The sequence below is a fragment of the Rhinoderma darwinii genome, chromosome 8 (assembly GCF_050947455.1).
Source record: "Rhinoderma darwinii isolate aRhiDar2 chromosome 8, aRhiDar2.hap1, whole genome shotgun sequence".
NCBI lineage: Eukaryota > Metazoa > Chordata > Amphibia > Anura > Rhinodermatidae > Rhinoderma > Rhinoderma darwinii.
The window spans coordinates 73,346,371-73,418,459 of record NC_134694.1 but is presented as its reverse complement, the minus strand read 5'-3'; the positions used below and the strand labels follow the sequence as shown (position 1 = coordinate 73,418,459).

At 42.4% G+C, this 72,089-nt stretch overlaps 2 protein-coding genes across 6 annotated transcripts; both read left to right on the top strand.

The window, feature by feature from the left end:
* The first annotated feature begins 21,497 nt into the window (after positions 1–21,497).
* Positions 21,498–46,247, top strand: MTMR8 (myotubularin related protein 8). Of its 3 annotated transcripts, none has more exons than XM_075835754.1 (14): positions 21,498–21,603; positions 22,516–22,638; positions 25,914–26,076; positions 26,661–26,818; positions 31,827–31,955; positions 36,167–36,301; positions 37,545–37,677; positions 39,365–39,474; positions 40,718–40,843; positions 41,434–41,483; positions 41,995–42,195; positions 42,935–43,060; positions 44,442–44,568; positions 44,669–46,247. In XM_075835754.1, the coding sequence occupies exons 1-14, from the start codon at positions 21,580–21,582 to the stop codon at positions 44,954–44,956; spliced, it is 1,893 nt and encodes a 630-aa protein (XP_075691869.1). In that variant the 5' UTR covers positions 21,498–21,579; the 3' UTR covers positions 44,957–46,247. The 3 variants fall into 3 exon arrangements, with proteins under 3 accessions (XP_075691869.1, XP_075691867.1, XP_075691866.1); XM_075835752.1 differs by having other exon boundaries at positions 44,657–46,247; XM_075835751.1 differs by having other exon boundaries at positions 44,654–46,247.
* A 16,675-nt stretch (positions 46,248–62,922) lies between these two features.
* On the top strand, positions 62,923–70,350 carry LOC142658720 (ankyrin repeat and SOCS box protein 12-like). 3 transcript variants are annotated; one of them, XM_075834330.1, is made up of 4 exons: positions 64,301–64,324; positions 65,449–65,466; positions 65,545–66,296; positions 70,091–70,350. In XM_075834330.1, exons 3-4 carry the CDS (start codon positions 65,606–65,608, stop codon positions 70,222–70,224), a joined length of 825 nt encoding a protein of 274 aa, XP_075690445.1. In that variant the 5' UTR covers positions 64,301–64,324; positions 65,449–65,466; positions 65,545–65,605; the 3' UTR covers positions 70,225–70,350. The 3 variants fall into 3 exon arrangements, with proteins under 3 accessions (XP_075690444.1, XP_075690443.1, XP_075690445.1); XM_075834329.1 differs by lacking the exon at positions 64,301–64,324 and adding an exon at positions 62,923–62,952 and having other exon boundaries at positions 65,449–66,296; XM_075834328.1 differs by having other exon boundaries at positions 64,243–64,324; positions 65,449–66,296.
* Positions 70,351–72,089: the final 1,739 nt, after the last annotated feature.

Genomic DNA, 72,089 nt, shown 5'->3' with positions numbered 1-72,089 from the left:
GTCCCAGCCCCCCTCGCGGGCCCCCTGCAGACCTGCTGTAACTTCTCTCTCTCCTGGCAGGCCGTCAGGAGGGGGAGAACAGTAGTAATAAAACATTTTTATTCCCCAAATTATCTATCTATATCTCTATTATCTATCTAATATCTATCAATCCACCTATCTATCTAATATCTCTATTATCTATCTATCGGCCTATCTCATATCTATCTATACACAAAAATTTGAACAGCACATTCCAACTAAATGATATAAAACATGTATGCAGCTGCAGGAACAGCTGTGACTGCAAATATACAGCAGAAAAAGTATGGCGACACTAATGCCACCTAAACCACTAAATATAAATAAATATGCATTACTGCTAAATCTACTTATAATAGGGAGGTTCTTAGTGCACCCGTAAATAGGGTGTGTGAACCCAGCCTAATAGAGGAACTCTATTACTGACAGCAGAGTGCTCTGTGGGGTAATAATCCCTCCATAGAGTCCTCAGTAGCTACCATACTGAAATGGAGGGTCTAAGCTTCTGACTGACTGCAGTGGGCATTATGGGAGCAGTATATTAGCTACTGATGGCTCTATAGGGAGGTTTATTCCCCCCCCCACAGAGAGCCCTCAGCATTCAGTCACAGTCAGATGGTCAGCCCCCTGCAGTATAATCCCCACCATAGAGCCCTCAGTAGTCATTATACTGTTAAGGGAGGGGGCCAGAGCATCTGACTGACTGCTGAGAACTCTATGGGGGGAGAACTCCCCCCACAGAGCCATCAGAGTCAGACATTCAGACCCCCCCCCCATGCAGTATAATTTCCCCCATAACACCCTCAGTAGTTATTATACTGCAAGCAGGAGGGGTGTCTGACTGCTTCAACTGTAACTAAAGTTGTAAAAAATATTTGACATGTCACAAGTTTAGATCGATGGGGGTCCGAGCACTAGAATTCCTACTGATTGCTAAAATGAAGCATCAGAATTGCTCGGGTTCGCGCTGTGCCACTTCGACTTTTCTTGGATCGGTTTACGGGCTCAAAGACTCTCAGCGCACTTCTGCCTCTTCATTTTAGCGATTAATGAGAGTCTCAGTGCTTGGACATCCACCGACCAAAACTTCTGACATGTCAAAGGTTTTTTACAAGTTTAGTTACACTTTAAAGGAAAGGTGTTATAATTTTTATTAGAGGAGTTCCTGCGTTAGCTTTTTATGGCACACCGGACCTCCCTGATGCGCCAGAATTATTAATATCTATTCATATTTGTGGCGCATCTCTAAAAGAAAAAAAAAATGGTTTAAGAGGTTTGTGTGGGGGAGTGTTCATTTCAATTTAAAAAAAAATCTTATGTGTCTGTGTTTTTTTAATACTTTATTAGTGCCTTAGTAATGGCAGTTGTCCGATTGTTGGCGTCCATTACTAAGGTGAGGCTTAGCGTTAGCCAGTAAAAAGGCTAGCGCTAACCCCCATAATCACCCCGGTACCCACCACCACCAGGGGTGCCGGGAAGAGCCAGGTGCAATCCAGTACCCGACCATCGGCTGGTCACTGGGGCGGCCGCAGGCTGGTATTATCAGGCTGGGAAGGGACAAAAACCATGGCCCTCTACACCATGGTAATGCTAGCCTGCTGCTGCCATGTTGTAACTGACTGGTTATGAAAAATGGGGGGACCCCACGTCATTTAAAAAAAATAAACAATATAGAGAAAAACGACGTGGGGTCCCCCCCATTTTCATAACCAGCCGGATACAACATAGCAGCAGCAGCAGGCTAGCATTACCAGGGTGGGAACGGCCCTTCCCAGCCTCATAATACCAGCCTGTGGCCACCCCATTACACTACCGTCGCTACAGATGGTCGTGCACTGGATTGTGCCCGGCTCTTCCCGGTACCCCTGGTGGTGGTGGGTATCGAGGTAATAATGGGGGGTTACTGCTAGTCTTTTTATTGGCTAACGCTAAGCCCTGCTTTAGTAGTGGATGCCGTCAAGCAGACAGCGGTCATTACTAAGGCGGTAGTAATAAAGTTTTAAAATAGTAAAGACACATTAGAAAACATTCTTATTGAAAAACAACGCTCCCTCATGCAACCCTCTTTCACCATTTAAAAAAAAAAAATGTCGATTATCGAAGTAGTCCAACAAATCTACGTTTTAGCCTACATGGTCCAGGGGAACCTACCAAAAAAAGAAAACTTAGCAGTATGAAAGATTAAAAACCGTATACTTTTTTTCTCCCCTGTGTCGCAATAGAAACTAGAGATCAAGGAAAAATAATTTCCCTTAATGTAACTCTGCTTCCTGTCAACTGAAAAGTCACCCGCCAGTCACCCCCTCACCTAATTCCCAGGTGAGGGGGAAATTGTTTTCCTTCTGACAGATGATTTTTCCGTTGACAGGTAGCAGAGTTCTATAGGGGTGGTGCTAGGGGGGGGCAAACGCTGCAAATGCCCAGTGCCCCAAGAATGGGCTGCTATTCTTTGGCCAGTGCTGTGTGCCTGTCCCCAAGGCTCTAATTTAATTAAAATGGGGACTGTTCATAGTTTGTGTTTTTTCCACCCCTGCCCTAGATTTCAATCCTATATCTGCCCCTGTGTGCAGAATAAAGCTTGCAGCAGAGAAGAGCATGCCCCTGCGGAGCACGATACAAAGAGCGCGTCTAACCAGTGAGTATGGCAACTCTGCACCCGCATCTCTCCTATATTTATATGTGCGATATATTCACTGCTGGTACATATTTATATGTGCGGTATAGTCACTGCTGGAATATATTTATATGTGCGGTTTATTCGCTGCTGGTATATATTTATAAGTGCGGTATATTCACTGCTGGTGTATATTTATATGTGTGGTATATTCACTGCTGGTGTATATTTATATGTGTGGTATATTCATATGTATGGTATATTCACTTCTGATATATATTTATATGTATGGTATATTCACTGCTGATATATATTTATATGTGCGACAAAGAAGAGAAAGGGCGAAGCAGCACTCAAAAAAAATTAGGTTTATACATCCAACATCCACTACAAATGTTCACCTTCTCAATGAAGGCATTTTCAAGCAATGTGTGTTTCAACATACATGAGCATATATAGGGGGCAAAGGCCAGACAATCAGTGTTACAAATCAAATAATACAAACATAATAATAAAAAAATATCCAGTTATATAAACATCATAAAATATATAGTGACCAGTGAAACAAATATGCATGGTGTAAATACGAGTTATAGCATGATGCAAATAAAAAAATAATCGATGCCGCATGAATAACATACAATTCAGTGTTTACTGTTAAATGAACATAGAAAGTGCAATTTGTTAAAAACAAAAACAGCTGGCACTCACCGATCTACAAAGCAGAAACATGATGATAGGACTCCTATGTAACACACGTTGCTACCTATCGCCGTTCTGAACATCGAACAGCGCATGCTCACGGGTAATTTACCGATTGGATCAAAGTGAACATCTGATTAATCGTCACCAAGGCAACGTAGAACAACAAAGCCAAAGGATATCTCGCGAGAATTATCTATATAACTACATCCTGCCGCGTATGTGCGTCACTTATTTGTGAATGCACTAGCGCCATCTTCAAAGAGGGAATGCCAGTATGTTGGTAAGTAAATGTAGATTTCATCGATCTATTGCGGAGGCTCCTTGCATATAAATACTAAAAGGCTCAGCCTTCAATGATCTATATATTACCTCAAATAAGGGTAAAACCGGTCCGTCCGCCTAGAATAGGCGAACAACGTCACACTATATATTTATTTATACCAAGGGTACAGAATAATTGGATTTCGATTCCTAGGCACGAGTCATATCTCCCATTACCCACAAGAATTTCACTAGAAGAAAGTAAAATACAAACCGGCGCAACCATAGGGCATTACCTACATACGGTAAAAATAAAATGATGTAGAGATGAACTGCTCACCTGGTGATGTCGTGCTAGGAGCACGACACCCCTGAGGATGTAGACTTTGAAGTTGGTGGTTAAAGATGTCAAGAAAACTGCAAACCGCGGGTTGTGCCGGAACCCAAACTTTGCACCGGTTGTAAATCGAATCGTGGAATAGTGAGAATCAAAACCAATGATGGTGATGAACCTCAAAAAAAATTCAACTCTAGAAGTGGCGCTGATTTCTAGGAACGTGGTAGGCTGTTAGTCCTTAGTGTAGCAAAAAGGAAGCAGACATGGTATAGAGTAACAAAGTCTTTAATATAATACAGGCAACGCTTTTCGGAGCCGAACTGGCTCCTTCCTCAGACAGTATTAGAACACAAATGACCAGTAGAAGACAGTACACGTAATTATACTTGGAAAAACCGGGGGAAAACGGGATGCTAAGGGCAAAGGTCAGGGGGCAGCTGTAACAAAACATTCATTTATTCATTGGTATTAAAACTAGAAGAGGTTTTGAAAAGCTAAAGTGGTGCTAGTATGTTGTCTTGCCATATCAGTGTCATTATTTGAAGATTTTATGTGGTTTTGACTAGCACGGTGATTCTAGATGACAGCGGGAGCCGTTCACTCTGCAGAGCCGACGAGTGAACATGCTGGTCGGTAAAGCCGTGCAACGGCACACAACAAGCACGAAGGAGCGATCCAAGGTAAGAAACATGGAAGGGGAAGTGAAAAGGAAAAAAGGGGATTGTGGTGTGTAATGTTTTAAGTATAGATAGCTAAATATCAACTGACTCCTAGTAGCTCGACTGACTAGTGGATGCGCTGGGACTGCGCAGTCATTGGTTGCAAACAAAGGAGCGTCCATGGCAACTGCTACTAGAATGCACGGATTGTCAGTGGGTAGGTGAGACAAAAAGATTTTTTTAAACATAGAATTTAAATGTCAATATATGAAGCTTCTCAATGTAACTAAAAAATATATTTTAAAAACATTATTTTAAAAACTGGCATCCATCTCTAGTATGTTATTTTGAAATACATAGGAAAGTATAAAAAAATACAAAAAATATAAGTTTATACACAAAAATATAATAATGATTTAAGGCAGATGTCGTAGGAGGGAGGTTTTTTCAGTTAACAATGGTGTTTGGAATAATATTTGAATTAGTATTCCAAAAAACGTATTAATGCAAGAGTATGCTGCCAATAGTAGAAGCAGTGATGGCAACAATATTAAGTAAACAACATGGTGATGAAAAAATAATTAATAAATATAAAAATAAGAGATTATACACGTATATATCATAGTACGTCCAGAATCCCACTTTGGAGGATAATTGTGTTCCTTTGGTTAACAGAGTATACACCTAAGCAAAATTGATAAAAGTATTGGTGTATCAATGTATATGAATGTATATAATACACATAGTATCTAATTTTTAAGAATAATTGGTAATAAGTAGGAAGTAATTAGTAGTGAATCTGCCGTTATGTGCTCTTAGTAGTTGACAAAAAATGCACATAATGAAAATATTATATTGAAACAGAATATATATATATATATATATATATATATATATATATATATATACACATATATATCAAAAAACATTTAAAATATTCATGACATTTAGAGTATTGTTTCAGAGATAGCATTTAAACCGGTGGGAATTAGAGTATTTGACCTGTATATCCAGTATACCTCTCAACGGCATAGAGTTTCAAACCTATTAGGTTGCGAGGCGTCTATAAAATCGATGGGTACTATTTGGTAGCATTTAAAATCACCCCCATGCGCTAAGTTGCAATGTTTGGGAATACTATGGGTCCACATTTTTTTCTTGTAGTTTGAACGATGCTGATTTAGTCGACAATGTAAGGGGTTGGGTAGTACGTCCAACGTATTTTGCTCCACAGATGCAGCTAATAAGATAGATGACAAATTGTGACTGGCACGTCAGTCTGTGTTTAAGTCTAAATTTTTCACACGTGTTGCGGCTCATTAAAGATTTGCACTTATGTTGGATGCTACGGCAACAAAGGCAACGTGTTTTCTCACACCGGTAACTTCCCAAAGTGGAAGTATGGAGTTTTTTGGTTTTTATTGTCCAGTGTTTGACTCGGCTAGGGGCCAATAACTTCTTGAGGGTTTGAGCTCTACGATAGGTACAAATAGGTTTATTTTGAAGGAGAGGTTTTAAAAAAGGGTCACAGGTTAGCACATGCCAATGTTTGGTCAGAATCTCTCTAATTTTCCCAAATTTTTTATTGTATGTAGTGATGAAGTTGAATTTATTTGGGTTAGTCGCCTATTTTTGATGATTTTTTTAGATGGTATTAGGCAGTCTGATTGCTTTAACTTTTTTTGTTCTCTCATATGCATCTGTGAGAAGGTGATTTGGGTATCCCTTTTGTTTGAACCTTTCTTGTAAGATGGTGGCTTGTTGTTTAAAGTCATTGTCTCGGGTGCAATTTTTATGTATTCGTTTGTATTGGCTATAAGGGATGTTTTGGAGCCATTTCTTGTAATGCCCACTTGAGAAATCGAAATAATTATTTGCATCTACCTTCTTGAAGAAGGTGATGGTGATAATTTGTGAATGAGTGTGGGAGATAGTGAGATCCAGGAAGTCCATTTGGTCTAGATTGGTATTGCTCATGAAGTTCAGTCGTGAAGTCGGTGGCAGACCGCATGTCGTCTTGCCAAATGAAAAACATGTCATACTATATACTATGTGGTGTTTAAAATCTGAATTATTCCAAATATGAAGATTCTCAAATGTGCCCATAAAAAGATTGGCATAACTCGGTGCCACCCGCGTGCCCATAGCTGTATCCCTTTGCTGACGGAAAACTAAGTTCTAAAATGTGAAAACATTATTTTTCAAAATGAAGTCCATGGCCTGAAGGATGAAAGAAATTTGCTCCTTCTTTTTGGTAGTGTCCCTCTCCAAGATAGTCATGAAGCTGTCAAGGCCTAAGTCGTGCTGTATATTACTGTATAAAGCTGTAACGTCTAGGGTAAAGAATATAAGGCCATTGTACCATGGAATGTTTTGTAGTTCTGAGATCAGTTGTGTGGAGTCTTTGAGATCACTGGGTAATTGTTGTACATAGTTTTGAAGGAGAATGTCAAGATAATGGGATAAATGGCAGGTAGGGGAATAAATGCCTGATGTGATGTTTTTTTTTTAGTGTATATTGGGTAGATGGTAGAAATATGGAGTGCTAGGATTTTTTGACAGTAAATAATTCCTTTCTTGTTTATTAATTAGAGATTCTTTAAAAGCTTTATTGATAATTACAATGACGTTTTTGGCAATGTCGCCTGTGGGATCAGAGGTTAACCGGGTGTAATATTCTGCGTCAGAAAGGATATTAAAGAGACTCTGTCACCAGCATTTCACCTATTAAACTGACTATACCTGGTGGTAGTGGGTGAAAAATCATTTCTATATAACCTATAATTATCTTCTTAGTCGGCTCTGTAGCTTTAGTATTTAGCTTTTTAGTGTTCCCAAAACGTATGCTAATGAGCAGAAAAGAGTCAAATCTTTGTTTTGAAAAGAGTCAAATCTTCATTCCTCAAGTCTTTCCGAGTTTACCTCACCTTCTTACTTTTGATTGACAGCTCCTCGCCTTTCCCCAGCACACAACATCCCGCGCTTGTGCATTGATGTCCTTTTCTGGTGTGTGCGCACAAAGGGACACCGGATTATTACGATAAAAGGCGCGAAACGTTTGCAGACCGTTATTTACAGTCGGAGGAGGAGTTTAGGAGAGGGGATAACGGCAATGAACTTTTTATAGCAGCAGCCAGTGAGGGAGAAGTAAAGTTCAATAGGTGAAATGCTGGTGACAGGTTCCCTTTAAGGACTTCTTGTTCGTATTCTTCTATATTTTGGATCACTATTCCTCCCCCCTTATCCGCTGCTCTGATAATAATGTCTTTATTATCTCTGAGGGATTTAATAGCCTCTTTTTCTTTTATATTGAGGTTATCCTTATGTTTATAAAGGCATTTTTCTACTAGTTTAAAATCATTGGCAACTAAGTCATGATATGTGGCTATAAAATGACTTTGGCTTTCATCGATTGTAGTCACCGTTCCTATGTTTTCAGATATGGGAGGGGGTTTACCCATAAGAGAATATCTCGTGTTAAGCATCCCCTAGAACATCAAGTGGATATATCATCCACAAAAGGACCTTGAGCGGATACTTTACAAGGATCGAAGTTAGCATTTAAAGACATCAATGTCATTAGTAAATGCATGTATATTATTTTATTATTATTTTCTAATCTATGCAAAATCCGTACCCCACTTCTAGCCAGTATAGATGCCACAACCCCAATGTGGATATATATATATATATATATATATATATATATATATATATATATAAGATAAGATATACACTACCGTTCAAAAGTTTAGGGTCACTTAGAAATTTCCTTATTTTTGAAAGAAAAGCACCGTTTTTTTCAATGAAGATAACATTAAATTAATCAGAAATACACTCTATACATTGTTAATGTGCTAAATGACTATTCTAGCTGCAAACGTCTGGTTTTTAATGCAATATCTACATAGGTGTATAGAGGCCCATTTCCAGCAACCATCACTCCAGTGTTCTAATGGTACATTGTGTTTGCTAACGGTGTTAGAAGGCTAATGGATGATTAGAAAACAATTGAAAACGCTTGTGCAATTATGTTAGCACCGCTGTAAACAGTTTTGCTATTTAGAGGAGCTATAAAACTGACCTTCCTTTGAGCTAGTTGAGAATCTGGAACATTACATTTGTGGGTTCGATTAAACTCTCAAAATGGCTAGAAAAAGAGAGCTTTCATGTGAAACTCGACAGTCTATTCTTGTTCTTAGAAATGAAGGCTATTCCATGCAAGAAATTGCCAAGAAACTGAAGAGTTCCTACAACGGTGTGTACTACTCCCTTCAGAGGACAGCACACACAGGCTCTAACCAGAGTAGAAAGAGAAGTGGGAGGCCCCGCTGCACAACTGAGCAACAAGACAAGTACATTAGAGTCTCTAGTTTGAGAAATAGACGCCTCACAGGTCCTCAACTGGCAGCTTCATTAAATAGTACCCGCAAAACGCCAGCGTCAACGTCTACAGTGAAGAAGCGACTCCGGGATGCTGGCCTTCAGGGCAGAGTGGCAAAGAAAAAGCCATATCTGAGACTGGCTAATAAAAGGAAAAGATTAATATGGGCAAAAGCACACAGACATTGGACAGAGGAAGATTGGAAAAAAGTGTTATGGACAGACGAATCGAAGTTTGAGGTGTTTGGATCACACAGAAGAACATTTGTGAGACGCAGAACAACTGAAAAGATGCTGGAAGAGTGCCTGACGCCATCTGTCAAGCATGGTGGACGTAATGTGATGGTCTGGGGTTGCTTTGGTGCTGGTAAAGTGGGATATTTGTACAAGGTAAAAGGGATTTTGAATAAAGAAGGCTATCACTCCATTTTGCAACGCCATGCCATACCCTGTGGACAGCGCTTGATTGGAGCCAATTTCATCCTACAACAGGACAATGACCCAAAGCACACCTCCAAATTATGCAAGAACTATTTAGGGAAAAATCAGGCAGCTGGTATTCTATCTGTAATGGAGTGGCCAGCGCAGTCACCAGATCTCAACCCCATAGAGCTGTTGTGGGAGCAGCTTGACCGTATGGTACGCAAGAAGTGTCCATCAAGCCAATCCAACTTGTGGGAGGGGCTTCTGGAAGTATGGGGTGAAATTTCTCCCAATTACCTCAGCAAATTAACAGCTAGAATGCCAAAGGTCTGCAATGCTGTAATTGCTGCAAATGGAGCATTCTTTGACGAAAGCAAAGTTTGAAGGAGAAAATTATTATTTCAAATAAAAATCATTATTTCAACCTTGTCAACGTCTTGATTATATTTTCTAGTCATTTTGCAACTCATTTGATAAATATAAGTGTGAGTTTTCATGTAAAACGCAAAATTGTCTGAGTGACCCCAAACTTTTGAACGGTAGTGTATATGGCATCACCATACCCAGGAGAACCCTTTTAACAATTTTTGGTGTGTGTGTCTCCAGTGTCATATGCTGGGCACGACATATTTGCCACTGAAATGGCATATCTAGGGAAAAATAATAATTTTTCATTTGCACCATCCGCAGCGCATTCATTTATGGAAAAAACCTGTGGGGTGAAAATGTTCACTACATCCCTTAATAAATGCCTTGAGGGGTGCAGTTTCCAAAATGGGGTCACTTCTCAGGGGTTTCTTTTAATTATTTCACATCTGAGCCTCTGCAATTGTGTACCAATACTTTGTAAATCGCCAAATTAGGCCTCAATTTTACATGGTACTCTTTCACTCCTGAGCCTGGTCGAATATCCAGGCAAAAGATTAGGGTCACATGTAGGGTGTTTCTAAAACCGGGAAACACCGCATAATAATTAGAGAGCTGTCTTGTTATGGTGGCCCAAGCTGGGCACCACATATTGGCATATCTATGGAAAAAATCCCATTTTCACTCTGCAACATCGAGTGCACACTAATTTCTGCAAAACACCTGCGCGGTTAACATGCTCACTACATCCCTAGGTGAATGCATTGAGGAGTGTAGTTTCCAAAATGTGGTCACTTCTGGGGGGTTTCCACTGTTTTGGTCCCACAGGCACCTAGAAACCAATCCAGCAAAATCTGCACTCCAAATGGCGCCCCTTCCCTTCTGAGCCCTGCTGTGTGCCCAAACAGCAGCTTATGACCACATATGGGGTTTTGCCGTACTCAGGAGAAATTGCTTTACAAATGTTGGGCTTCTTTTTGTCCTTTATTTGTTGAGAAAATGAAAAATTTTGAGCTAAAGCTACGTTTTATTGAAGAAAAAGGATTGTTTTTATTTTCACTGCCCAATTCTAATAAATTCTATGAAACATCTGTGGAGTCAAAATGCTCACTACACCCCTAGATGAATTCCTCAAGGGGTGTAGTTTCCTAAATGGAGTCCCTTTTTGGGCGTTTTCATTGTTTTGTCCCCTCAGGGGCTTTGTAAATGTGACATGGCCGCTGCAAACCACTCCTGCTAAATTTTAGCTCCAAAAGCCAAATGGCGCTCCATCCCTTCTAAGCCCTGCCCTTTGTCCAAACAGCCATTTATGACCACACGTGGGGTATTGCTTTACTCGGGAGAAACTGCTATACAAATTTTGTGGTTCTTTATCTCCTTTAATCTTTGTGGAAATGAGAAAAAACTAGCTTAACCTACATTCTCTTTGAACAAATGTAGATTTTAATTTCCACGGCCTACTTCCAATAATTTCTGTGAAAAACCTGTGCAGTCAAAATACTCACTATACCCTTAGATAATTTCCTTGAGGTATGTAGTTTCCCAAATGGGGACACTTTTAGGGGATTTCCACTGTTTTGGCCCCACAAGACCTCTTCAAACCTGACATGGTGCCTAAAATATATTCTAATAAAAATAAAGCCCCAAAATCCACTAGCTGCTCCTTTGCTTCTGAGGCCGGTGCTTCAGTCCAGTAGCACGCTACGGCCACATGTGGGTTATTTCCTAAAACTTCAGAACCTGGGCAATAAATATTGAGTTGGATTTTTCTGGTAAAACTTTCTGTGTTACAAAAAAAATGGATTAAAAATGAATTTCTGCAAAAAAAAAACCAACAAATTTGTAAATTTCACTTCTACTTTGCTTTGATTCTTGTGAAACTTCTAAAGGGTTAAGAAACTTTCTAAATGCTGTTTTGAATACTTTGAGGGGTGCAGTTTTTAAAATGGGGTGACTTATTGAGGGTTTCTAATATATAAGGCCCTCAAATCCACTTCACAACTGACCTGGCCCCTGTATAAATAGCCTTTTGACATTTTCTTGAAAATGTGAGAAATTAATGCTAAAGTTCTAAGCCTTGTAACGTCCTAGAAAAATAAAAGGATGTTCAAAAAACTATGCCAAACTAAATCTACATATCAGGGATTTTAATTAGCAACAATTTTGTGTGGTATTACTGCCTGTCTTACAAGCAGATACATTTAAATTGAGAAAAATACAAATTTTTGCAATTTTTAGCAAATATTTTGTGTTTTTTACAATTAAATACTGAACGTATCGATCAAAGTTTGCCAATAACATAAAGTCCAATGTGTCACGAGAAAACAATCTCAGAATCGCTTGGATAGGTGAAAGCATTCCGGAGTTATTACCACATAAAGTGAAACATGTCAGATATGAAAAATGAGGCTCTGTCAGGAAGGTTAAAAGTGGCTAAAGAGGGAAGGAGTTAAGTAAGAAAGAAGAATATCTGTCAGACAGTCACTGATAACATTGATAAGTTGTTATTATTATACATTTCTTCCTTTATAGATTCATAGTTTTCTTTATGTTTTTAAGACGGCTTAAAGGGAACCTGTCACCAGTATTTCACCTATTGAACTTTACTTATCCCTCACTGGCCGCTGCTCTCAAAAGTTCATTGCTGTTATCCCCTTTCCTAAACTCCTCCTCCGACTGTAAATAAACGTCTGCAAACATTTTGCACCTTTTATCGTAATAATCCGGTGTCCCGTTGTACGAACATACTAGAATAGGACATCAATGCGCAAGCTCAGGATTTTGTATGGCGAGGAGCTGTCAATCAAAAGTAAGGAGGCGGGGTAAACTCGGAAAGACTTGAGGAATGAAGATATGACTCTTTTCAAACTAAGATTTGACTCTTTTCAAACTAAGATTTGACTCTTTTCAAACTAAGATTTGACTCTTTTCAAACTAAGATTTGACTCTTTTCAAACTAAGATGTGACTCTTTTCAAACTAAGATGTGACTCTTTTATGCTCATTAGCATACGGTGTGGGAACACTAAAAAACTGAATACTAAAGCTACAGAGCCGACTAAGAAGACAATTATAGGTTATATAGAAATTATTTTTCACCCACTACCACCTGGTATTGCTGGTTTAATAGGTCAAATGCTGGTGACAGGTTCCCTTCAAGTCTGCATTTCAAACTGGTAGATTGTACTGCCTGCTGTATGTTATATGGAGGTAGAGCAGCTTGTGATTCCTCAGACAACTGCTGAGACTCCATTTCATGTATAGAATCTTGGTCAGCCATTTTGTATCTGTGGTGTAGTCTGTGTAACAAGGCCTTGACAGTGACAGAAGTTGTACAGGATAGAAAAAGAAGGTGATCCAGCGCTGTGTGAAGTTAAAAGGGAAAGTCTGTTCCCACTTTTATTGGTAGAAAAATGCTTAAAAATTGGACAGAGACGCAGTCTCAAGGTGGAGAATGATGCGGGTTAGTACCCGAGCCTACGCGTTTCGAACACGTGCAGTGTTCTTATCCATGGCAGAGAATAAGAACACTGCACGTGTTCGAAACACGTAGACTCGGGTACTAACCCGCATCATTCTCCACCTTGAGACTGCATCTCTGTCCAATTTTTAAGCATTTTTCTACCAATAAAAGTGGGAACAGACTTTCCCTTTTAACTTCACACAGCGCTGGATCACCTTCTTTTTCTATCCTGTATCACTCACCGTGGGTCGTCGCGGGGATCCGAGGGAGGTGTTCATCTTGAGACACAGAACCGGTGAGCTGGAGGTTTCCTCCTTTCCCTACTTTCTCCAAGTGACAGAAGTTATTTCTGTGTAGAAAGTTTGTGCAGGATAGGAGATAGGCCATTGTTTTACAGCTTTATGACTATTCTGTTTCAATAATCCCTTTAAGCAAAAGCACACCCCTGAAGACCTAGCCTGTATAGAGCATGTGCGGCCCTGCTGAATTGACAATCTCCACAGATGAAATAAACAGGATGACACAGACAGAAGTGCAAATGTGTTTATTTGGCAAAACAATGGATGAACTGTTTCCTAAGGTCATAAAACTGTTCTTATTTTGCCTGGTTATCCTTACTCACCCTACTAACAGAAATACTGGTCACATATAAAAATATACCAAATGTTACATATTTATAGGGGGGGAGTATGCATGAGAGAATCAGAACTGGTAGAAGGACTATAGAAGGAAAAAAATACACACACTAGTACTGTTGTGGCAGCACACCTATTATACATACCGTGTAATACTGGTGGCGCAGCAGGAAATCTGAACACTTGCTGCCAGATTTCCCCTCAGATTACAGCTGATTGCTGGGGGTCCTAATAGCGGCACACCTCGTGATCAGCTTAAGGCCTTATTTCCCCTGGCCCGTAATCGGCCGGTTCAGCGAGTGCCGATCATCGAGACATCGTTGATCAGCGATCGTTTGCTCCTGTCACACGGAGCTATGAATGGGGACGAGCTATGAATGGGGATGAAAAATGATCCGAGTCTCCGATCCGAGAAAAGATAGGACATCTTTCCTCAGATCACTGACGGGACTCGGTTGGCGCACACGTCGTGTGAATGTAGCCTTGCCTCATGCACACATCTGTTGCCTGTTGTACGGCTGCTAATGACAAGGGCCCCTCCGAGCCATTGGCTTGGGGGACTCATGGTCGCACGAGCCCCAAAAATATGTTTTTATTGGTATTTAAGTCTGTTAGGTAGTATGGTTTTTGTGGTTGTATCCCCCCCCCCTTCCCCTCTTTTTTCCAGATGTAGTAAAATCGTACTTACCTTATGGGACGTCCCCTATGTAAGCTGTACAAGTTGGTACGAGCGGGTTCCAGTTGTTTCTATCTCCAGGCAGATGTTTCCTGGTGAACAGCTGATTGGATGAGGCCAGCTGTGCTGTTGGCATGAGCAGGATCCAGAATATTCTATCTCCAGGCAGTTTTCTCCTAGGTACAGCTGATTGGTTATTGGAATTTCAAAATGGCGGGATTCTGTACTATAAAGGAGTGAGTTTCTTCGTGGTCAAGCAGTCATCTGGAGCCATTTGGACCGTCGCCCACCCACCCTCCCTTATGTCCGAATTTCCCTTCCGTCACGATGTTTTATCAGAGGGATTTTGTCACCCAATAATGCTGGGCGGACTTGGTATTTTATTATAAAAGCTGGATTTTTTTATTGGTTTATTGATTTCAATTTATGGTTATTTATATATTTTAAGTATTATGGATTTTATGTTACCCTTAATAAACATTGTGGCCTTTATTATCCAATGATTCTATTGTCTGTGTTTTCTTTTGATGAGGTTTATTTTGTGGGTTCTGTGCTACCATGACGTATCCGTGAAATACGCACCACACATGGATGGCTTCCGTGTGCAGTCCGTTGTTTCAACAGACCAAATGAATGAAATGGCCGAGAGAGGTCCATCAAAAACGTACAGGGGTAGGATATGTCCTATTTTTGTCGGAACGGCCACACGGTTCCATTAAAACAACGGAGGTAAGCATTGCCCCCTGGAAACGAATGTGTCAGTGTGCTATCCGTTAAAAAAAACCACTGAAAAACATAACGGAAATGGGCACGAGGCCAGGTGTTGAGTTGTGGCATGCACAATAATAATGCACCTGAGGTCTCTTATTGAAACAAATGCATAATATGTAAAAAGTTGTGCAGTCTTGGCCAATTAAACCTGCAGAATGGGCTGATTTACCATTTCCTAACATAACGGGTTTGTCTTGAGACAATGCACCTATTTAAAGTGTTTTAGTGTGTGGTGCTGCAGTAGAATTAAGGCCCTTTTACACCGGCCAACGATCGGGCAAAGGAGCGTTCATATGAACGCTTGTTCCTGATCATTGCCCTGTGAACATTAAACAGGGCAATGATCAGCCGATGTAAGAGAAAACGCTTGTTCATCGGCTGACATGCTCATTTATGCGGCCAATAAAATGGTCGCTAGTCGGCAGCACATATCCCTGTGAAAACAGGAAGACTTGCTGCCACCATAATGCAAATGTATGGGGATGAACGATCGTAGTAATAATTAACGATTAACGAGCTGGCTCATTTTGCGGCCCATATCGGACTGTGTAAATGGACCCTTTCACAATTTTTTTTATATTTTTGAAGCTGTGAATAAAATGACTAGTGACTCACTGACCTTACAGGAAAAATGAGAGGAGCAGGAAACTGTTTATCTTCTATGGCATATGGGGCAGGAAGAGTCATCTATTTTTACCAATAAAGTTTTGTAATATCTGAATTTGTCTTCCATTCTCTAAGGTTTGGTACCTTCAGCCAGAGAGTGAACACCCTTAATAAGACAATCTCTTCAGAAATAATAAGAACATATAGGTGAAGCAATTGTTGTGTATATTTATTAGGCCACAAGTATAACAATACCACAAAAACTATTAAAACCAGCAAACGCCTGAGGAAGCTAGATTGGCGAAACGCGCGTCGGGGCGCTACCATTTCAGGCTGCAGTGTGGGGCCATTACAACATTCATCCTTATGGGTAAGCCTATCTTAATATCCTTTACACTGTAAACAGATCTATTGTGATCTATACATGCTCTGTACACCTGACTCCCTTTCTGGCAACTTTGTTCTGACTATGACACTCTGGTCCTGATCTATCCTTACTATTTAAGCGTAAACCTGCTTTGTAATTTCTTGAATTTGGCCACTTTGGAAACATATGGTCACAGATCGACCTTTTTGTTCCTTGTAATTTTTACAATTGTGTTGTTACCACCAGGTTGCAGATACGCCCTTATTATATGACTTCGATTTTGTTACCTGTGGTCTATATCAGACAGAGAACTATTGCCAGGGAACTCTGTTGGTGGGCAAAACACCCCAATTTCTATTTGCTTGAAGCCACCACACGGTGTTTTTCTTCGGATTCCCTTTTGAATTTTATATATGTATTATTTTGTGTTGTATGTCCTAATAAAATGTGTAATTTTTTATCATATTTGTGGCGTAATGACTTTTTTTTCTCTACGTTTTCTATAAATGGTTAAAACAAGCGATATTTATTATACAATGCCTTAATTACAGCAGGAAATCAAATGAGAGTATCAGATATTTTACACCATATTCACTTAGGCCAAATTGAAACGAGTGTGGCATACATCCGTGTGGCGGCCATTAAAACAATATCCGTCACACGGATGCATGTATTTCAATGGGGCCGTTCACACGGCCATTGTGTCAACTGACCGTCTGAAGGGTCCATTGAAAAATAGAAGATGTCCTATTTTGCTCCTTTTTCGCGGATCCCTCAATAGACTCAAATCTATGGGATCTGTAAAAATGGGATCAGCACAAGTGGAACTCTGAAGTGAAAAACTGCCATTTTTCACGTCCGAGTTTGCACTTGTTCGTGCGAATCTAAAATCTAAAACTAACATAAGAAAAAAACATGTCCTTTACTAACTGCTAATAGGAATAATATACACATAGTAATTGCAATCATTATTGTAACATTGGGGGGGATTTACCAAAAGTAGTGCAAGAGAAAACTGGAGCGGTTGCCCATAGCAACAAATAAGGTGTCTCATTTCAGATTGCAAAGGGCAGAGAGCAGATTACTCCATTGTGTGCAAATTTTAAAATAATTTTCCAATCTCATAAAGTGATGCATATTGCCAGAAAATGACATCACTTTCTGATCATGAGGCCTTATTTACACGAGCGTATTTCACGTCCATGTTACGCGCGTTAAAACAACGCACGTCACACGGACCTATGCAAGTTAATGGGGCCATTCAGTGTTTTTTCACGCAGCGTGTGTCCGCTGCGTGAAACTCACTGCATGTCCTATACTTGTGCTTTTTTGCACTTCACGCACCCATCCGTGTGCTGTGCGTGATTCACTCAACAATTGCTCAAGAAATGATCAGAAAAAGAAAACCACCTCCTTCAGTGTATTTTTCTGACGTAAAAAACGCATGACATACGGCTGACACACGCGAGTAGAAAACGCTAAACAAGTACCGTACACGGATGTTACACGGAACTGCAACGCAGGAAAAACGCTGCGTTTCTTACACGCGCAAAACGGACTCGTTCGTGTGAATAAGGCCTAAGTATGAAGAAGCCGCAGCACTTCTTTAGCGCTGTGTTCCCTTCAAAGCTTTTTTTGCAAGCTGTGCTCCCCGCAAGCGGCTATGCAGGGAACTTCAGCAAAGCCCCATTCATAAGACCTGTGAACAGTGAGTGGGACATCGCTGCATCCCCTTAATTTTCAGAATTGGTGGGTGTCCCAGAGGTTGGACCCCCACTGATCAGAAAGAAATTTCATATCCTAGTGATTTTATGGGATGGGAATAACCCTTTAATTGTCCATTAAGAATAGTTCTCAATGTGGACCCAGAGAGACCCGATCTCTGAGTCTCTGCTGTTTCCAGGTGGCCGTCTCCGTAAAGGAGCCAAATATTTTGTTAATGTGATCGAATCCTGTAAGAACAAACATTTCCTAAACAAAGCCTTTGGCAAAGAGGACAACAGCTGTATTACGGACACGAGACAAAAACGGGATCAGATCAGGAAAGCCATACCCAAAGGTCTCTTTCACACGGCTGAAGCATTTTGGATGTATTTTGCATCAGTATTTGTTAGGCTGGGTTCACACGACCTATTTTCATACATAATGGAGGCGCCTTACGCCTCGAATTATGTCTGAAAAAACGGCTCCAATACGTCGGCAAACATCTGGCCATTACTTTCAATGGGCTTTACGATGTACTGTGCCGACGACCTGTCATTTTACGCGTCGCTGTCAAAAGACGGCACGTAAAATTACAGCCTCGTCAAAAGAAGTGCAGGACACTTCTTGGGACGTAATTGGAGCCGTTTTTCATTGACTCCAATGAAGAACAGCTCCAAATTACGTCCGTAAAAGACGCCCCGCAAAATGCGAGTAGATGCAATTACGTCTGAAATTCAGGAGCTATTTTCTCCTGAAAACAGCTCCGTAATTTCAGACGTAATTGCATTTATCGTGTGCACATACCCTTAGCCAAAACCATGAGCGGGTCCAAAACATGCAAGAGGTACAAATTTTTCCAATATACTCTCTGTTTATCTTCCACTCCTGGTTTTGGCTTATAAATACTGATACAAAATACTGACTAAAATACGCAAGTGTGAAATCAGGTCCCAGTTGAAGTGGGAATCTTGGAGTGTGAGGAATTAGGCCTAATGCACATGGTAGAGCACGGAGGTTGTATGGTGCCACATGGATCTCCATGTGGCACCATACAAGGGAAGAATACCTTCATTGTATGGCATCGGATAAAGCATGTGCAGTACAGATTCTTGGGGGTTTTTGACAATTACTGCTCATGACCTAAAAATGCAGTCATGCTAAAGGAATCACCAGTATGAAAAGCCCCCATGGATCTCTGGAAGGGTGGGGACCAGCTCAGTATAACTGCAGCACCTTTTCTTAGATCTCCGTATTGTGCCATTCCTCTGTTATTTCTCCTGGAAATGTTATAATAAAATTGACAAAATCTAACTACGCCTGCAATTTCATATGCTTTGTCCCATCCAGAATACCGTCTGAGGTTATGTTTACACATGGATTGTAGCTATTTGGAGCAGATAAAACCCCATTCACATGCTAAAGAAAATAAAATCTGCATGGATATTTTTCAGATTTGCCATGGATTTTACCCATTGCAATAAATAGAGTAAAAGCCTACAGCGAAATCTGCAGTAAAGTCTACCTGTAATATGCCATAAATGTTTGATAGACGCAGGTTCTACCTCTGGAACCTGCGCCTGTCTTACGAACAGAGGGTCGCATCTAGGCAGAGCATAGGTGTACAACAGGACGGAATCCCAAAATTGAGGGGATAAAAGGGGGTAGTTTTAACTTTTAATATTTTTTTGTACATAAAAAAAACTTTATTTAACTGATTTTTACTAGTCGGATCACTTGCACTCTTTTCTGCAAAACGAATGCAGTATTTCGTCTTTCGGCAGGGCTTAATAGGAGGACAAAAATGGCAAACCTGGGGGCCTTTATTAGGCCCCCAGGCTGCCATCGGTACCCCTCGATCGCATCGTGGGGGCCTATGAGCTGTTAGAGTGGGGCGCTATTGACAGCATTTAATGGGCTAAACGAGCGGGATCACGCTTGAGCCTGATCCGGCTCGTTACTGTGAAGTGTTGGATGTAAGATACAGCCGACACCCACATTGTATGGAGCGGGCCCAGCCCATGAGCGCGCTCCATACTTCCCCTACCCGGCTATACGTCAGGAAGGGGTTAAAGCATAAATCTCCCTCCATTGAGAGGCTAAAACTTTATGACACCCCTGCACTGCTCCTGACAATCTATCAGAGCTCCTATGTCAGTAACGCCAATTTAATGCGTCATATGGGTGTATATCTGCGCCTCTATTACAGCCTCAAACCGCTACCCAACCGCGCGTCAGATGACCCGAACTAACGGCATCAATGGTTCCTGAAATGCTGTTAGTATGGGTCATTTGATGCGCGGTTGGGTTGGGATTAGCAGACGTTAGAACAGTTTTTATGCATTAGGCCCGTTTTATTAAAGGAATTGTCCGGTTTCAGTAAATGAATGTTCTTTTTGTATAATTAATAGTTGATACAATTTTCCAATATACTTTCTGTATTAAAGGGGTTGCCTACATTCTGACACCGGATAGGTCATCAGTATATCATCGGTGTGGGTCCGACACACAGACCCCGCACCGATTAGCCACTCCGGTGGCCTGCCGGCACCAGATGTTATGGCACATAATGCTATGTACGGAGTCTGGAACCAGTTGGCTCCGTACATAGCACTGCGGCCGTGCTGCAGAATGGCAGGTCTGATCCTATTCACTTGAATACAGTACTGCAGCTCGTCCGCTATTCCGTGGCCTGAGCCTTGTGCTTCCGGCATGTACGTCCGGTGCACGGAGGCACCGGACCAGCTGATCTGTGCGGGGTTCGGGTGTCGGACCCCCACAGATCACGTACTGATGACCTATCCTGTGTATAGTTCATCAGTTGTCAGAAGGTGGAAAACCCCTTTAATTCCTCACCATTCTCAAGATCTGTGCTTGTTGTTATTCAGTAGGAACATTCATTGTTTACTTCCAGTGCATAACATTCTGTCCATGGTCATGTGATGGACACACAGGTGCTGTGAATACTAGAAGACACAGTTCTGATACACCTACTGTAACTGTAACGAACCGTGCTCCTGTGTATCCAAACCATGACCATTGACCGAATTTTATCCATTGGAAGTAAACAATGAATGGATAAGCCCTATTCCTCACCATCTCTGCTTGCTGCAGGCGCCTGTATTACGCTGGCCTTAGTCACGAATAATCATCACAGTCACTAAAAGTGTCCATGTTGCCAATATCAACCAGATGTTACCTTTTTTTCTTATGGCAGGGTTGGAAATCAAAGAAGAGATCTAATTTGTTGCTCACGCTATTAGTCCTCCAGTCCGGGCGATCATAGATCTAATACACGCTTGTAGAGCAAATAAATAACATGTCCTACGGTGACACAGAAACTGGAGAGCCCCTTTTTGTCATCCCCGAACGTGTACGGGTACCTCATCCCCCCGCCTCTGCCCGCTTCCAGTCTCCATGGTAACGCTCTTGTGTACAGGAAGATTGCGGTCTTCCGTACTGTCGCGAGTTTTGTTGTGGTTCGTGACGTGACGTCAGCTGACTTGGAGGAGGCCGGCAGGAAGATGGCGGGTGGGGTGACTGCGGGAGGGGCGTGGGGCTGTAAGAGGTGAGGAGCCCGGGGCAGACGACCATGGAGCACATATCCACCCCAAAGGTGAGGGGCGCCTGTGTCATGTGATGTGTGTGACCGTGTCCCATCCTGTCCGTGAATGGACAGTTCTCAGTGATAAAGTTATGTATTGTGCCCGCGCTAGGGCTGTGGCACTGTGTGCAGCTCCCTGTCATTAGCCTACTAAGGTGGCAGGTTTGTAATGTCACTGGTAGAAGTGATGCCATTGTGTGCTGACAGTCATTATCATTAGTGGGAAGCAGACTGTACCCTCCATAGTCTCTGATCTGCCATCATAGGGCAGGCTGGCACAGTATAATTATCAAGGTGGTCCATGAATAAGACACTAAGTTATTGACTACTTGGCAGTCCACGCTGGGGGTTATCTTCCGCAGTCTTGGGATAGAAGTACTGGTGGTGTGTATCAGTTCAGGCTGCGCACAGCTGACCAAGCGCAACCTCACCCCCTGGAGACAACACGGTCACTGGTTGACTTCCATGCCGAAAAGAAAACGCATTGAAGTTTATAAACCATTTCCTCTTCACAGGATTCACATTACCTGTAATAAAACGGGACAAATAGGATATACCATACTCTTAATTTTATAACTTCAACAGATCGAAGGATAAATATGACGCTAGATCGTATTACTGTGCGTACACTGAACAAGTAGGGGATGCTGGTGGAGTGGAGCTCCGAACTGTAAATGCATATGGGCTTATGTATTCAGTGTTTGGCAATTTTTCATTAAATGCCTCTAAATGTAGATAATCGGGTTGTTCGAAGTCGATCTTACACTTCAAACAGGGATGGTAAACCCGGCCTAAAAAATTCTTATTTGTGGAAGGAGTTGGAGAGAAGAGTCTGAAACCCAATGATGGTAATTGTGGATATAAGACGGCAGTGTACCACCATGTATCTTATCCTTCTATTTTATGGTCTTCCTCCTATCCTAGGTGGAGAATGTTAAGCTATTAGACCGATACACAAACAAGCGGCCTGCCAATGGTACCTTATACCTGACTGCCACCCATCTTATTTACGTTGATGCTGCTGCCGGTGTACGCAAGGAAACTTGGGTATGTATATAGATTAAAAGCAGTTTGAAACATCTTATTAAGAATTTATCTAAAAAGAAGTTTGATCCTGAGGGATTGCCTCTAATCACAGTCGGTGGCTAAAGACCTCATTATCACCAATGAATGTTTGCAATCCCTTATCTGTCTATAGGGCTGTTTCAGATTATGAATAAAGGTCTGTTTTTTTTCTAGAAAGGGCTTTACTTTTTTCCATTGGCTGAGTCTGCTATTGCAACTTGGATCCTTTCACTTGTATAGGGCTGAGCTGCAGTACAATACACAGCCAATGGACAAGAGTGGCGCTGTTTCTGGAAAAAAAACCATAGCAGACTGTGTTTTACTTCAAATGTACAGGTAGCTTTCAGCGCTATAGGGTTTTTAATAGTTCTTACTAAAATATTCCTAGAACTATATCTTATTAAAAAATAAATTTTCAGTAAGAATTGCACAATTTAGTTGCATTTGCATTTTTCCGGTGAAGTCGCCCAAAAAAATGTTCCTACATCCATTCCTTATTGAAAACAATACCAATTTACTAACACTGAAGATAATGGGGAAAATCAGCAGGAAAAATGTTCTTGATGATGCATATTGTACATTGTGCGAATAGGAGTTCATAAATTCCCCTTGTAACTAATGGGGGTAACAAAATAAAATATTATAAATAAAGCAACAGCAAAATGTCCACTATTGATGGTTCTGAACAAGATCCTGCACTGAAATACTTCACAGTGCGGATCTGAACATCAAGCCTCTGCAGGTACGAGATGTTTTGTATAGAGCTCTGTAATGTAACCGGTACAGCTGCTCCAATTGAGAGCAAGTAAGGATCCTTTTACACTGGCCAATTTCTGGAGACAACTCGTTGATCGGCGCTCGTTTGCTCCTTTCACAAGGAGCTATGATCAGCAATGTATGGGGACGGGCGATCGTTACTACAATTGCTCGTCCCCATGCATTACCATCATGTCGGCATCATGTTTACACAGGGAGATGTGCTAGAGACGATAATAATTACTGCTGCATAAACGATACGATCAGCCGATGCTGTTCGTTACATTGTTTACACCGGGCAATGATCGGGAATGAGCGTTCATGTGGACGCTTGTTTGCCCGATCTCTGGCCCGTGTAAAAGGGCCTTCAAGAGGTTCTGTCACCATATTATAAGTGCCCTATCTTGTACATGATGTGATCGTCGCTGTAATGTAGATTACAGCAGTGTTTTTTATTTAGAAAAACAATCATTTTTGACGGAGTTATGACCTATTTTAGCTTTATGCTAATGAGTTTCTCAATGGACAACTGGGCGTGTTTTACTTTTTGGCCAAGTGGGCGTTGTGGAGAGAAGTGTATGACGCTGACCAATCCGTGACCAATCAGCGTCATACACTTCTCTCCATTCATTTACTCTGCAGATAGTGATATAGCTATATCGCTATGTGCAGTCACATAAACACACTATAACATTACTGCAGTGTCCTGACAATGAATAGATATTACCTCCAGACAGGACGGGATGTTTATTACCTCCAGCAAGCGTAATCTCGCGAGATTACGCTGTAAACTGTCATTTAAAATGAGATTACGCTTGCTGTGCTGTAGTGTCGGGATTGTGTTAGAGAAGTGGTCAGGATTCTGAATACACATCACGTCCTGGCTGGAGGTAATGTATATTCATTGTCAGGACACATGAGTAGCGTTATAGTGTGTTTATGTGGCTGCACATAGCGATATAGCTATATCGCTATCTGCAGAGTAAATGAATGGAGAGAAGTGTATGACGCTGATTGGTCACGGATTGGTCAGCGTCATACACTTCTCTCCACAACGCCCACTTGGCCAAAAAGTAAAACACGCCCAGTTGTCCATTGAGAAATTCATTAGAATAAAGCTAATATAGGTCATAACTCCGTCAAAAATGATCGTTTTTCTAAATAAAAAACACTGCTGTAATCGACATTACAGCGCCGATCACATCATGTACAATATAGGCCACTTATAATGTGGTGACAGAGCCTCTTTAAGGCTATCCAGTAAGAACCTTGCATAATACATTGGTTGTATAACTGTCTAAATGCCTCCCTTACCCGCACAAGCCGGCCGGCTGCATATGGCTGTATAGTTCGTGTTATCAGCTTCTTTTCCACGTCAGAAAATCCACATCAAATTACAGTACAATCCAAACCAATGGGGTTTTACAAAACCCCATTCACATGAAGTGTAAAAAACAAGTACCACATGTCAGAGCTAAAAATATAATGGTGGTTTCTCTTGGCTCAAATACCCACAAAATCTAAATTGGGTATGATCCAACAAATACCCTAAATAACATATATAAAGTACAGTGAAGTTTACCGCTCAGACGGCACTGGTAACAGTCCAATATCATTCAGTATGGACTCTCTCCCAGAAAAATGCAGTGGACAGTCCGCAATCCAATGAGGGTGTGGATGGTAATTCTTATCCTTGTAGTTCCACCAAGCTCCTTATCGTCTCTCTCCACATTCAAAGAACTCCTGGTAGGAAAAGGATCTTATGTCTCTAATAGATGGAAAAAGGAAGACACAGTGCAACACCCTCTGAAAAAAGATGGTTCCACGCCAAGTTTAATCCATACTCACAGAGGTAACAAGAAATAAAAGCATCAAGGTAAGTAAAAATCTTTAAAATTTCTAGGCGGCACGCCAAACAATCTCGCCCGACCCTGGGTTTCGCATCATGCCCCAGAGGAAGCCGGAAGGGCGAAACCCAGGGTCGGGCGAGAGTGTTTGGCGTGCCGCCTAGAAATTTTAAAGATTTTTACTTACCTTGATGCTTTTATTTCTTGTTACTTCTGTGAGTATGGATTAAACTTGGCGTGGAGCCATCTTTTTTCAGAGGGTGTTGCACTATGTGTCTTCCTTTTTCCATCTATTAGAGACATAAGATCCTTTTCCTACCAGGAGTTCTTTGAATGTGGAGAGAGACGATAAGGAGCTTGGTGGAACTACAAGGATAAGAATTACCATCCACACCCTCATTGGATTGCGGACTGTCCACTGCATTTTTCTGGGAGAGAGTCCATACTGAATGATATTGGACTGTTACCAGTGCCGTCTGAGCGGTAAACTCCACATGTCAGAGCTGTTGCGTTTGTAGATCTGCAGAACCCTATAGAGAAATCTAGATGTGTGAACTTATTTTGCCGTCGCCTCAGTATAATGTTACATCAGCTTTTTGCAATACTGAAACAAAATAGTTTTTTATTTGCCGTCTGACAACCTTTCTCTCTCAGATCGCTCACCACCACATTGCCTCTGTTGAGAAACAGCCTCTCAGCACGACTGGTTGTCCACTTATCATTCACTGCAAAAATTTTCGAGTGGCTCATTTTGTGATCCTGCGGGAACGGGATTGTCACGAAGTGTATACTTCACTGCTCAAGCTTTCACAGCCAGGTACGTTGTTTCTGCCTCTGGGGTAACCAGCGCATTCAGCGAGCTCTGGACTTGCGTGTAGTTTATGTTAAAAACGAAGCATCCCATACTCAGTGTTGTCTGTCACCCCTATTCTTGTCTTGTAACTCTAATAAATTTATAATGCCGGACTGTCAGACCTTCTGGATTATTGGACATATGATATTCTGAAGAAACCTTAGATATAATTCAAGACTTCTGCTGTCCGGTACATGATGGTCCAATCCCACGAGTCTGGCAGCAGTAGTGCATCTTCCATATTTGACCTCCGTTTTTAAAAATATTTTTTACAGCCAGCCTTTCACCTCTTTTGTTGGCCGGTTTCATACGAGCATAATAGAGACTAATTCTTGCTATTTATTATTGCCACTAATCCCATCCCGGGCTACAATGCTGCTCGTTCATGTCATTAGACATGTGGTCCGGTCGGGGCTTGCTCCTGTATTACTCTCCTATGAGACTGGCCTTGTTGCTTCTCTTTTATTGGTATGAAGGATTGGTGTTTTTTTTATTGCACAGTTTTCAAAATGGCGTTGTTAACTGATTCTGTTCATACGTTTTGTCAGGAAAATATGAAGACTTGTATGCCTTCTCCTACAATCCCAAGTCTGATCAAGACGAGCGCTTTATGGAATGGAAGTTAATTGACCTGAAAATGGAATACATGCGTATGGGAATCCCCAATAACTATTGGGTGCTGAGTGACATCAACAAAGATTTCAAGGTCTGTACCCATAGTGGTAATGATGGCATATCATAAGTATCTCATACATGACGTTTAAGATCTAATGTTAGTTTAGTAGATCCCTGCATTGTTAATGTCCGAATGGAGGGGGCATCTTAAGTGTTCAGGTTGATGGGTCTATCAAGACATGCATATGACTGTTAAAAGTGCTGGCCATACACATTAGGAAAATGTTGGCTATTCCTGACAGTAATCTTATGTGTGTGGTGTTAGCCAGACTGTCAATGATGTCTGCCGTCATGGGGGAAAAGAAGAATTGGACATGTTGTAAGGCTTTGTTCACATCTGCGTTGGGGTCCCGTTCTGACGTTCCATCTGAGTGTTCCATCAGAACGGGACCCTGAGCAGACACAAGCTGACATCGACGGAAACCGGAGACAACTCGTTGATTGGCGCTTGTTCGCTCCTTTCACAAGGAGCAATGCATGGGGATGAGCGAACTTTACTATGATCGCTCGTCCCCATACATTACCATCATGTCGGCAGCACATCACCCTGTTTACACAGGGAGATGTTCTGCCAACAACGATAATATTTCTTGCAGCATAAACGATACAATCAGCCGATGAACAATCGTTTGCTCATTCATCGGCTGATCATTGTCCTGTTTCTGTGAACGCTCGTTTGCCTGATAATTGGCCCGTGTAAAAGGGCCTTTAGTTACAGGGAGTCTGAGACACGCCTCCTGTCTCATCATTGGTTCAGGCTGCGGATCTCTTCAAACCCACTGCAGTTCTACCTCTTCACATTGGCTGCTGTGTATAAACACAAGCCTATCACAAGCTCCCCTTGAGGTCAGTGCATGGAGAGCTGATTTCTATTACAGCAAGGACAGAAGGAAATTGTTTGACCACCAGTGAGAAAAAGAACATTATTAAGTAATTGCCGTACGTATTCTAAGAGGAATGAGCCTTAATAAGGCAAAGGCTGAAGTCTCGCCTTAAAGAGACCTGTCATTTTCCTGTCTGTTTTAGTGAATACTTGTATTCCCCATAAAATTAAGATGCTGGACCATCTATTTTTTAGAACGTTGCGTTGTTTCGTTCCTCTGTTCTTCCACCCACTAATTTTTGAAGACATTGACAACTGGGTGTTACCATTACTCGTTACGCTGAGACTGTAGGGACACACACCCAACTGGTAACACCCAGTTGTCAATTTATTAAAAAATTAGTGCGTGGAAAAACAGGAATGAAATAACGCAGCGTTCTAAGAAAAGATGGTCCAGCAGCGTTATTTTATGGGGAATACAAGTATTCACTAAAACAGACCTGTCAGGAGAGGGGACGGGAGTATTTGGAAGAAGGCATCATAACACTGTGACTAGATAATGATATCTATCTATCATCTGTAGCATAGACAAATTCTGATGAAGCCACATGAGTGTGGTAATGATACCATTGTTTCAGCTTGCCCCATTTGTGATGTTGCAGTTTATCGCAATTTAGTTAAGATGACTTGCAACCATCATCTTAAAAGCACATTGTATCAGCCATGTTCAGACAGGTGCAGTGCTGTGGCCCCAACAGAATGCAAATTTGGTTCATATCTCCTAGTACATCCGTCACTAAACCTAATATTGTCCATATACATAATATAATTCAAGGTTACGTGTTACATGGCTAACTCCTATCTTTCTTTTTTTTTTTTCTTTTTTTTTTAAGTCCGCCATCTACATTTTCTTCGTAACCTGCCCAGGGTCGGCAGCCCATTTCAAGAGTGTTCTTATATATCTTTATTTGTGTTGTTCGCGTCACTGATTTTATTCTCTTTTGCAGAATAATAATTTACAAGACTTGGAAAAGAGAAAAAATCCATCCAGTACTGTCGTGTAACATGTACTTATAGAGTATCAGCACTTTCTGCAAACCTTTGGTATGTCATAGAGACATATCAAAAGTTTGGACCGGTAAGGTGCTGAGACCCCTACCATTTCTGAAACAAAGGTACAGAAGCGCTCAGCTGATCACCCTGCATCGGATCACCCTGCATGTCAGCTGAGCACTTCTACACATCTGTTTCTGTGACGGTGGGGGTCCCCCACTGATCCTAAATTTTGCTATGTCTCTGACATCTCAAAAGTTTGCTGAAAGTGGAGATACTGTTTAAGGGTAGGAACACACACAACGTATTCAGTGCTGATACACTGCGTTAATCTGCGCAGCCTGGAAAATGGCATTGCAATGCGTTTTTCCAGCAAAATTTCCGCTGCAAAGGGATGCCGGGAAAATACCCAAAAACGTTCATACTTCCCCCCTCCCGCTTCTCGGCGCCTAGTCCGGCCTTCTGGGATAACGTTGCAGGCCATGTGACGCTGCAGCCTGTGATTGGCTGCAGCGGTAACAAGGCCCGCAACGTCATCCAGGGAGGCCGGACTGGAGCAGAAGCAGGGAACTCTGGGTAAGCGTATCACTTTTTTTTTAAACATTTTTTTTCTCGTACTTGAGATTTTTGCTGCACATCGCTGTGATTCCGCCGCAAATATCGCAACGCACACTGCTTTGTTGCGTGTTTAAGCACCCCATTGAATTCAATGACTAAACCAGCAACAGAAAAGTTGCGTATCCGCAGAACTGATTGACAGGCCACACTGCTGCTACTGTAATACGCTGCCGATTTTCTGCGATTAATCCGTTGCGGAAAATCTGCAGTTTTTACGTTGTGTGTGTTCCTACTCTAACGAGATAAAAGTATAACTAAAATGAGACAAATGAGACCGTGTATCTCAGACTGAACACCCATGCAAGGGGGCTCTGTTAATAGACCATTTTTATACATTAATAGACTACATTCAGTAGTTCTCAAATAAAGAATCCCCGCTAACTGCTGGTGTACTGAAGCTTAACTTTTATTATACCTATTTAAAATATAATTATCTACCTCAAAATAACTATTTCAACAACGACTTTGATTAAAAGGGCCGCGGTATGATTGTATTAGCCATTTTGTGTTTATTTCAATGTAAGGGTATGTGCTCACACAATCAAAAACAATCTGAAAATACAGAGCTCCTTTCAAAGGAAAACCGCTCCTGATTCTCAGGCGTTTTTTAAGCCACTCGCGATTTTCACAGCGTTTTTCTATAGAGTCAAAGAAAAACTGCTCCAAAAACGGCTTAAGAAGTGACATGGACTTCATTTTTGCGCGGCCGTAGAAAAACGCCCCGTCTGAAAAGAATGCTGTTTTTTCCATAGAAATGAATGGGCAGATGTTTGGGGGCGTTCTGTTTGCGGACGTTTTTCGGGACATTTACGGCACGAAAAACGTCTGACAACACTACATGTGCACATACCCTTACTGCTATTTGCAGCTTACTTGTATATATGACCACTGGAGCGGCAGAGCTAAAACCCTCCACATAGACATCATTTTCACATGGATTACTTATTACTAAAGTAGCTTGCTGCAATAACTTGCTGTAGCTAAATAGAACAGTCTAAAGACAACATTCATGTTTGTGATTAACCCCTTCCCGCTCCTGGACATACTATTAGGTCATGATGAACGTATAATTCGCGCTTCGTGACCTAATAGTACGTCACGGGAGGAATGGCCATTCCGGCCCCCCTCTCGGCACATAGAGGAGCTGTGACAACTGCTGTTTCGTACAGTGGGTTTCCGGTGCTTCAGTCCATTAGCACGCTAGGGCCACATATGGGATATTTCTAAAAACTGCAGAATCTGGGCAATAAATAAGTTACGTTTCTCTGGTAAAGCCTTCTGTTTTACGGGGAAAAATTGAATAAAACTGATTTTCTGCATAAAAAATGAAATTTGTAAATTTCACCTCTACTCTGCTTTAAATTTCTATGAAACAACTAAAGGGTTAAGAAACTTTCTAAATGTTGTTTTGAATATTTTGAGGGGTCTAGCTTTTAAAATTGGGTGCTTTATGGGGGTTTCTAATATATAGGCTCCTCAACGCCACTTCAGAACTGAACCAGTACCTAAGAAAAAAAAAAAAGGGTTTTGAAATTTACTTCAAAATATGAGCAATTGCTGCTTATGTTGTAAGCCTTGAAACGTCCTAGAAAAATAAAAGAATTTTCAAAAAATGATGTCAAGATATATGTATGTATGTGTGTGTGTGTGTGTGTGTATATATATATATATATATATATATATATATAGAGGACATATGGTAAATGTTAATTAGTAATTGTTTTGTGTGGAATTACTATCTATCTTACAAGTAGAAACATTTAAAATCAGAAAAATGCAATTTTTTCCAAATTTTCTCTAAATGTTGCTGTTTTTCACAAATAAACAAATATATCGACCACATTTTACCACTAACATAAAGTCCAATGTGTCACGAGAAAACAATCTCAGAATCGCTTGGATATGTATAGGCATTCCAAAGTTATTACTACATAAAGTGACAAATGTCAGATTTGAAAAATGGGCTCTGAGCTTTAAGACCCAAACTAGGCTGAGTCATTAAGGGGTATAAAAGGTTTCCACAGACACTAACCTAACATGTTTTGCCGATAGAAAAGCGTCCTCGGGGTCTCTGCACGCAACAGACTATATGATGGTCATTTGTGTACTACGAATGTAGTCTATTGATGTCTAAAATTGTAAGGGTATGTTCACACGCACTGTTTTCAGGCGTAATTTGGGCGTTTTCCGCCTCGAATTACGCCTGAAAAAACGGCTCCATTACGCCTACAAACATCTGCCCATTGCCTGCGATGGGTTTTACGATGTTCTGTTTAGACGAGGTGTAGTTTTACACGTCACTGTCAAAAGACGGCGCCTAAAAAGACGCCTGCGTCAAAGAAGTGCATGTCAATTCTTGGTTCGTTTTTGGAGCCGTTTTTCATTGACTCCATTGAAAAACAGCTCCAAAAACGTCCGTAAAAGATGCAGCGAAAAACGCGAGTACTTGAAAACAGTTCCGTAATTTCAGACGTATTTTGCTAAGCCGTGTGAACATACCCTAATTGTTATACTCCCTTTTTCCTTTATACCTATTCTTTTTCAGGTGTGCTGTACCTACCCAACTTGCCTGGTTGTACCTAAAGAAGCCTCTGAATCTACAATTATTGGAAGCTCAAAGTTCAGGAGCAGGGAGAGGTTTCCCGTGCTATCGTACTATCACAAAGACAACAATGTGAGTCACATGCGCTTAAAACGCTGACACCCTTGGTTATGTGTGGTGCTACTAATATAAGAAAGGAAGCTTCGATTTCCTGATGGTGATAAAAAGGGAAGCTGGTAGTGGGTAACTACTGTCAGATAACAACATGTCCAGATAAAGTAGACACTAAGTAAATGCACATTACAAAGCAGTTTTTTTTCCTACTAAGGCCTCATGCCCACTTCAGTTTTTTCCTTCAGGGTGCTATCCGCTTTTTTCACTGATAGCACCCTGACCCATTCATTTCAATGGGCCCATGCATACTTCCGTTATTCTCACGGATCCGTTCTGCCAGAAGTAGAGCATGTCCTACTTTTGTCAGTGATTTCGATGACCGTGGGGCCCATAGAAGTCAGTTAGGCCTCATGCACACTTCCGTCGGCCGTTGAACGGCCGTTATTGACGGTCCCGTCAAACACGGGCTGCACACGTATGGCTTCCGTGTGCAGCCCATTGTTTCACGGACCAAATTCAATGAGAAGGCCGAGACTGTTCCATCAAAAACGGGCAGGAGTAGGATCTGACCTACTTTTGACGGAACGGACGCATGGTTCCGTTAAAGCAATGCAAGTGCGCATGGCCACATTGAAATGCATGGGTTCAGGGTGCTATATGTGACAGCAACGGATAGCACCCTGAAGGAAAAAACTGTAGTGTGCATGAGGCTGTTAGACGGGTGGCACGTAGGGGATGTGATAAAATAACAAAATAAGTAATATTCTCATCTGGTAAATCCCCCGCCGCTTCTGTGCTACCCGCCAGTTCCTGTCCTTGTCTAGCAGTGATGGCATTGCGACTCCCTTTATTAACCTCTTCCATCTGCTGCCGTTTTTTGGATTTTCATCTTAGTTTTTTCCTCCCCATTTTCCAAAAGCCATAAAAAAAATAATTATTTTTTTTAATATATATTTCCGTCGATCTAGCCATATGAGGGTTTGTTTTTTGTGGGACGAGTTGTAGTTTTAAACGGCGCCATTTATTGTACCATATAACGTAATTGTTTTTTGGGATTTTATTTTTACGACGTTCACCGTGCTGTATAAATGACATGTTGACTTTATTCTGCGTTTCAATACAATTACGACAATACCAAATGTATATATTTTTTTATTATTTTTCTTTTTAACCACTTTTACAAGGAAAAAACATAACTGTTAGTAATAAAATTTGCTTCAACACCCGGCGAAACCAGGCAAGTGCCCGGGCCCACTACCTTTGGGGGGGCCCACTCGGCCGCCTGGTGCTGACGCTGCCGTCGTCACAGCATGACTGTCCATATATGGACAGTGATGTCAGGAGGAAAGAAGGAGGCCCTGGCAGAGCGCTAGAAGATGCTCTGCACCGGGACTCCGTCTCTGGGGAAGCCCCTAACATCACTGTCCATATATGGACAGTGTTGTCAGAAGCAGAGCAGTGTCCCAGGCAGAGTGCTTGTAGTTCTCTGCCCGGGACTATGTCTCTGGGGTTGCCCCTGACAACACTGTCCATATATGGACCGTGACGTCAGGGGCTTCTCCTGAAGCGGAATACCCAACCAGAGCGTCGGCAATGCTCCGGCTGGGGATTCCACTCCTAGAGGGAAGCCCAAAGGTGCTACCTACAGGGGGGGGTGGCTGTGTGGCACTACCTGGGAGGTGGGGGCTGTGTGGCACTACTTGGGAGTGTGGGGGGGGGGGGGTTGTGGCACTACCTGGGAGGGGTGGGCTGTGTGGCACTACCTACAGAGGGCACTAAATTTATGGGGTACAAACTTGGGGCCTAACTTCTATATGAGGGCATAAACAGGGCCTAACGTCTATATGGGGGCACAAAGTGACGTTTTCTGCCATTTTACTGCTGCTGTGAGTTCCCCCGCAAAGGGGCCTACTAATTCTGTGTCGCCCAAGGGCCTTCATAAACATGGTGCAGCCCTGGGTATGATGACTTATTTTTTGCGGGGCGAGCTGTAGTTTCTATTGGTATCATTGTACATGAGACTTTTTGTTCACTTTTTATTCCATTTTTTTGTGAGAGATGTGGTGACCAAAAAACAGCGATTCTGGCATTTAATTATTTTTTTTTTTTTACGGTGTTTGGGTTAAATAATGTTATATTGTAATAGTTCAGATTTTTACAGATGCGGTGATGCCAGTTATGTTAAAAAACAAAAATTGACATTGCTTTTGGGGGAAAAAGGTTTGTTGTTTTTCTTTTTTGTATTTTCTTTCAATATATTTTTTTAACATTTTTGGGGGGAAAAACGTTAACTATATTTGACTTTTTTTTTATAAGTTCCCCTAGGGGACTTGAACCAGCGATCGTTGGATCTCTTCCAAAATATACTGCAATACTAGATGCAGTATATTGCAGTATATCATGTTTGACAGGCTATTATTAAGCCCTGTCAGAGGGCTTAATAGGAGTACAAAGATGGCAGACCTGGGAAACTTCATTGGGCCCCCAGGCTGCCATGACAGTCATCGGCACCATGCGATCGAGTCGTGGGGAATGCAATGGAATGTCCGAGGGGTCAGCCCCCACTGTTTCAAACAGCATAGATGCCAAGGTCGCTATTGACAGCGGCATCTAAGAAGTTAAACGAGCGGGATCCCGCTTGTTACACTGAAGTATCGGCTTAAACCAACAGCCGACATGCTTACTCTATGTAGCGGGCTCAGCCCGTGCGCTCGCTTCATACTCTCCCACCCGACCTCCACCGCGTTAAATAGGCATATGTCAGAAAGGGGTCCTCGGCAGTAACAAGGTGGGCACGTGACTACTGAGGGCAGTGATTTGGTAGTCAGATTGTCATCACTGCTGAACAGCATCCGAGACCTGTGGGAATTTACCAGGTGAGTAATACTTATTTTGTTATTTTATCACATACCCTGATTGCAGACAGTTGTTTTTTTTAAAACCTCTTTAACCACTTCTTAGGATACTTTTAGATGGCCCGATATTGGCCATGAAAGCGAATGCCTTTCGATGTTCTGTATCGTCGATTAGTGCTCATTTGCTCCAGCCACAAGGAGCAGTAATTGGTAATGTATAGGGATGAACGATTGTTACTACGATTGTTCGTCCCCATACATTTACATCATGTCAACAGCACATCTCCCTGTTTACACCGCGAGATGTGCTGCTGATTAGCGACCGTTTTGTTGGCCGCATAGAAGATCCGATCAGCTGATGAACGAGTGTTTGCTCGTTCATCGGCTGATTGTTTCCGTTTACATAGGGCAATGATCTGAAACGAGCGTTCATATGAGTGCTTGTTTGCCTGCTCATTGGCTCGTGTAAAAGGGCCTTTGGACTTCCTGCAGTTAAACAATCTTTTCTCTTCCCAGCAGTTCAGAATGGTGTATCTTGCTACTCTGGAATAGCGGGCTGGAGTTTTAAACAGGTTCCATATGTTGTACCATAGCCAAATGTTGATTTCAGGGAGCAGGTATATACACAAGTCTTTAAAGGCAGTACGGTGGCTCAGTGGTTTAGCACTAGGGTCCTGGGTTTGAACCAAACCAAATTTGACCAAGGACAACATCTACATAGTCTGTATTTTCTCCCTCTATTTTTGTGGGTTTACTCCCACACTCCAAAAAAAAGTACTGATAGGTTAATTGGGTCCTATGAAATGAGTCCATGTGTGTTTGAGAAAGAACATTTATTGGAGACGGGGACTAAGTGAGGAGTCTGTACAGCGCTGCTGAATATGTTGTCGCTATATAAGCAACAGAGGGGGCATAAATTCTATTAATATTCGAACAAAAATGACACGTAATTGATGGAGACAAAAAAATAACGCTTTGGCAGCGAAAGCATTTAAAGAACGTTGGCTCTGGGGACAGGGTTCATAATAGCTTTTACATTCTCACAAATCAAAGGACCGTGACTTTAACATCACCGTCTGATCAAGGTTCATTCATGAAGAACTCACTACAGCTACAAATAGCTATAAAGGAAGGCCGAATCCTCTCAGATTATCTGTTCATTTTATTGATCTGTATCTTATTTTAGAGCATGAAGCTACATTTGTGCATTGTGGTGTACGGAAAAACATCAACACTAGATCTGCAGTGGTGAACTGCACACAAAACCGCAGAAAATACGCAACCATATCGCCATTTGCGACCTTGACGTTAATGTATTTATTGCTCTATAAACATTTTCCGATAAATACAATCTGCTCATTCTCTGCTGTCTAGGCTGTGATTTGCAGATGTAGCCAGCCGCTGTCTGGCTTTAGTACCCGCTGTGTGGAGGATGAGAAAATGCTCGAGATAATCAGCAAAGCCAATCCCGGCAGTCCTTTCATCTATGTTGTGGATACAAGGCCCAAGGTATGAAATGCAGAGAGTGGTTCATGCTTGGGGGGTGTACTCGTACCCTTTCTACACTAAGGCTCTTTAGGGTGAAACTCTGGGATGAATTTTCTTGATTATTGAAATGGACCTACAAGGGTTAATTTAACCTAGCGGGCCGTTAGTTCTCTCCGTCTGGTCCCGCAAATGTATGTTTCCAAGGTGCTCTGTATATTATAGGTCCGTGTATTGCTACCACCAGTCATTATGGATATAGTGTATAATTGCCACTTTACAGCATCACTGGCAGGAAAATCAGCAGCTGAAGAATTCTTATGACCTTCAGTAACACAATTCACCCCAAAATAAAGAGGATTGTGAAGTTTAGATTTTGTTTGGTTGGTTATCTAAATGCTGAGAGGTAAGACCTGCTGAACATCAGTGAATGCGATTGGTCAAAGCCATGACTTAGGCAAACCCACATGCTTGAGCCTATAGACTCCCCGTAGACTCATTGCCACCCAATCAAAATGTCCTGAAATATGTCTTAACGGGGCGCTAAAAGGGTAAGAGACATTTAAGGGTGTTGTCTCAGTAAGACAACCCCTGCCCTTTAAGGACATAACGACCTCATAGAGGGGGGTTCCCACCCCTTTATTGGCCAGAGCTCCATGTAATACTACATTTCTATGGAGTTTCACTTGAAGTACACGGTCTATTGTACAGTAACAGATGTTTAGTTTGTTTTTGTTTTTCTACATTTGACTTTTTTTCCAGCTGCAATAGAAGTAAATTGAATATCTTGATGTATTTATGTAATAGCAAGAAAAAAAGTTGTTTTCGCTCTAAGATAAAATATTAACACACCAAACGGAAACAGAGTAGGATCACTCCCATCGGTTGGCTGGCGTCCGCTCTTGCCTACAGAAATCTGTTGTAGTCTGTCTCTGCAGTTATTTGCTGTTTTTTTTCTTAGACGTGTGTGGTGATAATTCAGAGATTGATGCCAGAAGCTGCCATTACTGTTCAGGGTTATAATTTAGTTTTTTATTTGTGCTAGTATAAATGAGCGCAGTAAGTTATGATCATTCAATGGCGTCCCCAAACCTGAGATCTCAGACTGTGGCTATGTAGATCTGCTGTGTTTAGTTACACACAACTCTCTGTTATGCAATAGCGGAATTCTATAGATATCCCCAAGAACTCTGAGACTGCCGAAAAATATTGTGTCATGTTTTGTTTGGAATTTTGGATCACCTGTTTGCTCAATTTTTCCCAACAGTTGAATGCCATGGCAAACAGAGCTGCAGGAAAGGGCTATGAGAATGAAGACCACTACCCCAACATCCACTTCCAGTTTATTGGAATTGAGAACATCCATGTTATGCGAGGAAGTCTGCAAAAGCTATTAGAGGGTATTCACATACTTTTACAAACACTGTTACCAATGATTTTCTTTCTCTAACAAAAATGCGGCTTCGCCGAGAGAAAAATTAATATTCATATCTTGGGTATAATCAATATTGATTTTTTAATTTCTTGGATGTATATAATTAAAGGAGTTGTCTCAATAAGAGGTTTCAGGGGGCCAAACATTTCCTCCTCATCGGCCATCACAGGGAAAATGTAGTATTACATGGCGGTCATATGGACAGGGGTTTTCTTGGGTGAGCATGAGAAGTACTAACATACAGATAATACAAGCATGCAATGAAATGCATATACAGCAGCAATTGCAAATTAGCTCATTCAACTATATAAGGCCCAGTAGAGGGTGCATCCCATCTAACCAAAATATATAAACCTACAAAATAATGGGACAAAGCGCCAGAGTAATAGAAAAAATATAAAAAAAATCCTTATTAGCATACGAAACCCATTAAAAATGGAATCCCACAATGGATAAAGCAACACGACATGTCCAAGGCAACTGTATGTGGAAACCGGGTCGGCGACATACAGATGGGTATGCATTGAGGCATTGTGTATTAGTTGATCCAGCGTTCTACACGTTATTTACACGCTGCCGTGTATATGTGTATATATATATATATATATATATATATATATACCCTTATATACTTCTGTATATTTCAGTGTCTACTCACTATATATATGACACTTGTTCTTATGCAGTGCTATAATTGTCAGCACGTAGCACTTTAGATACTATACTTATCTGTGACATATATGCCAGTTGCCTTGGACGTATGTGTTTTTCTGTATGCCTCATTCCGGCGATGTCGCTTTATCCATGGTGGGACTCCATTTTTAATTGGTTTCATATCGTAATAAGGATTTTTGGATATTTTTTCTATTGCTGTGGTGCTTTTTGTGGTGCCATTATTTTGTAGGTTTATATATTTGGGTGAGACCGAGTCTAAGCAGAGTCTATAGTCTCAAGCATGTCGATTTCTCAAGTGATGGCTTTGACCAATCACATTCATTGTTGCTCAGTAGGTCTCACCTATCAGCATGTAGATAAGAACAACTTAAGAACCAAACAAAAAATCCATTTGATACCCATGCTTAGGCCCCATGCACACGACCGTAAAAAACGCCCGTAATTGCGGACCGCAATCTGGGGTGAATTGTGTTATGGGAGGTCACAAGCATTCTTCTGTTCTGTATTTACTTCACAATCATATCTGCTGATTTTCCTGCCAGTAATGCCATAGAGCGCAATGTGCCAGTCATACAGTCCACACAGTGGGGTGAAGTGGCAGTTATACGCTGCATCCATAATGTTCTCTAGTAGTATGTGTCAAATTCTATTGCAGACTCTATAGGTTTGCTCTAAATAAGATGTAATGGACTATGATCACTATACAGGCACTTAAAATCAAATAGAAGAGTTCAGGAGATCATTGGAGTTATTTAGAGAAGAGGTTCTGTAAAAAGTCTCCGAAATAAATTCCGGAAACATAGACCCCAAAATGCTGCTATAGCTGGCCACCAGGATTTCAAGAGAGGAGAATAGCGCACCATGAACGTAACCTTATATGCTTACATCTTATCTATGTATTCTTGAAATGGTTCTCCTCTGGAATAAATTGGTGAATTTTTTTTATTAGTATTTCATCTTTTTTCTTTATAATTTAGCTTGTGAACTCAAGAATCCATCCATGAATAGTTTCCTTACAGTCCTTGAAAACTCTGGCTGGCTGCGACACATAAAAGCAGTAATGGATGCCTCCGTTTTTCTAGCAAAGGTATGTGAAGTGGCTTTCTGTCATAACATTATAAATAGGTAGCGTGAGTATATCCGTCTAATCATTACGCTACATCAGTATCACGTTGGTAGGGACATAATGATTGCAAAGACAAAAATAGCTGTCAGTTCTCTGCCTTTTCTAACGTGCTCATTTTCTATCCTGCCTTTAAAAAATGACAGCTGGAATCTGATTGGTTGCTATATAAGCTCCATTGTTTTATTATTCCGTCTCGTTTTCAGACACCTCCCCCTCCTGTGTCTGTGGTTTCATTTAAAATTGTATTAGTTTACTTATAAAGTTGCTATTTTGACAGAATATGGTTCCTCTGTTTCCCAATTCATGAGGAACAGAGCACATAAAGGGGTTTATAGCTGTTTATAGTAATATTAGAGCATCACGCTGACATATCCAGTATAGCATGCAATAAAGCTGAGCTTGGAAGAAGAGTCTTGCTGCCAGATCATTAATGTGCTTTATTCTGGGCTAATGGTTTTTATTATACTGAAAAATTCCAATACGAAATTTCAGCATACTTTGAACCACAAAGGTACAGAATTATTAAAAAGTCAGACCGCTAGAAGTGCATAGGTCCAGCTGCACTGGCAATGGAGCAGTGAGGATCAGTAAACCTCAAGACGGAGCAGATGAGATCTGGATAATGCGGATGATGCATAATATACTTAGCTAGGTCCTTTTGGCTCTGCCCTGGTCTTGAGGTCTGGTGTCCAACTGCAAGTGCCCAACTGCAAGGTCTTTAGGAAAATTGGTAAACTGACTAAAGGCCCTTTTACACGTGCCAATGATCGGGCAAACGATCATTACCGATTATTGCCCTGTGTAATCAGGGCAACAACCGGCCGATGAACGAGCAAACGCTTATTCATCAGCTGATCGTATCGTTTACGCGGCCAATAAAATAGTCGCTAGTCGGCAGCACATCTCTCTGTAAACAGGGAGATGTCGGCATAATAAAAATGTATGGGGACGAACGATCGTAGTCATGATCGCTCGTCCCTATACATAACTGCTCATTGCTCCTTGTGAAAGGAGCAAATTATTGGCGATCAACGATCTGTCTCATTGATCACCGCTCATTTTCACGGCCCGTGTAAAAGAACCCATTGCAAGTGTTGATTGCCAGAGAAACGGGCCCAATGCCTTATCAAGAATTCCTGGCCAGTGTGATCCCTATTAAAGGAATTCACATTTCGCTTTCCACTCTCCATCTTGTTCCTGGCAGGCAGTTAGAGAGGATAATACCAGTGTCCTGGTTCATTGCTCCGATGGTTGGGATCGCACAGCACAAGTCTGTTCGCTGGCTAGTATTCTTCTGGATCCATTTTACAGGACTATTAAAGGATTCATGGTAAGTCTTCAACATGTTTTTATATTTTCTTTAGCAGAATAATCCCAAATATTACAATCAGTTCGTAGTCTTTCATGACCAACTATGGGGAAAGTGCATCTCTGTGTCCAGATTATCTGAGTTATTCAAAGGTCATTTCAGTGTTAATATAACACATATTACGTGGTTTTTCCAACCCATAAAAAAACATATATACAAGTATATAAAAATACAAATTAACATGTGCAACAAGTTAGAAAGTGTGTTTTTTTTTGTTTTTTTTAAGGGGTCGGAAAACCCCTTCTAATAGACAGTAGACTGAAGGTGTCCAGATGGTCAATCACTTCTGATGTGCTGAATTATTATCGTTCCCCTTTGGCAATAAATTCTGCTTTTCTGAGTGTTTTTGACGAGAAAGGACCATAAAGTATAACTTTCGGATGAAAAATATTTTCGATACCCTGTCGGTTATTGGTCGTTGGCAGAAAAGAATAATCCGATAAATGGATAACATTCAGACAGAACGTTAATCTTATGTCTATGGCCATCTTTAGTTTTTTCCAGTAGGAGAATATTCTGATACAGTAAAGATGTATATATTCTTTCCATAGGTACTTATTGAAAAGGAATGGATTTCCCTAGGACACAAGTTTTCTCAAAGGTATGTATTTAAAATTGTAAATCTCGGCTGCGTCCTGGATCCTTTTTGTATCTGAATGACTTGGATGGGATATATATGTGTTTAGTTTATGTACATTGAGTGATCTGAAGGAGAGGGGTGATGGTATGTCACATGCCATTGGAAATCAGCCATCACAGTGTTCTTTGGAGGACTTTTTGATTTGATACAGCAGATGATTGACACCTTCATGAGCGGGGGGATCGGGTGGGGGGGAAGGGCTTTTATGTTCTGTTTTACTTTTCCAAATGTGAAAATCTTCAATAAAAACACTTTTTGATCAAAAAAATAATTACAATTTTGGAGGGAAAAACTTGGAAAGGTCAAGTTAAGGAAAATAAAGTAGTTAAATGTATGTTTAATAGCACTATCTGAATGTAATTTTTATGTGGGCAGAATTGAGGTTCCTAAAATACTGTTGGTACATAAGCGCTGTATAAAATGGCAGACAAGATGTGCAACTAACACCAGCTCACTGCGTTCCCTACTGCAGATGTCATCATTTAGAGTTTGATCCAAAAGAAGTGTCGCCCGTGTTTACACAATTTTTGGAATGTGTGTGGCATCTTATGGAACAGTTCCCTTGTGCCTTTGAATTCAGTGAAAAATATCTACTTGAAATCCACGACCATGTCTTCTCCTGCCAGTTTGGAAACTTTATTGGAATCTCCCAGAAAGAGCGGCAAGAACTGAAGTGGGTATCTTGTGATGTTATTGAATTAGCGGAGTGTCTAGCTACGGGAAGAGAGGGCAGGAAGGTGGGAGCATTGCTAACTACTGGGGGCAAAGTGGTGGGCGGTGTGGTCCTGCTGTCATCTGGGGGGCACAAGCGGTAAAGAAGAGCTATGCTGCATCTTATGGGGAGGGGTTTACGACCATAGTAAGATTTGTTGTGGCCTTAGTTTCCATTGTTGTCTAATTCACTTTAAATACATACTGTAGTATAGAATCTAGGTGGCCGCTCAACTGAAATCTTAGTTGCTGCCTATAAAATTGTGTATTTCAACGTTAACCTTTATTGGCAAAAGTTATAAGAGATTTTTCATACATTGTTTCCGTGTAATCCTTTTACATATATTTTTGCACATGCTTCAGGGTTTACCTAAGGAGGAGAGGTATTAAGACTGCGCCAATCTTAATAAAAATCAAGCTGTAGTAAGATGCGTCAAATTTATTAAGAAGCACATGCCTCTTAATAAATTAGTCGCGTCTACGGCTATCTGCACCACTAAATTAAATCTAGATTTCCACTCTAATTTATGCAAGCTTCTTATGTAAATGATAGTAAACATGGCACATCGTGGATGGTCAAGCCCCCTATTCTAGGCTCCGCCCTCTTTTTGAGAAGAGCCGAAAATGGGCGAATTTGCCACGTTTCTGGCATAGAAACGTTATTCTCCATCTTGAATGTAATTGCTTGTTCTTGCCAACAGAATTTTTGAAAATACTCATTCTTTGTGGCCATTTCTTCTTCAACGGAAGCAGGAGTTTGTAAACCCCTTGTATAGATCAAATGCATATAATGCGCTCCAGCCAAATACCTTTCCATTCTGCTTCAAGTAAGTAAAACAACATAGTAACTCCTAATGTTTGCCTTCCTGATCTGCTTGTTCCAGCAGATGAATATTGTTGTTTTTTTTGTTTTTTAACTGTGTGCCATTTTATAATTTTATAATTTTTTTCATCGGGAAACGGAATCTGTGGTCTGTTTAACTTTCCGTTGCGGGGTTCACCCAACGGAACCCTCCGACGGAACCCCGGAACGGAAAGCCAACGCTGATGTGAACAGGCCCTAAGCCACAATTTCCACTGATCTAATACATCTATTTTATCCTAAACCAACCAGCTGATTCATTTTGCTGTGCAGAGTGATTTCATAAACTTTGTGACCTGACTGTTGCATTAGACCAGGGGTCTCAAACTCGGCCGGGTAAGTGGGCCGCATATAGAAAAGATGGGAAGTTGACGGGCCGCATCCAGCTTTCCAGTTTAAGTGTCGCTAAATGCAGTCCGGCGGCTCAGTTGGCAGCGTTTGGCAGACACACGTCAAGATTGGGCAGCCCCTTTTTAGATAGTGCCGCAGTGCCCTCTGTGGATGCTGCCGCAGTGCCCTCTGTGGATGCTGCCGCAGTGCCCTCTGTGGATGCTGCCGCAGTGCCCTCTGTGGATGCTGCCGCAGTGCCCTCTGTGGATAATGCAACACACCCCTAGATAAGGCCACAGTGCCCTCTGGAGATAAGGCCACAGTGCCCTCTGGAGATAAGGCCACAGTGATGTCAGGGGCTTGCCCAGAGCTGGAGTGGAGTCCTGGCGCAGAGCCACTTCTGGCACTCTGCCTGGGATTCCAGCACTGCTCCTGACATCACTGTCCATATATGGACAGAGATGTCAGGGGTAACCCCAGAGCTGGAGTCCCGGGCAGAGCGCTAGTAGGCTCTTCCTGGGACTCCAGCTGTGCTCCTGACATCACTGGGACTCCTGCTCTGGGGAAGCCCCTGACATCATTGTCGATGTATGGACAGCGATGTCAGAGGCTTCCCCAGAGTCCCGGAGCAGAGCCGATACTAGCGCTCTGCCCGGGACTCCGCTCTGGGGAAGACCCCGACACACTGTCCATATATGGGCAGCGATGTCAGGGAATTCCACAGAGTCCCGGAGCAGAGCCTGTACTAGCGCTCTGCCCGGGACTCCGGCTCTGGTTAAGCCCCAGACATCGCTGTTCATATGTGGACAGCAATGTCAGGGAATTCCAGAGTCTCGGAGCAGAGCCGATACTAGCGGCTCTGTGTCCCGCGGGCCGCGTGCTTGAGACCCCTGCATTAGACCCTGCCCCGACTTAATAGGAACCGCTCACAATGAGTGCATTATTTTACATTTCTAGTAAAAAATAAATGTGTTTGGTGCTTCATTGAAGCTTTCTCTTTCTATATGTATTTCCAGGTTCTGGTGTGGAATGTACAATCGATTTGATAAGGGAATGCACCCGAGGCAATCCGTCCTCGATCACCTGCTTGAATCTATGAACAGTAAGGAAACTTTGGAAACCAGTGAAACTGATATGGAAAATGTAAGTTCAGGTGTGTGGCTGAAAACCATATTTCTGCCTTATGTATATGGTCAATACTGTTTAATATTGTTCTGTTTCAAACCAGAAGCTTCTCAAACAGATCACCCCTCTTGAAGATACTTGCACCTTGAAAAAGCACTGTGAAGATGTACCAACAATGGGAGAACTGTCCGATGAGCTGATTCCACAGAATGTAGAAGAATTTCCTGCTCATCTTTCCAATGGTTCTGTGGCAAACCATGATGTATGTTTAAAAAAGGAAATTAAAGCGGAGCAGCATGGGATCGGCATCCATTGGCTCCCGCAGAGCGACTCGCCTGACAGTAAGGCGCTACCTTCCACTGAGATAAGTGGAAATGGCAATATCATTCCACCACAACTACCATAAGGGATTGGAAGAAAAGATGTATCATTTTGTCATTGCTGAATAAAGGGAAAAATATAATGACTTCAGTCCGAAACCAGGAGCCTTGGAGAACATTTAGGTGCCATGTATGCCATATACCCGAATCCTAAACAAGCTGTTGGTCATTCGATCGATTCGATTGGCTACAGACGGCTTCATCTTTGGAATCGCAGTTAGGCCATTTCGGTATCGGGAAGGATTTGCAGAGAAGTTAACGGAATCCTCATATTCTTAATATTCTTCCTTATGAATTACCTGAATGGTCTGATCAGTTCAGCCTTGTTCTGCTTGTCTATTGCCACATGGGTTAACGTTTTCTCATTAAGTTCTAGGCCTTTGGTATCATAGTGGCAATAGATTTATACCATTCTATGTTTGGTCTGGACTTTATATTAAACTGTTACATTTGCAGTATTTATCCAGGAGTCTGACAGGAATCGATGCATCAAACAATAAGGACACGGCAGACTTTTTCCATTCAGGAAATGTATGATTAAATGACTCTAATGCCATCCCTCGTTCCTTGTAATAATCCATTAACTCATTGATTGCACTTTTACCTGGCACCATTAGAACTTCCTGTTTTTAATCCAAGAGCACTTCTTACGGAAATGTAAAGGTCAAAGCGTTACGATTCATTGTTTGTGTAAAATGTTAAATGCAGAAAATATTTACTTGGGCAATAAAGGACAAAAGCTGTTAAAACTTTAATATGCAAAAAAAGCTAAATCATGTTCCCATGTAACTTGCCCAGATATTTTTCATCCATTTTCAAATTTTTGGGACTTAATGTTTACACTCCATTTTGCAGAATGCCAAAGCGGAAAAGTCAAATTGTAAATTCTTCTTGTTTTATGTTCTAAATTATGACTGAATTTAGTTTATATGAACATTTTACGTAAATTATGTGATGCCCATTATAGGATATTCTGAAATGTATGTGTAGATTGTAAATACATGTTCTGTGCAGTATATTGCTGTATACTGGGAATCCTCATGGTAACCTCTAACAATAAGAATACCTGGAGCTTCATGAAAATGGTGGATCTGTGCAGAGGGAAGTTCTGCTCCCTGCCGATACTGGGATTCATGGTAAAAATAACAGCGGCTCCGCTCGTAGAAGCCATGATGATGGTTATGAAACGGTTGTAGGGAGATGGCTGGTGGCCAAGGGCACCACCCATGTTTTCTCTCTGTACTAGTTTGCATGTATAAAGCATCCAGGAACGTTGGGATGTTTCCGTGGTAAATAAAGGGAAATAACTGTAGTCCATTTAGAAAGTCAGAATTGTCATTGTTGTCCGTTTTATACTTTACTATTTCAGTATTTAGGGTGTTACAGACTTGTTTGTTATAACTTTTCTTACACATTTCCAATGTATTGTGTTATTTGTTATGCTCATAAATGAAAGCGATATTTTGCTTATCGGTTTGATATGGCACAAGAAAATTTGTGTACAAGAATATGAACTTGTTGAAATGCAGTTTCTGAATTTCTTTAAAGTGCAGCTAAACGTTTAACAAACATAGCGACATGTCAGAAGTTTTGATTGGTGGGGGTCCGAGCACTGAGACCCCCACCAATCGCTAAAACAAAGCGGCAGAAGTGCTCGTGTGAGCTCTCAGCCGCTTAGTTTCTGTTCGGCTTTTTCCGGAGATAAATGTATCGAACAGAAACTAAGCGGCTGAGATCTCACACGAGCACTTCTGTTGCTTTGTTTTAGCGATTGGTGGGGGTCTCAGTGCTCGGACCCCCACCAATCCAAACTTCTGACATATCACTATGACATGGCAGAAGTTTGTTAAACGTTTTAGTTACACTTTAATTTATTGTCACTAAATTCATTAAACCAACAATTTATTAAAAGTAAACACTGCCACGGCAACAAAGCTTTTTGGCCACTTTACTGGCAATGCAGTAGATTGTGGCATAAAGTAAATGTCGCATGAGACCCCCCTCACTAATCGCAAGAATGAGGGTGCTGTGGTGGTCTTGCCCTCTGCACTTTAAGGCTATTAAAGGCAATGGCCTCAGTGTCACTCCTGCGTTAAGCTAAAGTGGAATGATGCTTTGAACACTGATGGGGGTCTCAGAGGCCAGACCCTCGCCAAGTTTTGGTTTTCAAATATTTACTTTGATTCCCATTATCTAACATGTGGAGAGTGAGGGATAGGCAGTTACCATTCACTTTTTAGAGGGTGTCTAGAAGAAGCCACCCCCAGATGAGGTTGAAAATCGCCTGATCAACTTACAGGAATAAGTTTTGTATGGAGAAGGGGTTTCCTGCGTCTATATGTTACCAATTTAATAGAACTAAAAATATTTCACAACACGCATGTTATTCTGTTATTGCAAAGAAATAAAGTAAAAATGTCACTGCCAGCTCTGGCTCACCAGCTGTTAAGATTACAACTCTCAGCATTTACCCTGACAACTGCAGGCAGCTCTTTGCCCACATCCCGCAGGCTGTCCGGGTATATGCTAAGAGTTGAAGTCGCACCACAGCTGGAAAGCCACAAGTTGCAGACCATAGACGTACTTGTGCTCATTTTCATCCAAGTAATGCATATTGATACAATAAATGTCTTAAACCTGGCACTTGGGTTTTATATGTTATATTATAGCGGCCTTTAATAAATGTAATGCATTTGAAGGGATTGTTCCATAGTGTTTTCTTAAAATATTTGGCTCTTACACTGTAATGTCAATTGTAACAACATGTTTGACAGCATTGAATGTCTACATGCAAAATGTAAATGTAGATGCAAAATATTCCGATTTTCTTAAAGCAGCTTCATAGGTGTAGAAATGTTAATACTGTCCTACAAGTAATATAAAAGGGGTTCTCTGGGAATAAAACTGCAGTTGTACACCTAAGAATGGGTTATCATGCCTCTCAATAGGAGTTCATCAAGCAAAAATGGCTTTCTAGAGGTGTGATTCCCTCAAACGTGTGTGTGTGTGTGTGTGTGTGTGTGTGTGTGTGTGTGTGTGTGTGTTCTGAACTTAGATGTGATAGATTACAGGTGGATCCTGTGCATCAGAGACACGCGGTCACTGAACCTGTCAGCTCCGCGGGACTGACTGATTCAGTGAATAGCGAACAATACAGCTGATCTGTAGAGAAAATATAGTGCAGCTGTATCTAAAAAAAAAATTACAAAAAAAGTAAAACAAATTGTTAATAAGTATTTACAAAGTTACACAAAACACACTGATACACCTTTTTATTTAAAAATAAATAAATTGCCTTTCAAAGGTTTGCATAACATTGAACTACAGAGCAGGTCTCTTTTGGGTATCTACCTGGGGCCAAAAAAAAGATTGCCCATATGGGCCTCTTGTTCTTCCATAATGTCCAAAAAGAAGTGTATGCAGAAGGCCCAATGGACTTGGAGCACTTTGCCAAACTAAAGCATAACGAAACATTCAGGGGGTAATGGCAGCCATGTATTAATACTTGGCTGGAATATTCTCCAACCCTTTCAAAAGTACCAATGGTAATCATTTTCTATGCAGTGATATTCTATAAACTTCAAGTCTTTTAAAAAAAAGTTTGCAGCAGGTTTAAAACTAGAATACCCAATATTAGGGATCAGTGCCCAATGCTTGTTGTTAAAATGGCATAGCGTCCATAACAAGAAAGTGAATCTGTGGTGCATGTCGTGCCAGTGCTACCTAGTAGAGTAGAAGTTTTCAAAATCCTAAAACCTGGAGCTGGATGAACGTTTGCTTCTTTCATTTATAATACGTGAACATTGCCAATGCTGTAAATGCCTTGTACTGAAGGTCTGTATATCAGTTGCACTGTTTTGATCCTACATTGTACTCTGAACATTACTGCTGTCTGTATTTCTTAACAAAAATAAATTTTTAGCACTTTTAAAAATAAAATTGTAATGATTTATTTTGGGTTCATTCGATAAAATGTCTCCAATCTCTTGATAATGTTCTGTAAAGAAATTATAGTTAGAATGTTTGAGGTGGAGAGTAACTTTCCCCTAAAGAGTGGATCGGTTCTCAATATGATCTTGGTGAGGCCAACACCGGGGGACAAATGGGCCACAAATTTACTCTAGTACCCCATGCAGCATGATTCATGTGAGTGAGATTGTGTCTGGTACAGCACCTCATAAATAAGACTGAGCTGCAGTAACTGACATAATATAGGATAGGACATCAATGTAATATCCTGGAAAACCACATTAATTGTAAAGTTTTATTATTTTACGTTTTATAGCATTGTGATTAGATTACTTTATGTATAAAGGGGTTATTAAGTCAATGTTTATTGGTATTATTTGAGCGCCGTATGGTGGTATTTACTTTTTGTGGCACTGAACAGTATATTATTTTTGCAGTGTATTGTGGTGGGGCATTGTCATTTCGACAACGGTTTGAAAGTGTCATTTGGCCAATATATGGCACTGTTAGTTGGGCACCATACTGTATGTTGCTTTGAATTGGGCACTGTATGACTGTACACCATATGGGGGAGCCACCAACAGAAAGTAGAGCACAGGGCACTATGCAACGTAATTACAAGCCTCACATTAGTCAGTCGTCATTTTACCGCAACTGCACAAGTTCAGTGAACAATGGTGTTCATAGAAGAGACGGGGGGGCCCAGTATTGTGTCTGAAGGTTGCCAACCTGGTGTTTGTTATCCAAACCCTTTCTATGACCCATGGGCCAATTCCCTGTCCCCTTTGTTGGTAATGCAGTTCTTCAGGAGACTGGAGTCCTACGTGACTTCTCGACGCCAAATAGCAAAGGGGCTAGGCTGCATGCTCTGCCCTTTTCGGTATGTACTGTATGCCCTTATCTGTGAAGCAAGTAACAGATCTCTTACACGAAGCTGATCATTTGCTCAAAGAAAACGAAAAGATCTAGAAGTCGGAGACTGAGCCAAGCCCTTATATTCAGCAGGAGCTTCAGAGTTAGGCCTCATTTACACGAGCGTGTGCGTTTTGCGCGCGCAAAAAACGCTGCGTTTTGCGCGCGTTTGTATGGCGTATGCACTGCGTATACGCAGCCTTGTTGCGTTTTAAACGCGCGCACGACTAGCGTTTGCATCGCGCATAAAAAACGCAGAGGGGATTAGTGGGACGCCCGCCTACAAATAGGCCAGCTGGCCCAACCCCTGCTTGCTGGTAGAAATCTGTTTGCAAGGTTATTTCCGCCTCTGCAGAAACCACAGTGTTTGTTTTTCCCTTCAAATTGGAATCGCTTTGACACCCAACTATTATGGCTTCGCCAGCACTGGCGCGTGTGCTTCTTCTCTGGATGATCTCACGTCGGTTTGGCCAGCGCCGACACATGCTGCAGCACCACACGCCTGGAAGAAGTCGCATTTGGGTTCATCCACTTGTGGCCCAACGTACAATAAAAGGCCATTTCCATACCCTGTTTGAGGACTTACGCCGGCATCCCGACAAATTTCGATCCTTCTGCCGCATGTCTGTGGCCACATTTGACCTTCTGCTTGAGCAAACTCGCTCTGGTCTCACCTTCCGGAATACGAACATGAGACGCTGCATTTCGCCCGAGGAACGTCTGCTTGTGACCTTGAGGTATGTATGAAGCTGCTATAACTTAGTCCATGCCGCTGTCTGCTTTACCAGCCCCCCACTAACATGTGTTCTTCCTTTCTTTTTCTTTCTCTTTATTTTCTAGATTTCTGGCCACAGGCAATAGTTATCATTCGTTGCATTTTGAATTTCTTTTGGGAGTGACCACCATTTCGTTCATTGTCACATCCACCTGTGTCGTGTTGTGGCAGAGTTTAAAGAGCACGGTCATGCCTCAGCCCACGACAGAACAGTGGCTAAGTATATCAGAGGGATTTCTTAGAGCTACTGAATTTCCAAATTGCATTGGTGCCCTTGACGGCAAACACATTCGTGTGAGAAAGCCCCCACGCAGTGGCTCGCAATACTATAACTACAAGCAGTATTTTTCGATGGTATTGTTAGCCTTGGCGGACACTAATTATTGTTTCACTATTGTTGACATTGGCTCGTATGGAAGCTCGGCAGATGCCCGCATATTCCGTACATCAAGAATGGGGAAGCGACTCGTGAATAGGCGACTGGGGTTGCCGGAACCCTCCATCCTCCCAGGCTCCAGCGGGCCCCCAATCCCGTATGTAATCGTGGCAGATGAGGGGTTTGCACTCACAAGGCAAGTCATGCGTCCCTTTGCAAGAAGGGGCTTGGATGACCGTAGGCGCATGTTCAATCTCCGCCTGGGCAGAGCTCGGCGATGTGTCGAATGTGCCTTTGGCATTATGTCGAACAGGTGGCGTGTCTTTCTGTCAACAATGCAATTGTCCATGCATAATGTCACACGTGTTATCCAAGCGGGTGTAGTTCTGCATAACTTTTGCCGCATTAATGATGCAAACTTTGATGCTGACTATATCATAACACACGCAGACACCACTGACAATGTCCCGGTGATTCCTCTCGGGCGATCTGTCTCCTCCGGCCTTCGAGTTCGTGATACTTTGGCGGCATATTTTGAGTGCCCATCTGGACCAGCACCGTGGGGGGCTGATGACCTGTGAAGGGGTGAATGTTCTTTTGACGCTTCACTACCCACCTGAGATGTGGGCATTTTTTGTTTTGTTTCTTTTGTGTGTTGGGGTTGGGGTAGGGACTCGCAAAACATGAGGACCCTTGACGCGGGTTGCGAGCTTATATCTCTCGGGGTTTGAGCAGGACTTTACACAGTTGCCGACTTACTTTGCCCATATATCCTGTTGTGCGGACTCCAGTTAGGGAAGTCCAATTGCAAGTGTACTTATTTTGCTTCAGGGCCCATGGCAGGACCTAAACTTTGCAATCCCTTTCAAGCCATGTCAAACCACGAGAGATTAACTAAAACCTCATATCACATGTCCATGCATTGGTCCAAAAGGCCAGAAGTGTGTGAGAGTGTAGGCTAAGGAAATGTGTGGCAAACCTTCTGTTGGGTGGTCTAAATGAATAATAAAACGAAATCAAACCATTAACCTTTTTTTTTTTTATTTAGGGATTCGGACCAATCCCAAAATTTGGGGAAAAAAAATTAGACACCAACATGGTGTAACGAAATACAAAATAAACACACGATACCACAATATACGTGGCCAGGCCTGCACCACACACAACAGTGCCGTTCAAATATCTTGGCACCAACACACTCAGAGGTGTTGGTATAGTTGGGCTGGGGAGGCATATGCCTGCATTTCAGCACCACTATGCTGGACCTGGAGCTGGGTAGGTTGTTCCTGGCCAGCATAGTGGTGCTGATGTGGTGGCTGGAATGTGGGCCCTGCGAAGTGGGGAGCCATAGGGCGCATGTATGGATGCGGACGGGCCATCTGGGGAACAGGGTGAAATTGGACAGGCACCTGGGCCGTGGGTGGCGGCATGTAAGTATTTCGCCACTGCTCTATTGCCGTGAAACACGGATGGGGATTGTGTGGCGGTCTGCAAGCGTCGATCAATGTGACGATCGACGCCTGCAGACGGCCCATAAGGTCCATCGGCACCAGGCGTAGGAGGGGCACAATGCTGCGGCCAAAGGCATCATTGCCATCCTCCTCTGCGGCTCGCCTCAAATAGTCCAGTACCCGCGTATCCACCTGGGCAGATGTGGAGGGCTGTGGGGCACGAACACGCCGACTGCGGGCTCGCACGGGCCGCTCCTGGGCTGGAGAGCCAACCGGCCGTTCTGACTGGCCTGGTGCGGGCTCCTGGGGTGTCGGCTCGGGGCTGGGTGGCAGGATATTGGGAGCAGGGGCTTCGGCCACAGACTCCCCCACGTCAGTCTCCTCTGCTGTATCCTCCAAATTGTCGGTGGTTCTACAAGGAGGCAAAAAAATATGAGTACAAAATCTAACAATGCCCACAACAACACGTTGACAGACAGGACCTGGCCAAACACACATTACACTCATGCAACGACATAAATGCTTACGTGCGCATATCCATGATGTCCTTCAGGAACATCAGCTGTTTCGTATAAATGTAGGGCCGTTTGCGAGATGCCCCATCTCCGCTGCGTCCCTTGTCACCCATCTCTCGCCTGAATTGATCCCGGCAGCTCCGCCACCGTGTCTTGATATCTTGGACTGGTGTATGTAACAAAAACAAAACACGCCATCAGAACTATCACCTCTCACTACAAAATGAAGGGCCCTGCAATGGCAATGCGGTGGGACGTGGGGAAGCACCTGCTCCACCAAAGTTTCTCGTGCTCATGTGCGCAATACACATACAGGGCCCAGGTTTTCGATAGGCATGACAGGCATTGACAGAAAATGCCAGGTACTCACCCAAGCGAGTGCGGTCACGGGTTCGGCCTGTCTCCCACTCTTGCCCAAAGAGGTTTTTGGCCACCAACTCCCATGCGTCCTCCTTCACCGTCCTGTTGTGATACTCCTCACATCTGTTATCCCATATCGCTGGATGCTCCTGGACAAAAAGTATGAGGCGCTCCACATCCATCCCGCGCGGCATGGCTGTAGTATGTGGCTGTGAAACACTCCAAACTATCCGCAGACAACTCTCCTGGCACTGGCTAGACTTGCCCCCTCGCACTTGAAAGGCAGGCACTTCCTGGTTTGGAGAAGCTTTGTGTAGCTTTATAGACTAATTAGAATGGACATAACAGCTCTTGCGTGTTTTTCGCGCATGCAACGCAGGACCGTCCGTGTGGCATGCGTTGTTTTCACGCACCCATTGAAGTCAATGGGTGCGTGTTGCGTGAAAAACGCAAGAATATAGAACATGTCGTGAGTTTTACGCAACGCACTCACGCAGCGCAAAATACACGCATCGTCTAAACAGCCCCATAGACTATTATAGGTGCGTACGACACGCGTGAAAAGCACGCGCGTCGCACGCGCGTATAATACGCTCGTGTAAATGAGGCCTTATGGTGGAGAAACCTCATTAGTAAAATAATTGTTCCACCATTACAGATTCTCATAAAGCTATGCCAGTTATGTATCTTTAATATTTTGCACCTGTTTTACCAGTTAGAAAATGGATTGGATCCTGTATAAAGAAAAAATCCAAAGCATTTGTGTAACATACTGAACTAACAGCTGCAAAGAGGCTATAGTTTAAGCTGCAGCTTTTATTATTTGTGGCTTTGTTGACACTTGTAAAATCCCAAATCCTTGTAATAAATTGCTCTTAGTTTTCCGTTTTCAATTATTTTTCAGTTGGTTTCCATGCACCGCACAAAATTAAAACGATCATCAAGTTGATAGCTGCTTGTCTACTTCACACATGAATACATTAGACTACATGCATACGAGCGTGAGATTTACGCGCGTAAATCTGGTCCGTGTGTGTTGCGTTATTGCATCTGTGTGTGTTTTTCACGCATTCGCAAAGCACACTATGGAATTGATGCACAAATAACGCGCAGAACACGGATGTGCATCTGTGTGTTTTCACGCACCCATTGACTTCAATGGGCGCGTAGGTGCGTGAAAACGCACCAATATAGGACATGCAGTGAGTTTCACACGACGGACTCTCGCTGCGTGAAATCTCCTGCATATCTGAATGGCCCCATTCAAATCAATGGGTCCGTGTGCTGTGCGTTGTTTCCGCGCACAGCACACCGACGAGTTATACGTTTGTCTGAATGAGTCCTTAGTGTCCCTTGAATACCAAAGGGATACAGTGCCTTGCAAAAGTATTCAACACCCCATTTGGTATTTTTACTGTTTTGTTGCATTACAATCTGGAATTAAAGCGGATTTTAAATTTGATTTTCTGTAATGGACCTGACAAAATAGTCCAAATTGTTACAGTGGAATTTGAAAAAAAATTAAAAGCTGAAAAGTTGGGAGTTCATATGTATTCACCCCTTTTGCGATCTAACCCAAACAAATTAACTTCAGAATTTTATATTATTACTTGTGTAACATCCACCTGTGTGCAAAGTGTCCCATGATGTCCGTATGAATACACATCTTCCGAGAGTCCCCTGAGTCTACAATACCACTAAGCAAGCAACATGAAGTTTTGTTGTAATGTTCTGTGTTGTAAGGCGGGATTGTGGCACTTCACATACATGGAGTCGGTAGCTATGGGCCACGGTGAGATAACCACGAGCTACACGGCAGGTCCCCGGTTCGGGACACAAGCTAGACGGCTGGTCCCTGGTTCGTACGGACTTGGGCAACTACGAAGGTTGGTCATGGTAGCCAGCGGTTGCTCAGGGGGAGCCAGTGGAGGTGCGCGTGCACCGCTGGCTCCTAGTCCTTGGAGGGCTGGGGCAGGCGGGCCCAGGCCCATCACGTGAGGTGCCGCAATTTGTCGGGTTCACCCAACTGAGCTGTATAATGTGTTTTAAATAAAGAGTGGCTAGTGCCACAAATTTATTTGCCATAATATTGTTGCTGTGTGGTTATTTGTGTTAGATGAGTGGGGGTTTAACATGTGCACTCCTTAACCAAAATAGCATTCGTTTGGTTGATGTTTGTCATGGTTTACGATGGGATACTTTTTTTTTAAAGTACTGAAAAGCGTATTCTGTACTTCAAAAAAAGGTGTATGCAACGTAACGTTTTTTTTTAGCATTGATCTCAATGGACGACGTATGCAAAAGTAATGCTGGACGTTTGTATCCGTTTACATACAGTAAATCTATCCGTTTGGTTTTTTTTCTATCACTGTTCGCGTTAAAAAAAAAAGTATAGTTTTTAAAGGTAAAAAACGGACAAACGTATACCGACGTATGAGTATACGCTAAACGTACATGCTATAAATAATAGTAAACAGAAAATGATACACGTTTGTATACGTTTTCAAAGATCCACATTTTTATTAAAAAAACGTATGCGCTAGGCGGATAGTACAAACGCGATGTGAATGGGGCCTTATTTGCAAACTTCTGTGCATTTTTCAAAATATTCTAATTTGGCTACACTTGCCAAATGGGAGGTAACTCTTTCTTTTCACTATGGGCGGTGTAATGTTTTCTGTATGATGCTGTCCAATCAGTGTCATACAGTTCTCTTCCCAGCCCAGCAACACAGTGTGATAATCTAGTATACAGCTTCCATTGCCAACTCTGTTTACCACTGGTGATATATCCAGTTATTTCACAGCTAGAACTGCGATCCTGGTGTCATATGAAAGATTAGAATCTTATCCCGAGATATGGCTATTTGAAGTGATCCCCCTTCCCTCCAGCCTCAGTCTCTCACACAGGGCCGCCATCAGGGGGGTATTAGGGGTACTACTGTAGGGGGCCCGGCCAAACTTAATTGAAAGGGGGGCCCGGCAACTGCCGCGACTTGCCTTTGTTAGAAAAAAACAGGCCCCTGCAATGGGGCCTGTTCTTTTCACCAAAGCAATGTCGTGAGCTGCGGGCCCCCCTCTCATCAAACACCGCTGTGAGCTGCGGGCCCCCCTCTCATCTAACACTGCCGCGAAACACCGCGCGCGCGAACGACCGCAAGCGCGCGCCGGCGCGCTCGTTACCGCAAACGCGCGCTCACGCGCGAACGACCTGGGGAAGGCTGGAAAGCAACCCGCTCGTGCCCGCCGCCGAGAGGGATGCGGTGCGCACGCACCAAAAGTACAGCGACCAATCAACTGGGAAGAACAGCGGCGCACAGTCTAATTACCTGCTGGCCTGCCTCCGACTCCTCGTCCTCCTCCTCCGCCTCCTCGTCCTCCTCCTCGGCCTCCTCGTCCAGCGCCTCCTCGTCCGACTCCGCCTCCGCCTCCTCCTTCTTCTCCTCCTCCAGAGCGTAGCTGCGTAAGGAGAGGGGGAGGAGTCCAGTTCTTGCGCGACGGCAGGAGTTCTTCGATCCCCGCAATTTTCTGGAGCCTGGAGGTGAAGGACGACATCTGGACCGAAGACATCGCCTGACGAGGACTGGAGAGGGAGCAGCTCTTCTGACACGGTGAGTAAAGTGTCTGAAAGTGCTGTTTATGTATGGCCCTGTTCACACAGAGTATTTTTGCAGGCCAAAAAAATCTGCCTCAAAATTCCTTAAAGAATTTTGAGGCAGATTTTGACCTGCCCACACTATCTTGCCGCGTTTTTTGCTGCGTTTTTTGCCCGCGGCGATTGAGGACAGCAGACAAAAAAGGCAGCGAAAAATGCATTTTCTGCCTCCCATTGATTTCGATGGGAGGTCAGAGGCAGAACCGCGGCAAGAAAGGACGTGCTGCTTTTTCTTTTTTCCGCGACTGGCTCCCATTGATTTCAGATTAAATCAATGGGAGGCGGTTTTGGAAGTTTTTTGGTGCTGATTCTGACGCAGTGTCCGAGTCAATATCAAGGCCCAAAAACTCTGTGAACTGGGCCTTATTGTTAGGGCTTATTCAGACGAACGTGTAATACGTCCGTGCAACGTGTGTGATTTTCACGCGCCTCGCACGGACCTATGTTAGTCTATGGGGCCGTGCGGACTGCCAGTGATTTTCACGCAGCGTGTGTCCGTGTGTCCGCTGCGTAAAACTCACGACATGTCCAATATTTGTGCATTGTTCGCGCATCACGCACCCATTGAAGTCAATGGGTGCGTGAAAGTCACGCCCAGCACATGGAAGCACTCCCGCAGCCGTATAAACTATGAATGAAAACAGAAAAGCACCACGTGCTACAAACATCCAAACAGAGTGTCATAATGATGGCGGCTGCGCGAAAATCACGCAGCCACGCATCATACGCTGCTGCCACACGGAGCTGTTATGGACCTTTTGCATGCGCAAAACGCCACGTTTTTTGCGCACGCAAAAATCACACGCTCGTGTAAATCCGGCCTTAGGGTAGGAACACACTAGGCATGAACACTGCGGATTTTATGCAACACATTTTATTGTGGAAAATCCACAGTGTATCACAGTCACAGCCGAGTGGATGAGATTTGAACAAATCTCATCCACACGCTGCAAAAAAAATTGACCTGCAGTGTGGCTTTTTAGGCCGCAGCATGTCAATTTATGCTGCAGAATCGCCACTCGTCTGGTGCGGAAATGCTGCGGTTCTGCCGCAAAAATCACAAAAGAGAAAAAAAAAAGGCACTTTTTTAAATTGATAAAAAAGTTTATACTTACCCCGGCCGTAGTCCTGGTGACGCGATCTTCTATTCTTAGCGCAGCTCCTGGAGCTGCTGCCGGTCTCTAAATAGGCAGTTGGTCCAGTAAAATTTGGAATTATTTTTTTTTGTGAACCAGCTTAAAAAAATACAAAACTTTTGTGTTAGGGCCTGTTCACATCACCGTTCGCTTCCGCTCCGGGGTTCCATCTGAGGTTTCTGTCGGGTGAACCCCGCAACGGAAAGTGAAAGTGACAGCACAGCTTCCGTTTCAGTCACCATTGATCTCAATGGTGACGGAAACATCGCTAATGGTTTCCGTTCGTCACCATTCCGGCTGGTTTTCGGACGGAATCAATAGTGCAGTCGACTGCGCTAATTGTGACGGAAGCTGTGCTGTCACTTTCACTTTCCGTTGCGGGGTTCACCCGACGGAAACCTCAGATGGAACCCCGGAGCGGAAGCGAACGGTGATGTGAACAGGCCCTAACACAAAAGTTTTGTATTTTTTTAAGCTGGTTCACAAAAAAAAATAATTCCAAATTCTACTGGACCAACTGCCTATTTAGAGACCGGCAGCAACTCCAGGAGCGACATCATAAGGGACACACTAGGCGGATATGCTGAGTAAAACTACACAGCTTATCCCGGGAGCCGCAGAGAATTCCGCCAGCAAAACCGCACCAAATAGTGGCGCAGGTTTCGTGAGGCGTGTCCGCTGCGGGAATCCTGCAGGGAAAAAAAAGTTTAGACTTCCCCCGGCCGTAGTCCTGGTGACGCATCTCTCTCTTCTGAACGTAGCCCCGCCTCCTGGGATGACGCTGTAGACCATGTGACCGCTGCAGCGGTCACATGGGATGAAAAGTCATGACAGGAGGCCGAGCTGCGCTAAGACTAGAGGATCGCGTCACCAGGACTACGGCCGGGGCAAGTCTAAACTTTTTTATAAATTTAAAAAAGTGCCTTTTTATTTTTTCTCATGTGTGATTTTTGCGGCAGAACCGCAGCATTTCCACAACAGAGGAGCAGCGATTCCACAGAATACATTGACATGTTGCGGCTTAAAAAGCCAAAAGCCACACTGCAGGTCAATTATTTTTGCAGCGTGTGGATGAGATTTGTTCAAATCTCATCCACTCGGCTGCGACTGTGATACGCTGCGGATTTTCCACAATAAAATGTGTTGCATAAAATCCGCAGTGTTCATGCCTAGTGTGTTCCTACCCTAAGGCCGGATTCACACGAGCGCGTGCTATTTGCGCGCGCAAAAACATGGCGTTTTGCGCATGCAAAAGGTCCATAACAGCTCCGTGTGGCAGCAGCGTATGATGCGCGGCTGCGTGATTTTCGCGCCATCATTATGACACTCTGTTTGTATGTTTGTAGCACGTGGTGCTTTTCTGTTTTCATTCATAGTTTATACGGTTGCGGAAGTGCTGGGCGTGACTTTCACGCACCCATTGACTTCAATGGGTGCGTGATGCGCGAACAATGCACAAATATAGGACATGTCGTGAGTTTTACGCAGCGGACACACGCTGCGTGAAAATCACGGACAGTCTGCATGGCCCCATAGAGTAACATAGGTCCGTGTGAAAATCACGCGCGTTGCACGGACGTATTACACGTTCGTCTGAATAAGCCCTAACAATAAGGCCCAGTTCACAGAGTTTTTGGGCCTTGATATTGACTCGGACACTGCGTCAGAATCAGCACCAAAAAACTTCCAAAACCGCCTCCCATTGATTTAATCTGAAATCAATGGGAGCCAGTCGCGGAAAAAAGAAAAAGCAGCACGTCCTTTCTTGCCGCGGTTCCGCCTCTGACCTCCCATCGAAATCAATGGGAGGCAGAAAATGCATTTTTCCCTGCGTTTTTTGTCTGCTGTCCTCAATCGCAGCGGGCAAAAAACGCGGCAAGATAGTGTGGGCAGGTCAATATCTGCCTCAAAATTCGGTGCGCGGTTCCAGGCGGTCGCGGGTGCCCATGCGCAGGAGTTTGCGGGTGCGCGCGATCGGTCGCACGGGCGGCGGTGTTTGACGGCCCCATGACGACCCCCATGCTACCCAGGGCCGCCATCAGGGGGGGTATTATGGGTACTGATGTGAGAGGCCCGGCCAAACCTAATTGAAAGGGGGGCCCGCAGCTCACAACATTCTTTTGGTGAAAAAAACGGGCCCCATTGCAGGGGCCTGTTTTTTTTCTACCAAGGGCAAGTCGCGGCAGTTTGCCGGGCCCCCCTTTCAATTAGGTTTGGCCGGGCCTCTCACATCAGTACCCCTAATACCCCCCCTGATGGCCGCCCTGGGTACCATGATATAGTGCTGGACGGAGTACCGTTAACAGGCGGTGCCACGGTAGGGGGGCCCAAAAAATTTAGCTGTAGGGGGCCCTGAAATTCCTGATGGCGGCCCTGCTCTCACACGGTGTGAAGTAGCTTCATCCTGATTGGACAGCGTCAGAGGCTGTGAGGTCGCTCCACCTCAGGAGAATCGCTGCTGTTAGTATAGCCTCATTTGCATATTTAGAAAAAAGCTCATAACTTTTAAAACAATAATCTTTTTGGGACAAAATTTTCACTATCCTTATCAGTGTCACAGCACCTATTAGATTAGCTAGGCGATTGGGCATTACTAAACTAGTGACAGATCCTCTTCAAGTAAAAGATTTTGATATCTTATGACAATCTGTAATTACAAACTTTACACCAGAAAATTGAGCTGCTCAGTATGTCTCTGAGTTAAACAAAAACAGTTTGCTTACGGTGACAATTATCAGTATGTCCCGGACTAGTTGACTGAGATAACAGCTGGGTCCCTCTTTTGCTATCAGATCTCCTTTCAAACTGACATTTAGCAGTCGTAGAACTAAACTCAGCTATACCTGACAAACCTCACATGAGGCTGGAGCATTACATGTATCAGCAGCAGAAAAAACATGGCCTGGCCTACGGGTATGCTACACCGTCTCACTCAATACTAGTTTCCATTCATCTTACTACTGTAGATCCAGCATTTTGTCCAATGCAACCGGTAACAAGCAGTCATAATCTTCGCCGTATATAAATATGAGCAAAATGATAACTCACAAATGATAAAAATGTGGTTTATAGTTCAGCAATTCTAGTTAATACATTTGTTCCAACGTAAATGATAATTTCATAGTGTTGAAGTTATAAATCTAAATCTTGATGTGTGAAGAAGTGCATTGTTTTCTGTCAACAGAAGTACTACAATCATAATAATAAAACGAAGGAATATTCTACATAAACAGACCTCTGCATAAATTAGTTTAATAAACTGTACCCAGTAACAATAATCATATCTATAATTATACAAGGGCAGCCATAGACAGTCGGTAATACATCTGACGATCTTCAGGCCGCACCACCCCTCTTTCCAAGGACAAACAGGAAGATTCAGGTTTATTACGCAGGTTCCAACATGCTTTACACTTTCTAATGATATCATAGTCAGCCTAGAAAACTACCATCATGAAGTAAAAAGATAATGGAAATCTATGACCATTTCTGCTACTCAAATGGGTCTAGTAAGGGCTATTAGTGAATATATAAAGATAGTAATAGTAAGAAAATGAAGGAGATAATACCTTGTTGAATATATTTCTTACACCACAAATACAAACACAGTACTGAATTTACTATCCGTGTTAAAAACCCACAATGTGCAGTATATGAAATATTTTGTTGTGCACCTGACAGTCGTATGTAACTATCTTGTTACTCTACAAGGAAAGAAGTCACAATACTTTTCCAAGTTGCAATAAAATCCCATCTGTCTAGAAGAAAATGACGCTGCAATCTCATCACGTCGATTAATTCCTATGGATATTATGTTGGGAAATCTCCTTGTGTGATGCCACGGTGCTTCCAACTATTGTATTATCAATATATTATTCTATTAACATGGAGCACATTGTATAAGAATTTATATCTGAATTCTGTAATATTACCCAAACTGATATATATAATAAACATATAGAATTTTATTAATTATATTATTAGAACATACACCACAGAAGTCATAGGCACATAATACTGCAATGACATCAAATATCCCTATAATCTATATTTAGGGTGGGACTGTCACATCAAATAATCCTAAGGTCCAGCAGAGGAATATCCTGTGAATCAATTGCTTGGGGTTTTCAACTTTTTTACATATTACCCAGTAGCCCTTAACGAAATGGCCTCTGAGTTTACAAAGCAGTTAAAAGTGCACATGTTCTGTTTGTAGTGGGGTTCCTCTGGTGGACCCAATGTATCCCAGTTCAACATTGTCTATGCAAAATAATATGATTGTTTTTATGACACGTTTCTGAATACGGTACCAATGACATCTCAAAACAGCATCTACATTTGTGTTTATACATTAGTGTCGTATATTAGACCTGTATACCCGTGTATTAGACCTGTATACCCGTATATTAGACCTGTATACATGTAACAAAGGTTAAATCAGCTGTCTGTAATAGAAGTAATTTCTAACAATGCTTGTCACACTGCCCCTTGTCTCACTGTGTAGATCCTAACACTAAAACAGATGAGCACCTGCCAAGCCCCTCTCTATATTTACCCATCCAGTGAGGTCAGCTACCCAAGAATGGACATGGCAAGCAGAGCCTCTCCAGTATTATTTTTAGCTCAGTCCTTATGCATTTGTTGGAATTTTGTTTTAATCACTCCCAGTTACTATTCCAAACTTGCTTGGGTAATTGTCAGGTCCTTCTTGGTGAGGGAGGCAGGGGGAAATGTAAAGTTGGCACCTGGGCATCAGGATGGTATATCAGTCGGGACAATTGTACTGAGTCAGCGCACGGCTCATAAAGGTAAGAGACAATTACCAGCAAGGGGATCAGCTTGAATATTTTATAACATCGTTGCCTGAGAGATCTGTGAGTATTCTGTATTTCTAATCTGGAAATGTATTAAGTATTTTTTACCCTATTTTACAGGTCAGTACTATATAGAGTGGCAGTGGCTACCAATACCCAATATATTTATATGTTTTATATTTCTAGAGTTTCCTACAGAATTTATTTTCCCATTTTATTTCAATCTGACTTGTGCGAACACATGACAGGGAAGGTTGAAGGAGAAGGATTAATTAAAATTCAGCATAAAAATGAGTCTTAATTGTGTAAATATATCAGTATTTGTACAATAATAATAATAAAATACAAAACTGTGTTACATTTTAACATTTTAAACTAATTACGGAAGATATTAACAATGGAAATTATTCGAGGTGATACACAAAATAGACATTTTAAAACAAAAATATAACATAATTCTCCTATAGTTGGTCTTTTCTTGCCATTTTCACATCTGCATTGTCAGTATCATTGGACGTGATGAGCATGAAAAGTACAATTGTACCTTCGCCCTGAAGGTAAACCACAATTACATTCTAATTCACTATAAATAGGTCTTGTGATTACATAATATCAGATGGCTTCATATTTGTCTATGGTAGATTGTCAATAGAGGCAGATAAACAATATACTACAGACAGTGATAATACTAACAGCACTGTTATTACAGACAAATATGTCCTTAGTATATGTCCTTTGTAAAAATGGTCATGATCATATTTATATTTGAATTTTACTCCAGAGGGTTGTCTTTGATCGCGTGGGCTTGGCTTCTGGGACCCCCAGCGATCAGATGTTATTGTCAGAGGAAGCTTCGTTTCGCACATGTTTCGGTTGCTGCAGGGGAAATATAGTATTAAATGGCAGTAATTCAAATAAATTACCGACCATGTAAAATATGGACACACCAGATCTGCCAGAGCGGCAACTGCTTTTACCACACTTGCACATAGATGGGGTCCCAAAGAGAGAACATATAAAGTGCATATGGACATGGATTGTCTCAATGAGACAACCCCTTTGTTTTAATTGACTAGGGTGTGAATTGCTTGGTAATATGTAGTACAAGAAAACAATGCAACAAATGTTAGGTTACAAAGAGTTACCTATTTGTACATCTACATATCTCTGTAAATCAATAATTCGGGCTGCGATGGACAATGGCACGGTATGGCTGCAGCAAAGCAATTTTTCCTAATTTCTTCTATCAGCACAATTCCAATCCAAGTGTGAAGTCAGCAGCTGAGTAATAGAAGACAGAATGGTTGCTAGGGATAAACTGCTTCACAACTACAGCCCTTTAAATAGGGTTGTCAGGCAGAATATCTTTACAAACTAGTCTGTCTGAACATTCAGATCTTCAGCCCGAGGTCAAATAACCAAAGAGCCGAGGGTAAAGAACAGAATATAGCATGACAGTAGTCATGCCAAACTTTATCTTTTAGGCATGGCTCCCTCACGCACGGAGCAGATCCCAATGATAAGAAAATAATAATTCTCCCTTCCCTGGGATCCAGTCTCTTAAAAAAAACAAAAAAAACCACAAGCAGCAAGATGTATGATCTGGCCTTACTGCCATAGGAATCAGTTTTTGTTTTTTAAAAGACACAAGTTAACTTTCAATTTAATCTGGCCATACACTTAAAATAGCTGTAATAACTACTATGTCCCTCATAAATATGCATGGCATGGGGAAAGGAGCAGAAGCTGGTGCCAGACACTTCTTGTAGCGCTTACAGTATCTCCAGTGGAAACAAAGAATCGGGCATGTTGAAATCCAACATGCTCTATCGTTGTTTCCCCCGACAGTAGACGATGGTCAGTCTGCCCCCATACACTTTATATTGTTGGAGGATCTGACTGAAATCAGCGGGATATGCCATCATTTATGTAATTGGTATAGTCAGCTCTAGAGAATACCCCCAGCTACTAAAACCTTTACTTGTAGCTAGAACAAAGGATCCCATTAGGCTCTCTCGGATTCATATGGGTGAAGGGAAGAAAGGCCAGAGACTTGTACCAATGAGAGTTTCTGACGTGTCCCTGCGAAACAGCACTTCTGCATTTTACTTAAAGGGTAACTAAACTTTTAAAAAAACTTTTGACATGTCATAGTGACATGAAGTTTTGTTCTGTGGGAGTCCGAGCATAGAGACCCCCACCGATCGCTAAAACTAATGGTAGAAGGGCTCGATTGAGCGCTGTGCTGCTTCGTTTCTTTCACTATGACTTGTCAAAAGTTTAAAAAAAGTTTAGTTACCCTTTAAATCTCTGTTCTATTGTACACAATGATGCAATTTACTTATTGCACAAGTAAGGTGCTCCCAATGGATCTAATGAATGATATCACTGAATTTAGAATGTGAATGTGGAAAGCAGCAATTGTTGTATCAGAATTCCACAATATGATATTTGTAATGTGTGTAGTGAATGAAATTATGATGTCCTGAAAGACTCTCTGAGGCAGTGTTATTTGACTACAAATGTTCACGTACTGTTTTTGCTCTGTTTTTACAGCTTTAACATCTAATATCGGTTTGTGCTGAAAATGGTAATCTGCAGATGTCTACAGATGAGTGTCATGGATATCACAAAGATGTTTTCCATTCTAAGGCCAAGAGAAGAAGACGAAGGGACAGCTGAACAGGACCGCGAGCTTCATCTGGCGGTGACAATGGATAACCCTGAATACCTAACGTGTCTACTTTCAGAAGACAAATATAAGAAATTGGTCAACAGTCAAAGTGGTTGGGGTGTTCCAGTAACTCCTCTTCGCTTGGCTGCCTCCAAAGGTTCTCTAGAATGCTTAAAGGTTCTCCTGGCTTATGGGGCAGAAGTGGACATCTTAGATGTGAAGGCCCAAACCCCTTTATTCACCGCAGTCAGTGCTGGTCATTTTGATTGTGTCAGAGAATTACTCAAGGCTGGAGCTTGTCCTTCAGGAAGCATATATAACAACTGCACTCCTGTACTGAATGCTGCCAGGGAAGGAAATGCCAGTATCTTACGAGAACTCTTAGATTATGGGGCAGAACCTAATGTCAAATGCAAATTACCTGACTGGACTACACACATTGCAACAACCACAGGACCATTGTACCTCTCAGCTGTCTATGGGCACCTTGAGTGTTTTAGGACCCTGCTCCTTTATGGGGCTGACCCAGATTACAACTGCACAGATGAGAAACTTCTGAAAAGGATAAAACATCCTAAGACTGTACTAGATGTGTGCCTGAAACATGGATGTAGGACATTGTTTGTGAAATTACTTGTTGATTTTGGAGCTAATGTCTATTTGCCTGACATCAATATCTCCAAGTCGTTCCCCAATCACGAGGCAATGGAATTTCTGGTGAGAGAAAGAGGTAATTGTTGTAATTAAGGTGAAGAGTCCCCAACTGCTACATACATTTTGTACCCATGTTCTCTGCAAACACATAGAATAGTCCATATAAAATGCTGTATGTGTCAATCAGACATGGCATAATAGATTGGGAGAGGTTGGGCTTCTTTGACACCACCTTTAGTGGAGAGGTGGTTATGTCTGAAAAAAATCCTATTAATTTTGGAGGAGATAAAGAATGGGTTCTACTAATCATGGGTGTCCCACTTGCTGGAGCCCCATCAGTCCCACTTTTACAGAAGCATATGTTAACCATTTTACAGTTTAAATATAGATACAATCTAAATAAAATGTTGAGTAAATTTGTAAATACTTTGCATAACTTATATTGTACTGATCCTGAGTCACAGCCTGTATTGTAGTCCAGAGCAGCATTCACAATTCTGTCAGAAGTTATTGGAAATTGTCAATTGGCTTTTTGTTAGACAACAAACAGCATAGCTGAGAACCTATTATGCAAGGGAAAAGTTCAATTCTTTTCCTACATCACATTAAAGTGACTGGTGCTAAAATGACACTTCCCAGATTGCAAATCACCAGAGCACATTTTGTGCAAATGTTGATCCATCGAGGACTGCTGTGAGATTTCAGCTTTGAAGCCTGCAGAACTGTGAATGAAGCTCTGGACCTTAATGCATGCTGGAACTCATGAATCAGCACAAGATAAGAAATACAATGTATTAAGTTACTACAGACAAAATGTATACACTGTGTTATGCCTAATGCAGGCCTAAAGGCCCAAAGGGGATGGTGCATGACAGAGGGATTAATAGACCACCAAAGAGAGAGTCTCTTTGTTCTGCCGTGCTTCTTCACACCCTGCACTAGGCATATTACAATGAATCAGTTTTACCTGGAGTGTTCCTTTAAGGCTCTGTTCACATTCTGCCGCATACTTGTCCGGCAAAATTACGGAAACCATGACAGATCTGGCTGGAATGGATCGCGGCGCTCTGTGTGACTTTCTTTCTTCTGATCCTATGACAGAATAAAAAAACAAAAATAGCGGCGCAAGTGTGAATAGAGCGTGAATACCATTTTACAGTTTATGTATAGAAATAATCCAGATAAAAAGATGAATAACTTTGTAAATACTGTACATTGTATTACTGATATTACACAAGCCTGTATACTGTTTTCAATAGCAATCAGCAGAATGCAGGATAGGGGCTTAATGAAAAGAACGTGGCTTAAATGTGCCAAAATGCGTCATAGATCTGGCTTAAAATTCTGTCGCAGATTAAGCCAAACCAAAGGAGGAGCAAAGTGTCTAGCATGTCTAGCTAAATGTAATATATATATATATATATATATATATATACACACACACACATTTCTAATACATACATTTACAATATATGTATGAATTAATATATATATATATATATATATATATATATATATATATATATATATATATATATATAAGATGCTTTAAAGGGGTCCACAAGATATGCCATAAATGTCTGAATATCTGTTAGGTAGAGGTCTCATCTAGGGATAGCAGCCGCATCCAGGAATAGACTGAATGGAGAGGTGAATGGAAAAGGGCCCTCGTTTTCCCGTTATATTGGGTTCCTAGAGATTATGGCATACTCTGTGGCTGTGCTGTAAATGTCTAAGTTTGTCTAACACGTTAGTCATGCATGGCAGATTTTTTTGCAGAAACTTCTGTTCCATGCAATTAGTTCTATTCATCTTAAAGGGAATGTGTCGCTAGAATTTTTTTATTTTTTTTTTGTTAAACAGTTAGTGTATACGTGATTGCACATTGTTTTAATTTTTTTAATTTTTTCTGAAGTCAGGAAATATTATAAATTAGATTATAATTTATAACATTTCCATGTGCTGGTCACTAGATGGAGCAATTCCCAAAATTACAGCATTGGCATGTGGTAAAGCAACCACATTGCTTTATGCTGCAAAATTTGAGAAAACACACTCGCTCTAGTGAGCTCACAGAATCCCCCCTCCCTTATCCTCGCTAGTGCCAGGAGAAAGGAGGGGATTGAACGGTCAAACTTCCTACACTGTGTGTCGCCATTTTTTGAGCGAATGCACAGTGTAGTAGGCTTACATACAGTAGTAATCACACAGTAAAACACGAACAAACACAGACATAACTCCCTCCGGTCCGTCCGCTCCGTCTGCTCCCTCCGCTCCAAGTGCTTGCATTAGAACACAAGTCCGGAAGCCGCGACTGGAAGTAGTAATCTTACTTTCCGGCCGCGGCTTACGGTCCGCAAGAAAATGGCGCCGGACGTCGCTCGGCCGAAGACCTTCCATTTGGACTGTGTGGGAGCGGCGCATGCGCCGTTCCCACACAGACCGCGTACGCAATAGTGGATGGAACGGCTCCCGTTCGCATTCTCTATGGGGATGTGTGTGCTGTATTCCATCACTGTATGTGTCGTTAATCGACACACACAGAGATGGAAAAAAAATGGCAGCCCCCATAGAGAAGTAAAATAAATAAAAACGTAAAAAGTACAACACAACAACAGAAATAAATAAAATGTATTTAAATATCAAACTAAAACGAATAACATATAAAAACAATTTTTTCCGCGACACTCGTCCTTTAATGGTACCTATAGAAACAACCCTATTCAGATGAATTAACTGATCTTCATCTGTTGAAATTTCGGCAACAAAATCTGCCAAGTGTGACTGCCCCCTAAGTATACAGCAGCTCAGGAGTGAGTATGATGGATGTAAGCTGAGGTCACTAAACATAGCTGTGCCTTAATGGAGCAAAGTGAGAAAGCATCCAACACTGAAGGAAATAAATACAGGCTAGGATTACTCATAGTGCTTAATTGATTTACATATGTTTAAGACCACAGTTGTACATCTACGGTAATTTAATAAGCTCAACTACAACTCTATTGAAGGGTTTTTCCAGGCTTTACAATTCTTACAATTTTATATCCTATCCCCACTGATGAGCAAAAAGAAGGCACCCCATGGCACTTTTATTGTTTATCCAGGCGCAGTGGTTGTGTCTGGTACTGCAGCTCCACATATTCACATAATTGACGGAAATCCAGTACTAGGCACAGCCACACCCGTAGACGTTGCTTTTGCTGGATAAACAATGAAGGGGATGGCTGGAACAACCCCCACCGATCATACACAGATGGCCTATCCTATAATAGCTCATCAATTGTAAAGCCTGGAAGACTCCTGTAACACCCTCCCGCTTTGCGCCTTAAGGGCTTATTTACACGAACGTGTTTTTCACGCGCCTCGCACGGACCTATGTTAGTCTATGGGACCGTTTAGACAGTCCGTGATTTTCACGCAGCGTATGTCCGCTGCGTGAAACGCACGACATGTCCTATATTTGTGCGTTGTTTGCGCATCACGCACCCATTGAAGTCAATGGGTGCGTGAAAATCACGCGCAGCACACGGAAGCACTTCCGTGGGACGCGCGTGATTCGCGCAACAGCAGTCAAAACTATGATTGAAAACAGAAAAGCACCACGTGCTTTTCTGTTTACAAACATACAAACAGAGTGTCATAATGATGGCGGCTGCGCAAAAATCACGCAGCCATGCATCATACGGGGATGACACACGGAGCTGTTAAGTACCTTTTGCGCGTGCAAAACGCCGTGTGAATCCGGCCTCATAGTATGTCGCGACTAGCATACTATTACAGGAGCTGAGTGGACGCCATCACTTTTAAAGTAGTACAATATCACTAATTATATAAAATGGTAAAGTAATCATTTCTTTTGTCTCTTTATAGTACATCCAAAGTCACTGATGTCCCAGTGCCGATTGACTATCCTGAACTGGGTGAGACAAGTAGGGAAAACGCACGATCTCCACCAGTTAGAGATCCCTCAGACAATGATCAGATATATCCTACATGAGACTTAATCAGAGGATGAACGTGACAGAACTGCAAGAAGAAAACTTGGACTTCTGGAGACCACACAGCAGCAATTATTAAGACTAAACCTGACATTTGGCGTTACATTAAACTGTTCAATTGTCTCCATCAAACTTTGCATTTACAAAGGGGCTGCACATAACTTATATTAGTAGACCTCGGTATCTAAGAGGTTAAGCATTGACCGCGGCATCTAAGGGGTTAAGTTCCACCAAAAAGTGAATATAAGGGCATGCGCAGGTGCATAACTAGGAAAGACTGGGTCCCATAGCGAACTCTTAACTGACCCCCCTCCCCTAGGTGCTACACACAGCCCCCTTCTAGATAGTGCCCCCTGTAGATAGTGCCCCCTGTAGATAGTGCCCCCTGCAGATAGTGCCCCCTGTAGATTGCGCCATACAGCCCCTCTGTAGATTGTGCCATACAGTCCCCCTGTAGACAGTGCTATACAGCCCCCGCGTAGACAGTGCTATACAGCCCCCACTGTAGACATTGCTATACAGCCCCCCTGTAGACAGTGCTATGCAGCCCCCCTGTAGACAGTGCTATGCAGCCCCCCCTGTAGACAGTGCTATACAGCCCCCATGTACACATTGCTATACAGCCCCCTGTAGACAGTGCTATACAGCTCCCCTATAAACACTGTCACAACCCACTTGTAGATAGCACCCCCACCTCCCCCTTGTAGATAGTGCCATGCAGCCCCTTGTAGATATCGCCATGAAGCCCCTACTGTAGATAGCGCCATACAGCCCCCTGTAGATAGTGCCATACAGCCCCCCTTGTAGATAGCACCATACAGCCCCCCTGTAGATAGCACCATATCGCGACCCCCCCTACTGTAGATAGCGCCATATAGCGACCCCCAAACAAATAAAACAAAAGTACTTCATACTCACCTAGGCCCCGTTCCCGTGACGAACAGAGCAAAACAACGCCGACGGGATCCTTGCATAGGCCAGCGTGATCAGTGACGTCATCACGCCGGCCTGCACAGGGATCTCGTCCCTGCGCCTGATAGGCTGGCCTGTACGTGGCCTGTAGCCTAGTAAATGGCAGAGTAGGGAGCTACCTTCCTGCTTTGCCATAGTGTTCAATAGTGTCTGCGTCCTAAGAACACAGATACTATTGAATGTGGAATTGCTACCGCTGTAGTAGCCATAGAGGCTGCAAGTGGTACCAACGGGCATGGGAGGGCCCGTGACGGCAGGAAGCATGGCCCCCTCATGTCGTTGGCCCCATAGCAGCAGCTTTGGCTGCTACATCTGTAGTTACGCCACTGGGCATGCCGGGATTTTATGCAGACACATGGTTACAAGCTACAGACAAACTCTGTGTGTAATCATGTGTTGACACTCTCTCTGCTACCTCAGCTACTGTCTTTAGATTAACAAAAATCAAGAGATCAGAATGGGAGTAACACAAGACTGCAGGATCAGACTACACACCGAGTTTGTTTGTAGTCTGTAACCATAGAGACACAAAGGTCTGCATAGAAGCCAAATACACAAAACGTAAGAATATTTTTAATGATGACTAATTTGATTTATTTTTATATGCAATGGAGCCATAAAAAATTATTTCAAAGTTGAATTTTTAAATTAAATTGTAGCATTAGATTTATTAATATAGATGGCATCTTGTTAGTCTTTATTGTATTGTTCTTATATCAGTTTAAAGGCTATATCGTTATATCATTATGTTTTATATCACTTTCTAATTGACTTTTATTAGCATTTATTTTTTATTTTTTAACTTTTTACGGTACAGCTTCTATGTATCCTGTATACACAGGAGCTGTATATTTTCACTCTCAGCCCATTCCATCAGTTCAGCTGAACTGACGGCTCGG

What these genes read in the sequence shown, in the direction of transcription:
- LOC142658720 (XM_075834329.1), top strand. Translation starts at nt 65,480, where the DNA reads ATGGTAATCTGCAGATGTCTACAGATGAGTGTCATGGATATCACAAAG. An exon ending in ATTTCTGGTGAGAGAAAGAG is followed by an intron (nt 66,297 to 70,090) that starts GTAATTGTTGTA and finishes GTCTCTTTATAG; the next exon opens with TACATCCAAAGTCACTGATG.
- MTMR8 (XM_075835751.1), top strand. Translation starts at nt 21,580, where the DNA reads ATGGAGCACATATCCACCCCAAAG. An exon ending in GCTCAAGCTTTCACAGCCAG is followed by an intron (nt 26,077 to 26,660) that starts GTACGTTGTTTC and finishes ACGTTTTGTCAG; the next exon opens with GAAAATATGAAGACTTGTAT. An exon ending in TTGTGGATACAAGGCCCAAG is followed by an intron (nt 36,302 to 37,544) that starts GTATGAAATGCA and finishes TTTTCCCAACAG; the next exon opens with TTGAATGCCATGGCAAACAG.